General features: G+C 38.2%; 1 protein-coding gene across 3 annotated transcripts; it reads left to right on the top strand.

Moving 5' to 3' along the window:
• The first annotated feature begins 45041 nt into the window (after nt 1–45041).
• Nucleotides 45042–69384, top strand: ZBTB43 (zinc finger and BTB domain containing 43). Of its 3 annotated transcripts, XM_020984951.2 has the most exons (4): nt 45042–45196; nt 51639–51725; nt 58647–58743; nt 66442–69384. In XM_020984951.2, exon 4 carries the CDS (start codon nt 66465–66467, stop codon nt 67866–67868), a length of 1404 nt encoding a protein of 467 aa, XP_020840610.1. In that variant the 5' UTR covers nt 45042–45196; nt 51639–51725; nt 58647–58743; nt 66442–66464; the 3' UTR covers nt 67869–69384. The 3 variants fall into 3 exon arrangements, with proteins under 3 accessions (XP_020840610.1, XP_020840612.1, XP_020840611.1); XM_020984953.2 differs by lacking the exon at nt 51639–51725; XM_020984952.2 differs by lacking the exons at nt 51639–51725; nt 58647–58743.
• The last annotated feature ends 2705 nt before the right edge of the window (nt 69385–72089 follow it).

Genomic DNA, 72089 nt, shown 5'->3' with positions numbered 1-72089 from the left:
CCAAAGATTTCATTGCTCTATGGCCAACCTCTGTGTTGGTCCTTAAACAACAAATCAAACATTATTGAGCCTGTACTCGGAGGCAAGTTCAGTAGGACCAGCTAAATCTTGCATTTAACTTAAAAGCACAGGGTCACCTCCGTGGTGCAATAAAGTGTCAGAGGAGAACTTTAGTGAACCATGTAGATTCTTCAAATCCTAGAATTTGAATTGTAAAGAAGTCAGAGTCAGTCAGACAACAAGCACTTCTTAAAAAATAACTATTTTTCCACAATTACATGTTAAACATTTTTGTATTTGTTTTTTAAAAAGAGTTTTGAGTTCCAAATTCTATCACTCCTTCTTCCTTTCCCTCCCTCCTCCTTGAGACACTAAACAATACAATATAGGTTATACGTGTGCAATCATGTAAAACATTTCCATATTAGTCATTTTGTACAACAAGACTCACAAGAAAGAAAGAAAGAAAGAAAGAAAAAGAAAGAAAGAAAGAAAGAAAGAAAGAAAGAAAGAAAGAAGAAAGAAAGAAGAAAGAAAGAAAGAAAGAAGGAAGGAAGGAAGGAAGGAAGGAAGGAAGGAAGGAAGGAAGGAAGGAAGGAAGGAAGGAAAAAGAAAATGAAAAATAGTATGCTTCAGTCTGTATTCAGACAATATCAGTTCTTTCTTTGGAGGCAGATGGCATGTTTTGTAATGAATCCTTTGAGACTGTCTTGGATCATTGTATTGCTGAGAGTAGCTAAGTCATTCACAGTTCTTTATCATATAATGTTGCTGTAACTGTGTACACCGATCCCCTGGTTCTGCTCACTTCACTATGCATCAGTTCATGTAAGTCTTTCGGGTTTTTCTAAAATCATCTGTTGTCATTTCTTATAGCACAATAATATTCCATCACAATGATATACTACAGTTTTTTCAGCCATTCCCCAATTGATGGACAACCCCCCAATTTCAAATTCTTAGACACTGCTGCTATAAATATTTTTGTACAAATAGGTCCTTCCTCCCCCTTTTTTATCTCTTTAGGATACAGATCTAGCAGTGGAATTGCATGATAAAAAGGTATCAAAGTTTAGGCATAGTTCCAAATAGTTCTTCAGAATGATTGGATCCATTCGTAACTCCACCAAAAATGCATTAGTGTCCCAGTTTTACCACATCCCCTCCAACATTTATCATTTTCATTTTATGTCATATTAGCCAATCTGATGGGCATGAGGTGGTACCTCGAAGCTGTTCTAATTTGCATTTCTCTAATCAATAGTGATTTAGAGCATTTTTTTCATATGACTAAAGATAGCTTTTATTTCTTCATCTGAAAACTTTGTATCTTTTGACCATTTATCACTTGGGGAATGGTTTGTATTCTTATAAATTTGACTCAGTTGTCTATATTCAAGAAGTGTTTATTAAGTACCTACTGCATTCCAGGCACTGTGCTAAGCACTAGGAATACAAAGAGAGGCAGAAGACACTCCCTTCCCTTGAGAAATTTATAAGCTATTCAGGGCATCATGTCTAATCCCTACCTAACTAGGACATACATCAGCAACATCTAATCTAACATCTACAACATCAGCAACATCTGATCTCTCCTTGAAGATCTCTAGTGTTAGAAAATTCATAACCTTATTCCATTTTTAAACAACTCCCAATGATAGGAAGTTTTCCCTTATATTAAGCTAAAATAGGTCTGCCTGAAAATTCCTGTCTTCCTCCTGCCTTCACTCCTGATTCACTTCTTTCATTGCTCTTACTTCTGCCACCTGAGGCTGATCAGGACAATTCTAGTCTAGTAATCAACGTGAAAGTTTTTTGAGAAATCTCAAGCATTCTATAAATGAAAAGATGGAGATGATGAAGACTCTATATCCAGCATGGAAAACAGATGTATGGTATTTTGTGTCAATTGTGAGAAGACATGAATTCAAATCCCAGCTGTAACACTCACTATCAATGTGGTCATGATATCTCATTTCCCTTTTCTGAGTATCTGCTTCCCCATTTATAAAATGGAAACGGTAATATGCGTACTACCTACTTGTCAAGGTTACTATCTGGAAAATAGTTTGTAAACTTTAAAACACTCTAGAAATGGGAAATATCATTAGCATTACAGCTTTCCTATGATGTGCAGAGTACTATAGTAAATGTAATGTTAAGTGTCTGTTAGAGTAGTAGTCTCTAAAGTTGGGACTGTAAAAATAAATTTTAAAAAAAGTTGGAACTCTGCACCCCACAGAAGGATTTCATTTAATGCTACAGAGCGTGAAACCAATCAGAGTGGGAAGATAGGCTGTGTTCCACCCTCTCCACCACAGCCAATCACAGGACTAATCTTTCAAAAAAAATTCTGCCCCCCGTTCACTGATTATTACCCAATATTCCCCCTCTCCCGTCATACATCCTGTGCAAGCTCTCAACCTCCCTCCTCCTTCCCTGGCCACCAGTCCTTGGGGCAGTTATAAACTAACCACATCCCAGAAGCCCATCAGCTACCATTGGGAAAAGCTCTTCTCTCCTTCAGGATTCCCACACTCTGCCCCTGCACCTTTAGCCTCACCAGTGCTTTGCTGGCTCTGAGCATTGGGCTCTGTGAGTAAATGCCCACCCTTCCTGTTTGTTTCTGGTGGGATAGAATAAATCACACAGCACAAGCCAGAATAGACGAGTTGTGATCTCATTATGTTTTTGCCAAGTCCATCTTTCTTTCAAACTTCCCTATTTCTGTTGAGGTCACCATCATTTTCCTAATTACCCAGGTTTGCGACCTTGTTGTCATCCTGAAGCCCTCACACTCAGCCATACTATACAACCAATGAACTGCGAAATCTTGTCATTTCTACCACCACAATATTCCTTCTTTCCGTTCCCTGCATCTCCTCACACAGCCTTCGTCCTCATTCAAGGACTCAGCCCCTCTCACTGGACCAAAACACACCCTCTAAGTGGACTCACTGCCTCAAGTCTCCTTCCCTCTCCTATCTATTCTCTACACCAGATGTGTCAAAACCACTGAAGTCATCCCATATTCCTGAGTGCAACCTCAACCAGATTAAAAAGTAATTGGGAAATATTTAACAAAATAAATAAAAATACAATAAAACAGATAACATTACATTTTAAAACTGAGTCAATATGCAGTCTGCAGGGATCTTTATGTACAGATTAGTGGCCTTCTTTTTCTATTTGAGTTTGACACCCCTGCTCTACACAGCTGCCAAAGTGATTTTCCTAAAGCACAATTCTAACCACATCACTCTCTACTCAATAAATTCCATTGTTTCCCTGGGATCAAATAGAAACTCCTCTGTTTGTCTTTTAAAGCTATTCAAAGCCTGGTCCCAACCTACCTTTCCAGTTGTATTACACATTAATCCCTTCCCTACATTCTATGGGCCAGCCAATCTGGACTTCTTAGTCTTTTTCACATACAACACCTCCCATCTTAGCACCTTCATGCTGTCTGTTCTCATGCCTTAAATGTACCCTTTGCCTCTTAGAATCTCTTTTTTCAAGATTCAACTCAAGCATCTGCTCCTACATCCATTCCACTCCACTCTCCAAAAATTACCTCGTATTTACTTTATATACATTTTGCGTGTATTTATGTATATACATCTCATCCCCCTGCACAGAATGTAAGCTCTCTGAAGGCAGGGGTCATTTCATTTTTTGGCTTTATATCTACAGTACCTAGCACAGGGCCTTGGTAGTAGGTATTTAAAAGTGCATATTTATTACTAACTGGGAAACAATTTGTAAACTTTAAAGCACTCTAGAAATGGGAAATGTTAGTCAAGACAGCCTGAGTTCAAATCCAGCCTCAGACCAGACACTTGACACTTACTAGCTGTGTGACCCTGGGCATGTCACTTAACCCCAATTGCCTAAAACAAACAAACAAACAAACAAACATTGTTGGCATTATGGTCTGCCTATGGTATGCAGAGTGATATAGTAGATGGGGTGTCAAGTGTTTGCTAGAGTAGTGATCTCCAAAGTTGGGATTATAATAATAAATTATAGTAATGATTAATTATCAGAGGGAACATCCAAATTGATGAAATCATGGATCCATTTGAGTGTATGAGATATTCATTCTCTTGCTTTCAACATCCATAAACTTAACTTAGTCCCCAAATTCATGAAACAAGTCACAGAAAGAGTAACACATGTGTTCAAAAAAAGATATGAGGAAAGATATGCAAAAAACATTTGCAGAGTTCCAGATTCAATCATTGGAAAAATGAAAATATTTCACCATGATGTATTTATTTGGCAAGTGCTACTAAAATAAAGACTCCAAAAATCTTTGCCCCTAAAAGATTACAGATACCAACATTTTCTCCACACAGAGATTTTACCCATTGTCTCCTGGCAAAGAATTGTCAAATTTAAACATGTTCTTTTGCAAATAAACAAGTGTCCAAAATTTGCTGATCTTTTCTCTGATGTCATGTAGTTTCAGTATATACCACATAGAAAATATTTTATACACACACTCAATATGACTTCTTCAAGGTAAAGGTAATTTTTGAAAAAAAAATTTCTTTTTTTCTTACATCACCTTCATTTCTCAATATAACCTTTTCCATTCCCCTCCCTACCCCAGAGATATCCCTTATAACAAAGAATTCTTTAAAAAAATCAAGTCCAATGCTATGTGCCTTATTCCACCTCCAAAAGTAATCTACTTCTACAAAAAAAGGGAGACAGATGCACTCATTTCTATTTTTCAGGAGCACACTTGGTCATTATGATTACACAAGATTCAGTTTCGACTTTTCTGTTGCTGCTGCTATTCTTTCCATTTACAGTACTGAAGTCATTAAGAATATTGTTTTCCTAATTCTACTTTCTTCATTTTGCATCAGCTCATATAGGTCTTTCTCTGCCTCCCTCTGTTCTTTATGTAATTAGCATTTTTTACAGCAGAGGAGAGTTCCATAAAATGTATCTGTTTTGCTATTCTCCAATAGATAACTATTGACTTTGTTCCCATTTGTTAACTGAACACGTATTGTTATAAATATTTTGATACATATTGGAACTTTCTATCTTTGACCTCCTTGGGATAGATGACTAGTAGTGGGACCTCTGGATCAAAGGATATCAATATTCTAGTCACTCTCGGCATCATTCCAAATTGCTTTCCAAAACAGTTGAACAAATTCACAGTTCGACCAACAACGCATTAGCATTCCTGTTACTTCTAAAATCGACTCTTCCCACTGTTTGCCACCTTTGATGGTTAGCTAGGGGTAAAGTGGAACCTCAGCGTTGCTTTTGTGTTTCTTTTTTGTTTGTATCAATTATCCTTAATGTGGTTGATAATAGTGTTCAATTCTTTCAAGAACCATTTCTTCATATCCTTTAATCACTTACCCGTTGGGGAATGGCTTTTAATGTTACATATTGGGTTAATTTCCTGACATCTTGAATATCAGATAAAGATGACATTTACTGAGTGAGACTCAGGAGTGAAAAAGTAACTTTTTTTTTAAGAAATGTGCAATGGAGAGAACATTATGAACATTATGTATGTTAGGAGATGTTTCCATTGTTATGTGATTTTTGCTACTGAGTATAACATGAGCTTCACCTATAAAAACTGTCCCACCTGCATGTGAACTTGGGAACAGAATTTTTAACCTGCTGAAAAATTGTCCAATGAAGTTTCCAGAGGATTTTGACATTATTTGTTAAAAATATAAAAATGACTTGCTTTTAGATTAATTTGTAAGATTAACTGATTGACATTAAGGAGGAAAGAAATTTAGCAGCCAAATTTCAACAAAACTCTTTGCATAATTGATGAATGGAATTGAAAAATAAGTATCATAAGGGCAGAGCCAAGATGCTGAAGTAGCAGGAAGAAGTCCAGCCAAAGGGTATTGTGAAGATCAAATGAGATAATGGATGTAAAGCACCTTGCAAATCTTAAAGTGCTATATAAATGCTTTTTGTTGTTATTGCTAACCTATAATCACCAGGCCTTCCCTGTGGTGATGACTTCATCCCCTGAGCATTCTATTCCACTCCTGCTAAGCTCCTAAAGTGTTTATAGAGCAATACAGCAATGTGCTGGTAAATGTTTAACTACTATACTCTACAGGAAAAAAAAATCCATGTACTTTAAGTTTAATCTGCATTATTAACACTTTCTTGAGTCTTGTGGTAGCAATTTCTGATTTCTGAAGTGTTAATGCTCACACTGAAAATTTAACAATCAGCTTCCACAACCTATTTTCTCACATCCTCAGACTGTCATTTTCCTTTCTTGTCATTTAGAAATCTGATGGGTGTGAGGTGGTACTTTAGTGTTGTTTTAATTTTCGTTTATGTAATTATTAGTGAAAGCATTTTTATATGTCTATTGATAGCTTTAATTTCTTCATTTGAAAACAGTCTATTCATATCCTTTGACCATTTATCAATTGGGGAATGGCTCTTATTCTTGCAAATTTGACTTAGTTCCCTATATATTTTAGAAATGAGACCTTATCAGAGAAATACATTGTAAAGGTTTTCTTCAGTTTCCCATTTTCTTCTAATTTTGGCTGCATTAATTTTGTTTATGCAAAGCCTTTTTAATTTTAGGTAATCAAATTATCAAATTTATCTCTTGTGAACCTTTATACTTGTTGTTTAGTCATGAACTCTTCCTATATGCATAGATCTGACAGGTAATTCATGCTCCATTAATTTGCTTATGATTTCACCCTTTATGTCTAAATCATGCACTCATTTTGAACTTCTTTTGATCTATGGTGTGAAATGCTGATCTATGCCTAGTTTCTGGCAGACTGCTTCCTGGTTTTCCCAAATTTTTTGTCAAATGGTGAGTTTTTGATCCAACAGGTGGGATCTTTGGCTTTATCCAACACTAGGTTACTGGGCTCTTTTGCTTCTATATGTTGTGTACCTAATTTGTTCCACCGTTCAACCTCTTTATTTCTTACCCAATATGAAATTGTTTTGATGATTACAGCTTTATGGTATAGTTTGAGGTCTGATACCGCTAGGTCCCCTTCCTTCTACTTGATTCCCTTGACATTATTGGCTTTTTGTTCTTCCAGATGAATTTTGTTATTTTTTTAGTTCTATAATTATTTAGTAATTTGATTGGCATGACATTGAATAAGTAAATTAATTATGGTAGTATTGTAATTTTTATTATTTTGGCATTTAATTGGGGGGTTTAATTTTTGATTTTCTAAGTTTTTTTAACCGTATGCCCAATTTTGTGATCTACCCTTTCCTTTTTTTACTGATATAAGCATTTAGAATTATGAATTTTCTCCTAAGCACTACTTTGATTGTATCCCGTAAGTGTTGATATATTGTCTCATCATTATCATTACCTTTAATGAAATTATTGTTTCTATGACTAATTCTTTAATCCACTCATTCTGTAGGATTAAGTTATTTAGTCTATAATAATTTTTAATCTGTGCTTCAAAGGCCCCTTAGTGAATATAATTTTATTGTACTATGGTCAGAAAAGATGAATTTAATATTTTGACGTTTACGCACTTGCTTGTGATGTTTTTATGCCCTACTACATGGTCAATTTTTGTGAAGGTGCCATATACAGTAGAAATATAGGTATAACCCTTTGACCCAGCAATACCACTACTAGATCTGTATCCCAAAGAGACCATTAAAAAGGGGAAAGGACTGACATGTACAAAAATATTTATAGCAGCTCTTTTTGTAGTGGCAAAGAATTTGAAATTGAGGGGATGCCCATCAGTTGGGGAATGGCTGAACAAGTTGGCATATATGAATGTAATGAAATACTATTGTGCCATAAGAAATTATATATGAACTGATACTGACTGAAGTGAACAGAATCAGGAGAATACTGTACACAGTAACAGCCACACTGTATGATGACTAACTCTGATAGACTTATCTCTTCTTAACAATGCAAGGATCTAAGACATCTCCAAAAGATTCCTGATGGAAAATGCTGTCCACATACAGAAAAAGAACTATCAAGTCTGAATGCAGATTGAAGCATATTATTTACTCTCTTTTTTTTGTTTCTTCTTTCTCCCATTGGTTCTAATTCTTCTTTACAACATGAGTAATTTGAAAATAGGTTTAATATGAATGTATATGTGGCACCTATATCAATCTACATGTGGTTTTGGGGTGGGGGAGGGGAGAGATGGGGAGAAAATTTGGAACTTAAAATCTTACATAAGTCAATGTTGAAAACTAAAAATAAATAAATAAAATTATTATTAAATAAAAGAAATATAGGTCTACTTCTTTCTTTTTCCATTCAATTTTCTCCAGAGATGTATTATGATACATCTAACTTTCCTAAAATTCTATTCATCTCCTTAACTTCTTGTTGATTTTGTGGTAAGCTTTATTTATGTCTGAGAGGGGTAAACTGAAATCTCCTACTTTTAAAGTTTTATTGACTATTTCCTACTGTAAATAACCTAACTTCTCTTTTATAATTTCTTGAAATATGATGTATAGGTTCTCTTTTTGTTCATGGCTTTTGAGTAGACTAATGATTATTACATTATTTCTCCTCAATTTATTTTCCAGGACAGTTGTTTTTCCTGTCAGATAGTTCATATTTTCTTTTATTTTTTTTTCAGTCTTCTGAGTTTGTTTTATTAATTCTTGATGTCTCATGTAGTCATTAGCTACCATTTGGCCAATTAGAATTTTTAAGGAGTTATGTTCTTTGGTAAGGTTTTGTGTCTCTTTTACCAAGCTGTTAATTCTCTTTTCACAACTTCCTTTATTAGTTTTCATCTCTTTCCCCGTTTTTCCTCTACTGTTCTTATATGGTTTTAAAAATCACACTCCATACATACCTAGTTGTGTATAGAGCAAGGAATATGTTCTAAAAACTTCATTATATGGTTCTGAGCCCAAGAGAGAATGGGGACTCAGTTCTAACCTGTAATTCCATATATAAGGTACATCTGACCTGTCTCTTTAGGACCTTCTGTTGCTTTCACAGGTCAATCTTAGGGCCTGTAACTTTTTGGGGGTTTTTTGGCTAGACAATGGGGTTAAGTGACTTGCCCAGGGTCACACAGCTAGTAAGTGTTATGTGTCTGAAGCTGAATTTGAACTCAGGTCCTCCTGACTCCAGGGTCGGTGCTCTATCCACTGTGCCACCTAGTTGCCCCTGGGCCTGTAAGTTTTTAAAGCTCCCAAAGTGGCGTGATCTAGGGAGAGGTTCTCTGGGTCTGAGCCTTGTAAGTCCTGATCCTGGTACGGATTTGTTGAATTGTGTGTAGTATGAGTTCCAATAGTTGGATTCAGTCACTACTAGCCTTCTGGAAGGCTCTTCAGATTCAGAGCCACTAAACTGCTGAGTCCCTTTGGTCTTGGTCTCCTGCCCTTATTATTCCATTGCAGGTTTTTGTGTGGGGCTAACAGCTAGAACTAAGTCCTCACTGTGCTTTTGGGCTCAGAGACACACAGCTAAGTTTTCACAAGTTGTTCCTTGCTTTATACATAGCTAGGTCCCCTCTTGACCATTACTACTCCTATATACCTAGAACTATGACCTGGAACTGGGTAATGGGTGATACAACTGCCAGTTGAGACCCCTTTCTGCTTCCAGCACTAGTTCATGAGTCCCCTGGGATCTTTTTCTGCCCTGGTATCTCCTTCCCTGATGCTCAGTCTCTGCCCCTTTACTGTCCCTAGGTGCCAGAATGCTCCTTGCCGCTGCTGCTACCGCTGTTGACCTGAATTCCCGATCAGCCCCCCCCCCCTGCCCAGTGTCTGCAAATTTATCTTCATCAGATGCCCTGGGCTGGAAATATTACTACCTGTGAGTTTTTTTTTCCTGGCTTTCCCCACCAGAATTTCCCCTGGTACATTTTCTAGGTTCTTTTGGAGAAGATGTGCTGGGTGAGCTGGGCAAAAAAAAAATCTGATTTTCACTCTTCCATCCTGACTCTGTCTCCATAGATTATTTTTAAGGAAAAAAAAGTTCTATCAAATTAGCTAGCATACTAGAGATAACTTTTATGGACTACATCAGTTCTTGGAGACTACCTACTGTATTAAGGCATAGAAGCTTTATGATCTGAATTGATAGAGGGATTACCCATAATAAAGAAATCAGAGATCTTTGGAATATTGAAGTAAACTAGAAAATATGAAGAAAGAAGGAAAGAAAGAAAGAAAGAAAGAAAGAAAGAAAGAAAGAAAGAAAGAAAGAAAGGGAGGGAGGGAGGGAGGAAGGAAGGAAAAAAGAAAGAAAGAGAGAAAGAAAGAGAGAAAGAAAGAAAGAAAGAAAGAAAGAAAGAAAGAAAGAAGAAAGAAGAAAGAAAGAAAGAAAGAAAGAAAAAAAAAAAAAAAAAAAAGAAAGAAAGAAAGAAAGAAAGAAAGAAAAATAAAAAAAAAAAAAAGAAGAAGGAAGGAAGGAAGGAAGGGAAGGAAGGAAGGAAGGAAGGAAGGAAGGAAGGAAGGAAGGAAGGAAGGAAGGATTTATTAAGTGCCTACTATGTGCCAGACAGTGGAGTAAGTGCTTTACAAATATTATCTCATTTTGATCCTCACAAAACCCCTGAGAGGCAAGTGCTTTCATTACTCCTATTTTACAACTGAAGAAACTAGGCAGACGGAGGTTAATTGACTTGCCCAAGTCATACAGCTAGTAAATGTCTGAGGCAGGATTTGAACTGAGTTCTTCCTGACTCCAGGCCTAGCCTTCAACCCACTGTTCCTCCTAGCTACAATAAGGCTTTAGTTATCTAACATTTCTTGTTAAATGATATAACTTTAAGCAATGTTTGGATCCACCTAATTCTATGAAAGTATACTTTCTTTCACGAAATCATTGAAGTCAAAGCTTTAAGCTATCAGTTACGGAAATCTGATGTCAAATTTCTCCGGAACAGTTCAATCTACAACAAAGTAAGTGAAAAGAACAACAATAGAACAATAGAAACCAAAGACAGCAAAATTATAATGAATAAGTTTGCCACAAAGATAAGATGTGGGAAAACCCTTCCCTTTGCTTCTTTGCAGAGTTGGGGGACCATGCACGGGCAGCACTTGCAATAATAACACTATCTCAATCTGTTGGTTAGTTTTGCTGAATATTTGTCTTGCATTTGAAAAAAAATTTATAAGGTCTAGCTCCCTGAAAAGTGTGGAAGGGGATACAAAAGAAATGTAGATGATATTAAAAACAGCTTAAATCTACATTAAGACTTTTGGGACACTGTCTATATCAGCAAAATTTTATTTTAATAGAATGATAGTTCCATCTGTTAAATACCATTTTCTCAGTGACAGCCAAAATCGATCAGTAGTTACTACTTGGTCTATGACTATGCACAACTAAATTAATTAGACTGGGTTTTGAACTACCAAAAACAGTCATAATTTCGGATATTTAAGTACGCTACATCACTGTTATAAAACAATTCATGTACCCACGCACAGTACATTTAGTAACGTACTATTGAGTAAGTGAATATAGTACGAGATGCTCTGCGGCCCAGAGTCCCATGATGACTTCAATTGCCTTTTGGGATGAAGCCTGGTTATCCAATGTTTAGTCCTTTGTGGTGTGTGTTCCCAGAGAAGTTAGCAATATACGTCTCAGGTATCAGGACACTTGGGTTCAAGTCCTTTTGTTTTATGTTTTAACCCTCTATTTTCATAGGCCTTTTTCAGCCCAACCATTGTATGTTTTAAGGTCCTTTCTAGTGCTAAACATTTTATGTTCTAACATGCTATATTCTAAACTTCCTTCCATTCCTGACAGTCTGTGTCTCATATTCTAGCACTCTATGTTGTTAGGTCCTTTCCAGCTTGAATAATCTATGAATCTTTATGAATAGTTTTCTCAATTCCTCTCTTCATAAGTATCCTAAGATTCGAAAAATCTTTTAAAATCATCTTTCATATTGAACACAAAAGAAGAAAAATGGCATCAACCAAAGTGAGTCAAACAAACAGAAAAGGTTTTTTAATATTTTGAAAAATATTTATCAGAAAAAAAGACCAGGAGACCACTGTGGTCTATCAGCTAGGCATTCGAGATTCACTGTGCTGGGTTGGGGGTCACGATGATTTCTTTTGTAAAACTTGGAGTGTGTTTTCAATTGAACATTGATCTCATTCCAGAGAATTTACTCCCTATTCACATTCTGCTGTCTTTCTAAAAATGGAGAAGTTGCTGAGTGATTCTTGGCTCAGCTTAAACAAGAGGCATGTAATCTCTTTGCTCTCTCCTTGGGGTGAGGGATGGGGTTGAAAAGAGAGTGTATTGTCAGTTCTGGGTGTTATTGGAGCTCCCAAACATGTTAACCCCTTCCCCTCCACTCTAGTAGTTGAAGGTAACCAGAATTACTAGAGCTAGAAAGGACCGTGGCACATAGGGTGATTAAACTAGAAAGACCATAGAATATGAAATGTTCAAACTGGAAGGGAATTAAATAAAAACTAGTTGAACCCTTTCATTGTATATAAAAGGAAAAAAGTGCCCAAAGGGGAAGTGACTTGTCCATGGTCATATGGCTAGTAAGTAGTAGAGCCAGAATTCAAAGTCAAGTCCAATGCTTCCACAGTCTTTCTTCCACAAGTGTTAAACGTTGGGAAAGTATGAGTAGAGGGAGTGAGGAAACCAAGGGCAAGGTCTGTGGATCTGAAGAGAGGGGTACCCAAGGGAGAATAGTACACAATTCCTGACCCTGCCTCAAAGTCATTCTAAGATAATGCTTCTTGCTAACTTGAGTGAGACAGCTTCTCTAGTTTGCAAAGTTGGAAAGCAATGTTAGTTTTCCTCTTGAAGACATATAGGTTTAGAGGGCATATAAAAAAATGTTTTGGCTTGTTAAGTAGATCTAGAGGGTATTTCATTAACATCCTGTTAGTTAAGGAATGATAGCTCTTACAGAACCAGCTTCTACAAGATAAAATGATTTTTAAAACAACATTTTTAAAAATCTGATTAAAATATAATGCTCTGTTTAGTTAATGCCACAAAATGTTTAGTTTGCAAATTATAGCCTGGCTGATTTAATTTACTTTCTGCTGACATTCTCATTAGACAGAAAAGACCAGGCAGGCATGGTAAGACTACAGATTCCAGATCTCTATCATGTGGCAGCCAAATAAACATTCTTAGAATCATCTGCTCTGTTCACAGCATCTTGTTACAGGAACAAGTGTTACACAGTTCCCTCCCTGGGGACCTTTTCACCACCCACATTACCCCATAATTTTCCTTCCCATCACACAGTGTGATGAAAAGGGCCCTCTTTCCACAGTAAGAATGATACTTTGTAAACCCCAAAGTGCTATATTAATGTGAGTCTTTACTACCATAATTGAGACAATTTTATATTGTAAAATGTACTTAAATAATTTTGGGAAAAGTCCCCCTGTGTTGCTAGGAATACCTGAGGTGAGCTGTAAGTTCCAGCCTATGAAAAAAAAATAGGAAACCTGATCCTCATCTGTTATTAATCTGGGGTAAGACCTTGGACAAGGCACTTTCACTCTCTTAGGACTCAGTTTCCTTCTTGGCAAATTGAGAAGTTTGGTTTAAATTATCTGTAAGGGTATCTTCAGTGTTAACATTCCATGTTAAAAGTCCGGTTCTGACATTCCATATGTTCTAAGGTCTCTTTTAGTTCCAGTACTCCTTGTTCTAATATTTGTTGTTGTTCAGTTTTTTTGTTTTGTTTTGTTTTTCTTTCCCTTAGGCAATTGGGGTTAAGTGACTTGCCCAGGGTCACATAGCTAGTAAATGTCAAGTGTTTGGTCTGAGACTGGATTTGAACTCAGGTCCTCCTGACTTCAGGGTCGGTGCTCTATCCACTGCACCACTTAGCTGCCCCTAACATTTTATGTTCTAAGGTCCTTTTCAGTTCTAAAATTCTGCAATTCTATGAATTTGAGTGAAACTCTTAGGCTGAGGAAATAGTCAACACGGCAGCATGAGAGGTGGCAACTGCCTCAGCTCCCCCAAAACCTCTTCCACAACAACATAGAAAACACACCAAACCAAATTCTGGGTGGAAAAACTAAGAAAAAGTCACAGTGAGTCATTTTTCCAGCCTAGGGCAGCTTAGGAAAGAGGTCTGCACACACTGGAGTAGGGACCTATGAGGAACACAGCAGAGCGGTGGAAGCAGCACCAGGGTATGGGGACAGCAGGGGCAGGGAGCGGTCCAGTGCCCAGGGACAGGAAGAGGAATGAACACCTGATCATAAAGAGATCCCAGGAGACCTTTATATTAGCACTGGGAACAAGACTGGGTGCCCTCTAGCAACTCCGTTGCCACTACTTAGTTCTGGATCACAGCTCCAGGGCAGAGAGGAGTGGTTATGGTGGTAAGGGACTAGGGGCCCTACCTGCGTAAGGAGCAGAACACAGACCAGGAGGACAGTGAATAGACCTCTTCCTGGATCGCATTTTGCTGGAAGCACTGAAAACTTACAGGACCCAGAATGAGCTATGAAAGCAGCAGCAAGACACAAAAGACAGAAGCTCAAGCCAGTCAAATCCACACCCCCTCCCCCACCCCTCTCAAGAGGTGAGAGAATCCCAATTCTAACATAAAGTCCCAATCATGAAGTAGCCTAGAAAAATGAGTAAACAGCAATAAAATAATCTAACCATAAAAATCTACTCTGGTAACAAGAAAGCTCAAGAAACAAACTAAGAAGGAGCAGTTAGGTGACACAGTGCATAGGGCATTGGCCCTGGAGTCAGGAAGACCTGAGTTCAAATCCGGCCTCAGACGCATAACACTTACCAGCTGTGTGACTCTGGGCAAGTCATTTAACCCTATTGCCTAGCCAAAACACAAAAACTAAGAAGACAATGACTCAAAGACATCTATAAGCAAAGCCTCAAAGAAAAATACAGATTGGATATAAGCTCAATGAGAATTCCTAAAAGAGCTAAATAAAGAGAAAAAAATTAAAAATCAAAACAAGACTGGTAGAGAAAAGTTGGGAAGAGAAATGAGAGCTATGAAAGAAAATTGATAGCTTGGTAAAAGAGGCACAAAAAATACTGAAGAAAATAACCCTTTAAAATCAGCGTTGATCTAGAGGCAGAAAAAGCTTTTGACAAAATACAACACCCATTCCTATTAAAAACACTAGAAAGCACAGATATAAATGGAGTCTTCCTTAAAATAATAAATAGCATCTATCTAAAACCTTCAGCAAGCATATATGTCATGAGGACAAGCTAGAAGCATTTCCAATAAGATCGGGGGTGAAACAAGGATGTCCATTATCACCAGTGTTATTCAATATTGTACTGGAAACATTAGTTTTAGCAATAAGAGAAGAAAAAGAAATTGAAGGTATTAGAATAGGCAAAAAAGAAACAAAGCCATCACTCTTTGCAGATGACATGATGATACACTTAGAGAATCCTACAGGATCAAGTAAAGAACTACTTGAAATAATAAACAACTTTAGCAAAGTTGCAGGCTATAAAATAAACCCATATAAATCATCAGCATTTCTACATATTACCAACGAAGCCCAACAGCAAGAGATAGAAGAGAAATTCTACTTAAACTTACTGTAGGCATTATAAAATATTTAGGAGTCTACCACCTGAAACAAACCTGGGAACTCTATGGACACAATTACAAAACATTTTTCACATGAATAAAGTCAGATCTAAATAATTGGAAAACATCAGTTGCTCATGGGTAGGCCAAGCTAATATAATAAAAATAACAATTCTACCTAAGCTAATTTACTTATTTAGTGCCATACCAATCAAACTACCAAAAAGCTATTTTATAGAGTTAGAAAAAATAATAACAAGATTCATTTGGAAGAACAAAAGGTCAAGAATATCAAGGGAACTAATGAAAAGAAATGCAGGGGAAGATGGCCTAGCAATTCCAGATCTTAAACTGTATTATAAAGCAGCAATCATCAAAACTGCTTGGTACTGGCTAAGAAGTAGAGTGGTGGATCAGTGGAATAGGTTAAATATGCAAGACACAGTAGTCAATGACTATAGTAATCTGTTATTTGATAAATCCAAAGACCCCAGCTTCTGGAATAAGAACCCACTCTTTGAAAAAAACTGCTGGGAAAACTGGAAAAGAGTATGGCAGAAACTAGGCATAGACCAAAATCTTACACCATATTTAAAATTATAATAGAGGGAGAGAACCTCAATTTATTCTTCTCAGATCTAACTTTCAAAATAACAAGAAAAAGGTTAAGGAATTGAATAGTATTTTAGAAAGTTAGCTATGAAAGCCCTCTGGAGAATATTGAATGGGAATAAAAAAAGAGTATACCTATTTCTCAGCTGTGCATGACAGCTTCACAAAAGTTGACCATGTATTAGGGCACAAAATCCTCACAAACTAGTGCAGAAAATTGGAAATATTAAATGATTTTGTCTGACCACAATTCAATAAAAAATTACATTCAATAAATGTACTTTGAAGCATAGATTAAAACTTAACTGGAAATTATGTAACCTAATCCCAAAGAATGGGTGGGTTAAAGAACAAATCATAGAAATGATAATTTCATTAAACAATAATTTCGTTAAACAACTAGACAATTTACCAAAATTTGTGGGATATAGCCAAAGCAGTACTTAGGGGAAAATTCGTATCTCTAAATGCTTACATCAATAAGACAGAGAAAAAGCAGATCAATGAATTGGGCATACAACTAAAAAAAGAACTAGAAAACCACATATTTTAAAAACCTCCAACTAAACACCAAAATAAAATTCTGAAAATCAAAGGAGAAAGTAATAAAGTTGAAAGTTTAAAAAAAGCCATTGGACTAAAAAAAAAAATAAAGCTAGGGCCTTGTTTTATGGGGGGGGGAATCTGATAAAAAAGATAAATCATTGGCTAATTTGATTTTTAAAAAGAAAGAAGAAAAAATTACCAGCATCAAAAATGAGAAGGATGAACCTATAACTAACAAAGATGAAATCAAAGAAATTATTAGGAGACATTTTGCCCAATTATATGCCAAAAAACCCCAACAATCTAAATGAAATGGCTGAATATTTACATAACTTTAAATTGCTCAGATTAACAGAAGAGGAAATAGAATACTTAAATAACCTTATCTTAGAAAAAAACTGAAGAAATCATGAATGAGCTACATAAGGAAAAAAAAAGACCAGATAGATTTACAAGTTAATTCTTCCAAATATTTAAACAACAATTTTAATACTACATAAACTGTTTGAAAAACAGGTTAACAAGTAGTCCTACCAAATTCCTTTCATGACACAAATGCAATTTTGATACCTACACCAGGGAGAGCAAAAACCAAGAAAGAAAACTATAGACCAATTTCCCTAATGAATTTTGATGCAAAAAAAAAATAAAATTTAAAGGACACTACAGTGATATATCATAGAGATCATATACACTATGACCAGATGGGATTTATACCAGGAATGCAGAGCTGGCTCAATAATAGGAAAATTATAAGCATAATTGACCATGTAAAAAAACTGCCAAAATCATATGATTATTTCAACAAAGGTAGAAAAAGTTTTTGACAAAATACAAGATCCATTCTTATTAACAACACTAGAAAGCATAAGAATAAAGAGTTTTTCTTAAAATGAATGTGCATTATCATCATTATTATTTAATATTATGCTAGCAATAATAATAACACAAGAAAAAGAAGTTGAAGGAATAAGCATAGGCAATGACAAAATAAAACTATCACTTTTTGCAAATGATATATTGGTATACTTATAGAACCCTAGAGAATCAACTAAAACACTAGTTGAAACAATTAACCACTTTAGCTAAGTTGCAGAATATAAAATAGACCCACACAAATCATTAGCATTTCTATATATTACCAACAAAATGTGAAGAGAAGAAATAGAAAAATTTCATTTAAAATAACTACAGATAGTAGAAAATACTTAGGAGTCTACCTGCTAAGATGCACACAAAGGGATTATATGAATACAACTACAAAATGCTCTTCACATAAATAAAGACAACACTAAATAATTGGAGAAATATTAACAACTGAACAACAACAAAGAAATAGAGAGCTTGATCAATGGAATAGATTAGGTACCCAATATATAGAAGTAAAGGAGCACACTAGTCTAGGTTGTTATTGTTGTTCTTGCTGTTGTTGTTTTTCTTTGGATAAACCAAAAGATCCCATCTATTGAGGCTATTAAGAAGAGGGAAAAAACTTCTGGGAAAACTAGAATGTAGACTGGCGGAAAGTCAGCATAGACCAACATCTCATACTGTGTACCAAGATAAGCTCAAAACGGTATGTGATTTGGACATAACGGGTGTTATCATAAGCAAATTAATGGAGCATGAAACAAATTGCCTATTAGATCTATGGATAGGAAAAGAATTCGTGAAGAAAGAAGAGACAGAGGAGTTCACAGGAGATAAAATGGATAATTTTGATTATACAAAATTTAAAAGGTTTTGCACAAACAAAACCAAATGCAGCCAAAATTTGAAGAAAAACAGGAAACTGGGAGAAATTTTTGCAGCATGTTTCCCTGATAAAGGTCTTATCTCCAAAATATATAGGAGACTGACTGAAATTTATGAGAATGAGAGCCATTTCTGAAATGATAAATGGTCAAAGGATATGAATAGATTGTTTTCAGAGGAAGAAATAAAAACTATCAATAGTCATAAGAAAAAATGCTCTAAATCATTAATAATTAAATAAATGCAAACCAACATAACTCTAAGTACCATCTCACACCAGATTGGCTAAGATGATAAAAAAAAGGAAAATGACAAATGCTAGAAGGGATGTGAGAAAATAGATATGCTAATGCACTGTTGGTAAAGCTGTGAACTATCCAACCATTGTGGAAATCAATTTGGAACAATGACTAAAAAGTTATTAAACCATGCATGTCCTAACTCAGCAATACCAATACTAGCCCTGTGCCCCCAGAGAAAGAGGGAAAAGACCCATGTGTACAAAAATAATACAGCAGCTCTTCTTATGATGGCAAAGAATTGTCACAGGACAGTCTATTTCTTTTACCTTTATAGAGATAGACAATGGAAACATCCTTTTGAACTCCTGAGGGCTAATTTCCTGTCATATAACCGAGAAAATTTCAGTCAGGTTTTATATGAGCAATGGACCCTGTGCTTTGTAAATATCAGCTGGCACAGAATCAGCACTAGGCTGTTTGCTGCATAAGAGGAGTCCAATGGCATTCAAAACCTCCCCTTCAGTCGGAAACTCTGCTAGAGAAAGAATGACTTTAATCTAAGGTGTACAGTCAATGGCTTCAGCATTAGTTGATGATGGGTCTGTTAAGAATATTATGAAAGTATTCAGTCCATCTTTCCAGGATCACATCTTTATCGTTAATTAATGTGGCTCCATCAGCACTGAGTAGTTAAAATACACTATAGGTCTTTGGCCCATAAATAGCCTTCAGAGTATCATGAAAGTGCTTTGGATCATTACTATCATTGTAAAACTGAATTTCATCTGTCTTCTTACTGAGCCAAGAATCCTGAATCTCTCTAAGCTTTGCTTGTACTCTGCTTTTGATGGAGTTAAATGTTACCTTCTTGGAGATGGATGAACTGTTCTTAGTAAACCCTTTTAGAAGCTTCTGAATTTCCCCATCATCAACCATTGTTTTTTGTCAAACCAATCTTGATGTTTGTTCTGACCCAGATGATGGTGCTGTACACCAAATCTCTGAAAGCTGCCTACTCCTTTTCTGCTCTACTATTGCCAACTGTGTGTTGGCTCAGCTTTCCTTCCAAGTTAGTGACGAACTGTTCCCACTCAGAGAAGCATTCTAATCTATTGACATTAAGTCATCTTGCTTTGGGGCTGCTGCTTTTGATGAACGTGAGTATTTAGCTTGGAGAGGATAAGTCTACGATCAGTACAACACTCTGCATCATACATCGCTTTCATCACTCCCACATCCTGTCTGTCTCTTCTCCTTACAAAGACATAGACTATTAAATGCCAGTGCTTGCTGCAAGGGTATATCCACTATGTTTCATTGCGTTAAGGTAATCAGAAGACAAGTGTTGGTGACGAGAAGGTCATGAGACGCACAATTCTTCAGTAGTAAGCGACCATTGCTGTTACTGTTTTCCACTCCATTCCTCCCAAGGATTCCTTGCCATGTCTGGTAGTCTGTGCCTACTCTTGCATTGAAGTTAACCAGAATTATAAGCTTGTCCTCTTTCAGCACATTGATGATGAGGGTCTCCAGGTCTTCATAAAATTTTTCTTTGATTTCATCAGGGTTCATTATAGTGGGAGCAAACACACTGATAATGGTGGCGTGGCATTTTTCTTCAAGTGTCATAAGCATGTTATTCACTACTTGGGGGAGACATACAAGCTTGTTGACTAAATTAGGCTTTTTGTTTGTTTGTTTTATTTTATTTCTTTATTTTTGGGAAATTGGGGTTAAGTGACTTGCCCAGGGTCACACAGCTAGTAAGTGTTAAGTGTTTGGTCTGAGGTCAGATTTGAACTCAGGTTCTCCGAACTTCAGGGCTGGTACTCTATCCACTGCACCACCTAGTTGCCCCTAGATTAGTTTTGATTGGAAAACCTAGGCCAGCTTCATGGCACTCCTTTTCACTGTAGCCACTCCAGAAAAATGTGCATCTAGCTCCAACTTTGGCAAGCTGGGCTTCATTTGTCAGACTGGTTTCACTGAGGCTGCTATTTGGATATGATACCTGCTGAGTTCTCTTGCAACAAGAGCTGTTCATCTTTCAGGTCTACTGGATTTCATGTGCACATTCTATGTGCCAAAAGTGAGTGGAGTCATCTTTGCAGAAGTTTTTGTACTTTTTTTTTGGTGTTTAACCACTGGGTAGGACCCCCATCTGCCATGGTAAGCAGGCCAGCATAGGGTAAAGCAGACAATTTTTTAGGGCACCTTTTCTAGCCCCTTCCTCATACCAGCAAGTGAGCAGCACGGTCTTTAAAAGGCTACCCAGTCACCCAGGGGGCTGCTGAATCCCTCTACTGCTTCCAGTGAGAAAATGACCCTATGACCTAGGCTGCCTATGTGCAGGGTTGTGACTACAACTCCCAGTGTATCTGCACTTGCTGCTTCATCACTTACCTGTCACCACAGGACTTTGAGATAATTAAAAATGATAAAATGATATGGGTGATATATTTTGATTCACATATAAATTATATTTAAGTGAAGTAGAGATATGAAGTGGTCAGCCTCACTCTCTCTTCCAGAGCCATCACAACCCAGTGGCAAGACGAAGTCAAGATGATTGATGATGGCCTGGAATGCAGTGGATGACTTCAGCGTCTTCAACATCTGACTAAACTCTAAGCACCTCGTAGTGCCTGCTTCAGTCATTGGAACAAATGGTTTTTATCTGTCCATTCCCCCAGAGAAGTCTTCACATGTTTGGGGTAGACACCCCACTAATGTACAGAAGGGTCTGAGACCCTTTGGTCACCCTCAATATGGCTTAGCCCTTCTTCTGAAATGGTTTACCTGGGTGTGGCCACTGTGCATGCTACAGCTTCTCAGAGCCACAGTTGAGAATTAGGTGGGTCAGGTGGACACCAAAGGTGGAAAGCAGCTCTGAAAAACGCTCAGCAACCCTCACACCAGAGTTACTACTCTTCCCTGATCACACCCTACACCCCACCAATATACTACAAGCATCATTAATAAAGCAGGGACTGGTCCTGGAATGAAGAGAAGTTATATTTGCAATTCTGCTATTAACTAGCTGTGTGACCTTGGAAAATTCAGTTGACCTCTTTGGACTTCATTTTCCTCATCAGTAGAATGAGGAGGAAGTATTCTAGATGATCACCAAGGCCATGTTTTATATTCTGTACAGCCATTCACCAGGAAACCAGTGCCTAACCAGGACTGCCTCTGGATTGCCACTACATGTGGCACACTCCTACCTTCCCCCTCTTCATCTCTTGCCCCTTCCTCTTCTTGCTATATCTTTGGGAACAACAATCATTTTAATGCTATCATAATAATCAGCTGCTTTATGACTCACTGTCCCTGCCCTTGAAGAGCTTACATTCACATTAGGATGGAGTGGAAGAGATAATATGTATATAAAAATTAAATACACAATGGATACTAAGTCGTTTCTGAGGAGAGTGCACAGGTCATATATTAGGAGCAGTTTGTTAAAAATGGAAGAGGATTTCCAAAGAGCACAATGGACAATCAGAGTAGAGTGAGATAGAGTCGGGGAGGGATCAAGCTGTGATGAATGTCTATAAGGAAATATGCAGCGGTGGCCAAGGAAAGCACTTTTAGCTTAAGTAGTTAATGACTCAAAATCATAAGGACTCTGAGTGAACCCACAGGATAGTAAATTGCCATGCCCATCATAGTTGTTCAGTTGTTTCAGTCGTGTCTGATTCTTTATGACCCCACTTGGGGTCATCTTGGCAAAGATACTGGAGTGGCTTGCTATTTCCTTCTGTAGTTTATTTTACAAATAAGGAAACTGAGACAAGCAGGTTTAAGTGACTTGCCCAGGGTCACACAGCTAGTAAGTGTCTGAAGCTAGATTTGAAGTCAGATCTTCCTGACTCCAGGTTTGGCTCTCTATCCACTGCGTCACTAGCTGCTCTTCACAGTAGCAATGTCGATTTGATCATCAACAAAATCATATCACCTATTCATCATGCCAGAAAATTTTGCACTATTAATCAAATTGGCAGCTCTTCAAAATTAAGAACTGCATAAGTAATGGATGTTTGCTCTAATTCCTCAAGGATGTGTGATTTCATCAGTGTGGGTGCTTTGATGAAGTGAGTTGACAGATGGATGTGGTGGCAAAACAGAGCTAACTTGATCTTATGTTACATTAAGAGGAGCAAAGCATCCAGGAAAGAGGAAGTGATTGTCTTGCTACCTTTTGTTCTAGTCACACCATAGGTAGAGTGTAAGTTCAGTGCTGGGTGTCACATTTTAGTTAGGACATTGATAAACTAGGAATGTGCTCAGAGAAGGATGAGCAGGTTGGTGGGGGCACTCAAACCCAAGCTACTCATAAAAACATAAATCTAGATGTGGAAGGGACCCTAGAGGCCATCTCGCCCAATCTCTTCATTTTATAGATGAAGACACTGAGGCCCAGACAGATTTAGAGACTTGCCCAAGGTCACACATGTAGTAAGCATTAGAGATGAGATTCAAGCATTTGTTGGAGAAACTTCAAATGTTCAGTTTGGCAAAGGGAAGATTGGAGGGAGAAGGAAAAGGCTGTCTTCAAGATTAGAACTGTCATGTGGCCAGGTTTATTCTGTTTCTCCACCTTCTACCCCCAGGAAGATATGGAAAAAAATAGGTAAAAGTTAGAGATTTGGGCTTAATATAAGGACAATTTTTTCCTAGTACTTTGAACTATTCAAAAGTGGAATGGGCGGCTTCTGGAAAGATCAAATTTTCCTTTTACTGGAAATCTTCAAACAGACTGGGTGGCCAATTTTCTAGGATGGTATAGAAGGGATTCTAACTTTAAGATGCTGTGATTCTATTAACAACAATCATGCACCTCCCCACCTCCTCCAATCCTGAACTTTGCTCCAAGTTAAACATCCTCAGTTCTTTCAAATATTTCTTATGCAACATGGTTTCAAAATGCCCTGATCTGAACCTGTTCATCTGAAAATTTTCTCTTCCCTCTAAATGTCATTTTAAAAGTCTCTTGATCAGTTCAATAAGTCTAAAGTCAAGTCTAAAGTCAAATATTTCCTTCCCAGGACTCATGAGGAACATTCTATTCCTAGGCAGAAACCTATAATGCCATTATCTTGATTCATAGTCTAGAATTTCAAAGAATCTTTCAGTGTCATCTACATAATTCCCATAGCCTTCTCTTTCCCAAAATCATAGGATCATTGAATTTAGAGCTGGAAGGGGCCTCAGAACATAAGATGTTGGAATTGGAAGGAATCTTAGAGATCATACAGTTCTACCCCTTCATTTTAAAAAAATATTTTTAGGAACCTAAATATCAATTTAAATATGAATATTTTCATATATTAATATAACACAAAATAGGATTATATATGAAACTGTGAACTATTGAATAATTTAAATGCATATTAAATTTAATATGATAGTTTTAAAAAACTCTGGTGTTTTTCTGTAATCTTTTATGAACTCTTCTAATATTGTTGTATATTGTTAATATTTCATTGATACTTTTTTCTTCTTTTTTGTGTCACAATCAATGTCTATCAACTTCTCTCCCAAAGTTCTGTCTTCTAATATATAAGTACAGTTCATCCACACATGTGCTATGTTCATAAATGCATGTCTCATTCTGGACATTAAGTCCATCATCCCTCTATTAGTAGATAGGTAGCATGTTTCATCATCAGCCTTATGAAATCACAATTGGTCGTTGCATTAATTATTGTTCTTAAGTCTTTTAAAATTGTCTTGCCTTTACATTATTGTAGTGGTATAAATTGTTCCCCTAGTCCTATTCAACTCACTCTGAGTCAGTTCTTTCAGATCTTCCCAAGTTTCTCTGAATTGGTCCTTCTTTGTCATTTTTACAGTGTAATATTGTTACGTTTATTAGATTCACATATCATAATTTGTTTAATAATTCGCCATCTGATAGTCACACCTTTAGTTTTCAGTTCTTCACTATAATAAAAAGTGCTGCTGTAAATATTTTTATACACGTGGCTCCTTTCCCTTTGTCTTTGACCTTGCTGAGGTGTACGTCTAATTAGCATATTTCTGAGTCAAAGGGTATATTGATATAGTAACATTTTGCTATACCTTCATTTTGCAGATAAGTCAACCGCTATTTGTCACTTTCTTTACTTACAATCTTTGCAAAATATTGTTGATTCTACTTCCATAATGTCTCTTGCATCCATCTCCTCCTTTCCATTCAAACCACAACCACTCCAATTCAAGTTTTTTATTATATCTTGCCTGTACAATTGCAGTAGCCTCCTAATTTGTTTTCCAGCCTTTCCTTGTTCTGTTTTTAATGGTATTTTATTTTTTTCCAATTACATGTAAAGACAATTTTTAACATTCATTTAAAAAATTAAGTTCCAAAAAGTCCCTCCCTCCCTCACCACACCTTCCGTAACATGGTAAACAATTTGATATAGCTTAATGTATTTGTAATCATTTCAAACATATCCAGATTAGGTCTATTGTGAAAGAAGAAACAGGTCAAAAGAAAAGAACCACAAAAAAAGTGAAAATAGAATGGTTCGATCTGCATTCAGATTTCACCAGCTCTTTCTCTGGACATGGATAGCATTTTCCATCATGAATCCTTTGGAATTGTCATGGATTAATGTATTGCTGAGAAGAAAGTCGTTCATAGTTGATCATTGTACAATGTTACTGATACAGTGCTTAGTGTTCTCCTGATTCTACTCCACTTTGCATCAATCCATATAAGCCTTTGCAGGTTTTTCTGAAATCCACCTGTTCATCATTTCTTATAGCACAATAATATTGCATTACGTTCATAATTATATTCATCATAATTACATCATTACATTAAACTTGTTCAATCATTCCTCGATTGATGCTCATCCCCTCAATTTCTAATTCTTTGCCACCACAAAAAGAGCTGCTATTACTATTCTTGTACATGTAGGTCCTTTTCCCTTTTTTGTGATCTCTTTTGGATATAGACTTAGTAGTGGTATTGCTGGATCAAAGAGTATGCACAGTTTTACAGCCCTTTGGGCATAATTCCAAACTTCTCTCCAGAACGGTTGAATCAGTTCACAAATCCACCAACAGTGTATGAGTGTCCCAGTTTTCCCATATCCTACCAACATTTATTATTTTCCTTTCCTGTCGTATAACTCAATTTGATAGGCATGAAGTGGTACCACAGAATTGTTTTAATTTGCATTTCTCTAATCAATAGTGATTTAGAGCATTTCTTCATATGACTATAAATAACTTTGATTTCTTCATCTGAAAACTCCTGTCCATATCCTTTCATCATTTATCAATTGAGGATGGCTTGTATTCTTAGAAATTTGAATCAATTCTCTATATATTTGAGAAATGAAGCCTTCATCAGAGATACTTGCTGTAAAAATTATTTCCCAGCTTTCTGCTTTCCTTTTAATTGTGGTTTCATTGGTTTTGTTTGTGCAAATCCTTTTTAATTTAATATGATGAAAATTATTAATTTGTAAAAATTGTTTAAAAAAACTCCTGGTTTTAATTGATTCATAGGAGAATTCTATCAAATCTTTAAAGAACAATTAGTCCCAACACTTCACAAATTATTCTCAAAAATGGAGAAAGAAGGCACCCTACTAGAATCCTTTTATGAGACAAATATAGTCCTAATATCTAAACCAAAGAAAGACAAAACACAGAAGGAACACTATAGACTAATATCATTGATGAATATTGACTCAAAAATTTTAAACAAAATCCTGTCAAACTCATTACAGTGATTTATCAAAGAAATAATTCATTATGACTAAGTGGAATTTATACCAGGAATGTGAGGGTAGTTCAACAACAACCAACATAAATTATCATATTGTAACCCAAGTGCCAAGATCCATTGCTCCTCCCTGGTGAAGATCAATGCCTCCAGCCTACCTGAAGAGCTGGACGGAGTTAGTGAGATTAAAAGAGGGGAGATGTCTACTTTCTTTGAGTTCTTGAGTCTTTTCAAGTCTTTGGGCCTTCTTTGCTCTTTCGGGAATCTCTTCAGGCTCTGTAATTGCTTTGGATGCTTCTGCCTTTCAGCTTCAAGAGAGAAGATGCATGATGCCCACTCTACTTCAGGTTGTTCCTTAAAGGAATAAAGAACACCTTAAAGAGCTGGAGGAGTATTCAGTACTCACGGCCATTTTGTCGTTGCGCTGTTGTTGGCTAATCATTTTCAGTCACATCTGACTCTTCGTAATCCTTTCTTGGAATTTTCTTGGCAAAGATACTGGAGTGGTTCACCATTTTTTTTCTCCAGCTCATTTTACAGATGAGGAAACTGAGGCAAACAGGGTAAAGTGACTTGACCAGTCACACAGCTAGTAAGTGTCTGAGGCCAGATTTGAACTCAGGTCTTCCTGTCTCTAGGGTTGACACTCTATCCACTGTACCACCTAGCTGCATGCCAATATAATAAAAATGACAATACTTCCAAAGTTAATTTACACTTTTAATGCTACACAATCAAGTTACAAAGGAAATACTTTATAGAACTTGAAAATTAATAATAAAATTCATCTGGAAAACAAAAATCTAGACTATCAAGGGTAATGTTGGAAAGAAATAGGGACAAAAGGGGATTAATACTTCCAGATCTCAAACTATATTATAAAACAGCTTTCATCAAAAACATCTGATATTGGTTTCAAAAATAGACAGAGATATCAATGGAACAGACTAAAGAAGGGAGAATCAGATACAATGGAATTCAGTAACCCAGTGTTTGATAAAATAGAAAACATAAATTATGTAGGAAAAAAACTCCTTATTTGATAAAGACTCCTGGGAAAACTGGAAAGCAGTCTGGCAGAAATAAGGATTAGGACAATGCCTTTCATCATATTCCACAACATTTTCTAAATAGATATGCCACCTTAATATTAAAGATCACACTATTAAAAAATCAGAAGAAAAGCTGATCATATACCTCTTACTGCTATGGATAGGAGATCCTTAGCCAAACAAGAGATCAAGGCAACTATAAAAGAAAAAGTAGATAACTTTGATTACATGGAACTGAAAAGCTTTTGCACTGACAAAATTAATGCCCCTAAAATAAGAAGGGAAGACTTAGAATGGAGGGGGAAATCTTTATATCAAATTGATTTGATAAGGGTTTGTTATAGAAGATATATAAACAATATACATATTATGTATGTGTGTGTATGTAAGCATGTGTATATGCATAGTGCATATATATATGTGTGTGTGTGCATATATATATGTATATATATATATGACTAATAGCCATTCCCTAATAGATAAGTGGTCAAAAAATATGAACAGTTCTTAAAAGAATTGCAAAGTATTCACAACCCTAACCCTAACCCTAACCCTAATTGCTTCAAATCACTAATCATAAAAGAAATGAAAAATTAAAATAACTTTGAGGCTTCACTTCACACCCTACAAATTGGCAAAGATCACCAAAAATGGCAATACTCAATGTTGAAGGGGCTGTGGAATGATAAGTAAATTAATACATTGTTGTTGGGCTGTGAAATGGTACAAGTTTGGAAAACAATTTTGAATTATGCAAATAAAGTGACTAAAATGTCCATACCCTTTGAATCAGAAAATCCATTACTGGGCTTATACTCCAAAGAAGTGATTGATAAGAAGTACCCATATACACTAAAATATTTATAGTAGCACTTTCTGTGGTAATAAAGAATTGGAAATAAAGTAGATGTCCATTGATTGGGGAATGGCTAAACAATTATGGTACATGAATGAAATGGAATATTAATGTGCTGTTAAGAAATTCTGTATGTGATAAATATTGAGGAGCATGGAAAGATCTACATGAACTGAAGCTGACTGAAGTAAAAGCCAAGGAAACAACATACATAATGACTACCACAGTGTAAATAGAAAAAACTACACATCAAAAAAAAAATCAAAAGTGAATGTAGCAAAATTATAAAGATCAAGCATGATTTGAATGAAGCAATAGGAGAGGACACCCCTAACTCATCCCTTTGTGGAAGTGGGAGGTCCTCAGATGTTACACATTGCACATATTTTAGGACTCTTTTTTAATGTACCAGTCAGTTGCCTTGATTTACAAAAAGGATATGAGATAGAGAAATTAAAACCTAAAAAACAATGTTACAATAAAAACATAACAAAATCAAACTAAAGGAGCAGAAAAATATATACACTGGTCACTTGGGATTTGTTAATGCAAAAAAATGTTTATTTTGTACCCATTATCTGTAAAGTTCTGTGCTAGAGACTGAACACAATACTCCAGAGAAATAAAATATTACAGAGACAGGGATGTAGTATGGCCTAATGGAAATAAGAGATGGTTTGGAATCAAAAGCTCTTGGTTGGATTTTATTAGTGGCATCATCTCTGGGTCACTCTTTCCTCATCTTTAGTTTGAGAATTTGGAAATAATATGTTCATTACTTACCTAAGAAGGCTGGTATGGAGAAAGTACTTTGTAAATTACATAATGTCATATAAATGTGAATTATCACTATTATTAAAATTATGGTGTTATAATTAATATTATTATAGAAAGAAATGACAGATTCTACCATCAGAGTTCTTAACGTTTTAGTAGAGGCAGCAATATGTCCACAAATGCCTGCAATAGAAGAAAAAAATGTCTGAGTGCTTTAAGAGTGGTGCAAACTAAATGTTATAGGGGCAGCTAGGTGGCACAGTGGATAGAGCAACAGCTCTGGAGTAAGGAGGACCTGAGTTCAAATCTGGCCTCAGACACATGATACTCAACAGCTGTGTGACCCTGGGCAAGTCACTTAACCCCAACAGCCTCACCAAAATACAAAAAACAAAACAAACTAAATGTTATGGGGACTGCAAAGAGGGAGAGATGATTTCTGACTAGAGGATCAGAAAAGGCTTCATGGAAGAAGTTTGAACTAGATCTTGAAGGATGAGAAGGCAAAAGACGGGAATATGGTTAAAAAAATACAGAAGAAATCCTATGTGTGGAATATTGTATTTTTCTGAAGATGCATGAAGGTTGAAAGCTGCTGAGCGTGTTTGCGTTGGGATGCGTCAAAGGAGGATGATAATGGTGGTGAGAGCAATGGGAACCATGTTATTCATGAATCAGTTAAAGGAGCTGGAAGTGTTTGGCACTATATATATATATATATATATAAAAGAGTAAGATCAGGAAACATGATCACAGGCATCAAGTATTTGAAGAACTGTCACATAGAAGAGGCATTAGATTTGTTCTGCTTATCCCCAATGGGCTGATCTAGGAACAATAGGTGGCAGGAGCAGAAGCGGGATTAGATTGAATATCAGGGAACACTGGAGTTGGAGCCAAGGTGGAAGAAGTAAAACAAAGCTCCCCCAATAGAGTTCATCCACAAAGATCTAGAAAACATACCAGACTGAGTGTTGATTGAGAAATTTAAAAAACTGTGATTCATATTTCCAAGCCAAGCTCAGTATAGGAAAAGCTTGGCCTAGTTATTCTCCCTAGAAGGGTACGGAGTCCAGCGCTAACATAAAGTCCGAAGCCAAGAAGTATGCTGGAAGAATGGACAAAAAAAAAAAAAGGATCCCACCATAAAGAGCTATTGTGGTGCCAAGGCACAAACCCAGAAGAGGAGAATGACTTCATAACATCTACAAGCAAAGCTTCAAAGAAAAACATACTTTGCACATAAGCCCAACCAGAATTCCTGGAAGAGATGAAAGCAAAAGGAAAACAAAAACAAAAAAACAGGCACCATCACCATGCACAGGTTCCCTTCTCACTCTGCCCTCAATCTGTAATCCAGAACTGGGGAGTATACAACAATGCTTCAAGCTGGCCCTGTTCCCATTTCAGAGCTCTAGTATGGTTGGCCTGGGGATGGCCCTTTCTGGATCTAGGATTTCCTCTTTTCCTGGTACACAGCCTTTCCTTGGGTACTGCAGTGCTTCACTGGTGTGTGACCTGGCCAACCCATCCTTAGCGTGTGCAGACCTCTCTTTCTGTCTCCCTGGGTCCAGCTGGACTGAAAATGTCTTGTTGTCACTCTTGGGGGATTTCCCCATCAGGATTCAGTCTGGGACATTTTCTAGATCAATTTGGAAGAGTCTTTAGCTGGGAGCTCCCTGCCCTATATGCTGTCACCCCATCTTGCCATCTCATTAACTAGCTATAGCCATCGCTTCTGGTTGGCTAAAAGCTGACAGTTGCATGTATTATCTCATCTGAGCCTCACCATGACCCTGTGAGGGAAAAAGAACAAGTTATTATCTCTACTTTACAGATGAGGAAACTGAACATCAGAAAAAAGTAACTTATAAATCCCATAGCTAGTAAGAAGCAGTCAGGATTTGAACTCTTCTTGACTCCAAGTCACCACACTATCTACTGTGCCATATTGCCTATCCACAATCCTACCTCTCTCTTGGGCTCTAGATCTGTATTTCTAAATTTCTACTAGATCTCTCTGCCCATATGTCCTGTTAGCATTTCAAACCCAACATATTCAAAATTAAATTCAGTATTTTCTATTCCCTACCTCCATCCTGCTCCTCCTTTTGACTTCCTTATTTCTGTCAGTGGCATCATTATCCACTCATTCTCCATGACTTCTCTCTTTTTTTTTTTTTGGTGAGGCAATTGGGGTTAAGGGACTTGCCCAGAGTCACACAGCTAGTGAATGTTATGTGTCTGATGCCAGATTTGAGCTCAGGTCCTCCTGAATCCAGGGCCGGTGCTCTAGCCACTGTGCCACCTAGCTGCCCCTCCATGACTTCTCCATAGCCTTTGACACTATTAATCACTCTCTTCTCCTTGATACTCTCTTTTCTCTAGGTTTTCAGGATACCACTCTCTCCTAGTTCTCCTCCTACCTATGTGACTGTTCCTTCTGTCTCCTTTACTGGATCTTCATCCAGATTACGCCCTCTAACCATATGTATGTCATAGGATTCTGTCCTAGGTCCTCTTCTCTTCTCCCTCTATGCTACATCACTTGGTGATCTCACCACTCCCATGGACTTAATTATCATCTTTATGAGGGCTCTTCAAAAACAAAGGACAGGGGCAGCTAGGTGGCACAGTGGATAGAGCACTGGCCCTGAAATCAGAGGACCTGAGTTCAAATTCAGCCTTAGACTAAACACTTGACACTTAACTAGCTGTGTGACCCTAGGCAAGTCACTTAACTCCAATTGCCCCCCCCAAAAAACAAAGGACAAACAACAACAACAATATGCAATTGGAGTATTTAAGCCGCCAAGCCTTGGTAAGGTGCATCTGAAGGCTTTCCCTTTACAGTTCAATGCCATGGTCTTTTAGCCCTAGCAGACCTTCCTCTTTCACTGTCTCACTAGGGTACCCCCTCTAATACCAGAATATTCCAAGAAGGCAACAGGCAGGACAGCCTAGATCTTCCCTCCAGAAGTATGGCAGAGCCCACCCCTAACATAAAGTCTGAAGTCAGGAAGAAAAGAAGAAAAGGCAAACAAAAAAGAACTCCATCATAATGAGCTATAATGGTAGCAGAGATGCTCAAGTCATAAACCCAAAAGAAAAACATGAATCTAAAACATCTACGAGCAATGCCTCAGATAAAAACACAGCTTGGGCACAAACTCTACAAGAATTCCTAAAAGACATAAAGAAAGAGCTTTTAAGAAAAAGTTTTAAAATGTTTTTGTAAATGGAATGAAAGCACTTGAGGAAAAGGAAAATAAATGAGAGCTAAGGAAGAAAGAATTGAAAAGGAAGTTAATGGCTTCTTACAAGAGGTACAAAATCTTGCCCAAGCAATAAACTCCCTGAAAATTAGAATGGACCAAATTTAAGCCAATTACTTCCTGAGGCAACAACAGATAGTGAAACAAAATAAAAAAGGCTAAAAAAAAAAAAGAAAATATAAGCTATCTCATAGTAAAAGCAACTCGCCTGGAAAATAGGTCAAAGAGAAAAAAATTAAGAATCTGTGGACTGTATGAATGCTATGACCCCAAAAAAGCCTAGAGATCATATTTCAAGAAATCTTAAAAGAAAACTTTCTAGATCTCTTAGAACCAGAAGACAAAGTAGAATTAGAATCTTCCAATCACCTCCTGAAAGAAATGCCCAGGGGCAGCTAGATGGTGCAGTGGATAGAGCACTGGCCCTGATTCAGGAGGACCTGAGTTCAAATCCAGCCTCAGACAATAACACTCACTAGCTTTGTGACTCTGGGCAAGTCACTTAATCCCATTGCTTAACAAAAAAAAATGACCAAATGAAAACCTTTGGGACATCATCACCAAAATCCAGAACTTCTTGAAGGAAAAATATTGCAAGCAGACAGAGAACAAATAAGTACCAAGGAATCACAGTCAGGATCACACATAATTTAGCAGCCATTACTGTAAAGAAGCAGAGAACTTGGAATATAATATACCTGAAAGGAAAAAAAAATAGGGGCTTATAGTGAAAAATAACTTACTTAAAAAAAACTAAGTATAATTTTACAGAAGAAAAAATGACTCTTCAATGAAATAGAGGACTTCCAAGCATCCCTGATGAAAATGCCAGAGATGTGAAGAAATTCTGAAGTTCAAACACAGGCATAAGGAGAACACAAAAAGATAAACACAAATGAACAATGATAAAGGACTAAGCCAGGATAAACTGCCTAAATTCAAATGTGTGGTGATGATACATGTGTCCCCTCTGACACACATCACCACCAGGGCTCAAACAGGGAGTCTAATTAGACAAAGACTGGGAATGGTTCTATTATGCTTTGATAATCTTGAGAAAAGAATGGACAAAAAGGGAAGGAGGAATGGAGGAGGAATATACTAGAAGGAAAGGAAAGGAAGGTTAGGGAAAATTGGGAATAGGGAAATATGGGGGAAATAGGGAAAAAATGAAAATAGGGGAAAATGTCTACAAGTAGACATCTAAATACAGAGGAGAGAATGGAAAGGAGTAGCTGACACCTGAAACTCATTTTCATCTGAACTGGTCAAAAGAAAGTCAAAACATTCAAATATAGTTGGGTATAGAAACACATTTCACTAAACAGGGAAATAGGATGGAATGGGGAGAAGTGGGAGGGGGAATTAGAGGGAAGACAGAGAAAGGGAAGGATTAGTCCTAAGCAGAACAAAAAAAAACAAACAAGTTTTCCCCAAATGCATATTTCTTCCAAACCTTCCTATTTCTGTTAAGGGTACCACCATTCTTCTACGCAGTTTCACAACCTTGGCTTTTTACGAGTCTTGACTCCTCATTCTCACTCTTGCCACATAATCAATCTGTTGCCAAATCCTATAACTTCTACCTCCACAAAATTTCTCTCACCTGTCTCCTTTCTACTCACACAGCTACCACCCAAGCTGGACTACTTCAATAATCTTCTAAGTGGTCTCATTGTCTCAAGTCTTTCCCTCTCTAACTCATCCTCTACATAGCTACAAAAGTGCTTTTCTTAAACCTTCCCTAAATGTGTCTGTCTTCTACTCAATAAACTCTAGTAGCTCCCTGCTAATTCAAATATAAGCTCCTTTGCCATTTATAAACTTTTATAACCTGGTCCCAATGTACTTTTCCAAACTTACACATTATTCTTCCCCTTTCTGTACTCTATAGTCCAGATAAATGCTGTTTCTATTGCTTATACAAAAACCCAAACAAAAAAAAGTAATTAAGATATGTCACCATCCACTAAGAAGAACCACATAATAAAGAGCTGATACTTGCTGCTGAGTTGAAAACAGATATTTCATTTTTGCTTATTTTTCTTTGCAATGTGATTTGTGAATATAAAGAAATATGACTCCTGACAAAAGCTGTTATGTTCACTGACCATCAAAATGTATTATTTGATTATTGTGAAGCACATGCTCTGGAGTTCCTCTTCACACCTCCACTAGCACTGGTCCCTAAAGCTCAAGTGGTTACATCTCCCCTCAAGGTTCTAGGGGCAGATATGAGCAGCTTGGAAGGTACCAGGAAAGAGTGGTGTCCCTAAATCTGGAGAGAAGAAAGTATCAAAGAAGACAGAGCAATCAATAGCATCGAAAATTGCAGAGAGGTTAAGGAGAATGAGGATAGAGAAAAAAGGTCATTGGATTAGGTAACTAGGAGGTCACTGACAACTTTGGAGAGGGTAGTTTCAGTGGAATAAGGCGGCTGGAAGCCAGATTGTAAGAGGTTAAGAAGAGATGGTTTCTTAACTGAAGAACTAGGGACAACTAGGTAGTTCAGAATAGAGCACTAAGTTTGGAGTCAGGAAGACCTGGAGTTCAAAGCTGGCCTCAGATAATTACTAGCTGTGTGACCTTGGGCAAATCACTTAAGCCTATTTGACTCAGTTCCTCATCTGTAAATGAGCTACAGAAGGAAATGGCAAATCACTCCAGTGTCTTTGATAAGAAAACTCCAGGGGCAGCTAGGTGGTACAGTAGAACTCAGGAGGACCTGAGTTCAAATGCCTCAGACACATAACATTTACTAGCTGTGTGACCCTGGGTAAATCACTTAACCCCATTGCCTAGCCAAAAAAAAAAAAAGAAAACTCCAAATGAGGTCACCAAGAGTGGACTGAAATGACCCAACAACAACAAAAGAAGAGAACTGGGGGAGAGAAGATGGAGGCATCTATCGTAAATAGCTTTTTCAAGGTGTTTAGTGACAAAAGGCAGAAGAGGTATAGAACTAGAGTTAGCAGTGTTGGAAGGATCAAGTTTTGTTTTGTTTTGGTCAGGATAAGAATGGGCATGTTTGTAAACAGAAAACAGTGGATAGGGAGAAATTAAAGAGAAGTGATAGAGTGGGGATGACAGAGGGGTCAGTCTGTTGGAGGAGACAGAATGGAATGGGATCACTTGAAAAAGCAGAGAGATTAGCTTTGGTAAGAAGTGTGTGAAACAAGGATGAAGGAAGAGATAGTGGAAGAAGGCACCTGAGGAGATGAGAAGGGGGGGAGGGGAAAAGAGGGCACTCACTGCAAATGACCTTAATTTTTCCTGTAAAATATGAGGCAAGGTTCTCAGCAAAGACAGTGGGGGAGGGGGAGCCATAGGAGGTTTGAGGAGAAATGAAAAGGGTTGGAAGAGCCACTGTGGAGAGTGGGATTGTGGTTTGTCTTGTTCTCAAAGAAGGCCGTGGTGTCAGGAAGATGATGACATGACTTGCAAATGAACTGGATTTGAGTGAGGGAGGGCTGTGCAAAATCACCAGCTTCTCTTTCTTCTCCAGAGCTATCTGGATCTAGTTGCCAGGTATAGATCAGGACTTGAGATGGCCCAGGATGCAGGGGGAGACCTTGGCCTTTTTAAGCTAAGGTATTTCCCAGGTCTCAGTTTGACTGAGGTGATGCCCATTCAGTGAATAGGCCTGTTTAAGAAGTGAGCCAAAGGATGGACCCTTTAATCAATAAAAAAAAATTTTTTTTAAATCAAACTGGGAGGGGAAGACCCTCAGGGTTGCTGGCCAAAAGAGAAACAATTACTATTTACATTCACTCTGAGCCAGAGGGGCCCAAAAAGTAATGTGGTACTTGGGCAGGGACCTATTGTTGTCCAATCAATGTGAGCCCAAGTGAATTGGGTTTAAGGCCTGGTTTTTAAGAAAGAAATCTAGTCAGCACACCCCAAGATAACTAGGTAGATTTCAGCCATCAAAATTCACCTTCCTTTGGGAAGAACACCCTCAGGTAAGGACATGATACCAGAGGAGAGGATGGGAGGGGAGGAAAGGGAGGACCTGAGTTGGCCGACTGAAACTAGCCAGCTGGGTCCCCATTGAGGCAGCTTGGACTACTCACAGATTGTGGTTTGTCCTTCGTTTTGGAAGAGGACCATGACATCAAGAAGATGATGACATGACTTGCAAATCCAATTCGTTCTGGAGAATGGGATATTGAGTTGATAAGGGGGGGTATAGTTTGTATAGTAGGATTGTCTAGCAGCAGTGAGGCCCCTTCCTGTTCAATGTGGTTTGTTAATCCAGTAGTTTTCAAAGACATCTAAATTGATCGAAGATTTCATTACACTTAGTCTAAAGCTATGATTAGATAGACTAGAGATATATTCGTAACTGACAAAGGTGTCAGGGCATAGCATCATAGTTATTTAATAATAGAGTATTGCCCTTTAAGTTTTGCCAAAAAAAAAAGTTTTACATATATTATCTCATGTAATCTTCACAATAACCCTACGATGTAGGCACTATAATTATTCCCATTTTATAGATGAGGAAACTTAGAAGGCTAGTATATGTCTGAGGCAGAATTCAAACCAAAATCAAACTGCCAAGTCCAACACTTTATTCATTGTAGCACCTAGTGGACAAGTGGGGTAAGGGTGATTTGATTTATTGACTCAATCAGCCAATACTCTTATACTGTATTTGTATATTTTGTTGAAAGTGGACTTTTGGGAGAATGCAACTGAGTCCATTTTGTGCTTTATTTGCTGTTATCACATTTTTTTCTTTTTCTAGTAGATACAGAAAGTACTGGTAGTCTCTTTCCGTACCTCTCTTCCCCCAATCACTTAACAAAACAAGTAACAAAATAACAAAAGAAGACTCTTTGGATTTTGAGTATTTAGGGGAACTCATCTGCTTCCTTTTATCCTATCTAATTAGATAAGTAGAAGGAACTTAACAAATGTTAATTAACCAACCGACTGATAAAGAAGATACTGTTTTCTTTGGCCAGGTGTAAATAGCTATGCTAAAAGCCTTTGTAACTTTAAGCATCCTCTTTTCTTTTCCTAAAAAGCCACCTTTTCCTATCTACTGGCCTACCCCATGCTACACAAAACGGTTTTGTAAGCCTGCCTCCGTGCCCTATCAGATTCTTCCCAAATTCTATGGGTCAGATCTACACCCAGACACAATCTCTCTCTCTCTCTCTCTCTCTCTCTCTCTCTCTCTCTCTCTCTCTCTCTCTCTCTCTCTCTCTCTCTCACACACATACACACACACACACATACATATACACATACACATTTAGTGTCTATATATATATTTACACTATATACACACATACATATATAATCTCTCATATATATAATCTCTCATATATATACATATACATATATATACATATATATATGTATATATATATATATATGTCATCTGTGGAATTGTGAGACTCATATCCATTACCTGCTGATGAAGTATGTCACACTCTTCAGTAGATAAATAAAACGCAGTGTGCATGTCTGTCTGTATCCTGTGCTGTGTCTAGCAAGGACTCTGAAAAATCTTGCAACACTTTCAGTTTTAAAAAAAAAAAGAAAGAAATTTACCTGCTTGACTTACTACATTGATCAAATCGACTGAATAATTATTTACAAATCCACCCTGTGATTCATAACACACATAGGGTTTTTTTCCCTAAAAATTATGAAGCATATTAATCACATTGCTCTCAATAAAATGTTAACTAATTTATAATAATTTTAATACAGGCAAAATGGGGGGTTGTCATTACTAAAGTTATTTTAAAACATTGCTTATTTCATCTTTGTCTCATCCTTAATTTCTAGTTTTGCTCATGTGTCGTAATGTATACAATATATCAATACAGTAATGCAAATATAGTTTTAAGTAAAAGACATATTGAGAGGTGCCCAATTTTTTCCTTTTTAACAAATAAGGTATATATGATCAAAAAAATTTGGAAACTATTTTTAGAGACAACTGGAGTAACTGCAAGTTTTTGACTGAAATAGTCATCCCTATGTAATGGAATAAAGTAAAAGTTTAAATGGCCATGCATATCACTTCATTTTCCTTGTCTGCTCTAAACTGTTGTCTCTGCTCTAAAGATGAACAACTTAGACAATCAAATTCAATCCAATAAATATTTACTAATCATCATGTATAAGGTGTTACATAAAGGTTAAACTTTTAAATATGCAGCAGAAAGTCTTTTTGGGTCTGATACATCTAGTTTTCTTCAAGGAGCAGTGGATCCTGAGAGAAAAAGGTTTAGAAATAGTTCATTCTTCTCGATCCCTCCAACTAGGCATTTCTTCTATGACTCATAGAAAAGAAATTCCTACAAAAGCTTCTGGCAATCTGGCCCTACTCTTGGTTGTTGAAGGGGCACTGACCTTTTAGGCTTATTAATTAATCAACAACCATTTATTAAGTGCCAAGCACTGCACTGGACACTGAAGATGAAAAGACAAAAGTGAAACAAATGGTCCTTACCCTCAAAGAGTTTGCATTCTATCAAGGAAGACATGTTCATATGTAGACACATAAAGACAGCCACAAGGTAATCTGGAAGAGTGATAGGGAAAGGTGAGCACCTAGAGGAATCAGGAAAGGGCTCATGTAAAAGATGTTAAGATCTTATCTGAAGCTTGTGCTTGAGCTGAGTTGTGAAAAAAACTTGGGTTCCTAAGAAGTAGAAGTGAGGAAGGGGTGCAAATCAGGAATGAGGGACAGCTAGTACAGATGCATGAAAACAGGAAATGGAGTGTCTTATATGAGGAACAGCAGGAAAGTCAGTTTGGATGGACCATAGGGCACACGAAGGGGAGTAATGTGTAATAAATCGGAAAAGGCAGATTATTATACGTTACTACCCTTCATGTACTTTATGGTCCAGCCAAAATGGCTTTCTTGAGGTTCATTATATACAATATTTCACCTCTCTGTGACTGTGTAGGCTTTCATGGCTGGGATGCACTCCTGTCTCACCTCTGTCTGCCTAGGAGAATCTCTGGCTTCCTTCATTGTTCAGTTACACAAGCCTTTCCTTGATTTCCCCTCCCCCCCAGTTGCTAGTTTCCCATCACCCCCAAAGTTATCTTTTTACTTTTATGATGAATTAATATTTATACATTTTGTCTCCTAAGAGAATGTAAGCTCCTTAAGGGAAGGTTTATTTCATTTTTCCCTCAGAATCTCCAGTGCTTAGCCCAGGGTTTGACACACAGTAGTTGGTAGGGTGGGGTGTGGTGGGGTGGGGAGGGGAGGCAACTAGATGGCTGAATGATTAGAGTGGCAGGCCCTGGAGTTGGGATGACCTCAGTTCAAATCCAGCCTTAGACACTTACTAGCCATGTGACCTTGGGCAAGTCACTTAAACTCTGTTTACCTTAATCTGCTGGAGAAGGAAATGGCAAACCACTCCAGTATCTTCGCCAAGAAAACTCCATGGACAGTATGGTCCAGGGGGTCATGAAGAGTCGGCCAAGACTGAACAACATGGTGTTTAGTAAATGCATCTTGATTATAGTCTGTGTTCAAGAATGCCTTTTAGGACCTGGGATATATGAAGGTAAGGGTGCTGGAAGGCAAGGAGGTAAGTTTTGGTGACGAGCACTCCTGTGGATTGCTAGGACATCACCTAAACAACTAAGACTAACCTAGGTTACTGTAGATTCAGAGTAGGGAGGTGAAGGGAGCATGGGGGAGAAAGTTACCTGAAACTACCTCCTCCCCAACATAAGATTAGGGATTCTCTCATAATATACATTTCTATAGTACTTTGAAGTTCATAAAGTGTCTTCCTGCCAACAACCCTGTGTGGCAGGTAGTATAAATATAATTATTCCCCTTTCACAAATAAGGAAACGAAGTATGTAAGAGGTGAGATGGCTTGCTCAAGGTTACACAGCTATTTACTGGCCGAAGCCAAGATACAAACACCCAGCTCCAAATTCAGTGCTCTTTCCAGTGCGCTAGGACACTAATAATAAGCTTAAGTGGTCCAGAAGAAGCTGGCCAGGATGACGAAGGAACTGGAAATAATTCCACAGAAGAATGGTTGGAAGGAATTGTTTTTGTTTTTCAGCTTGGAAATGACTTGATGGGGGTAGGAACGGGATATTGGGAGCAGAAGGGAAGAAGAAAAGACATGGTAGCCACATTCAAATATTTGAAGGGAAGTCACAGGGAAAAGGGATTAAACATGTTTTGCCTGCTCTCACAAGGCAGAATTAGGAGCAATGGGTAGAAGTAGTAGAGACAGATTTCAGCTCAATGTCAAGGAAAACAGATACTCTCTCACTTTTTATTATATTTATTCTAATAGTATCAAAGATGATTTAAGCAATAAAAACTAAAGAAGGGATTAGGGGTGATATTCCTTTTTACTTGATGGCTAATTTATGGCTTTAAGTGAACATGTCACTTCGACACTTTGTAGGAGAACTGGTATCTGTATGGAGGCCACTGGGAATTAAGAATGAGGATGGGTTTTGAAGTCAACTTTTATATGTGGAGATGGGTAATGGTTGTGATGAGTGGTGTAAAGGTAATTGTGTGTGCATGTATGTTCATTCCTATTATGTCAAGAGGTGAGAGTGGCATGTACACTGTAAGCTGTTTGTGTTCAGGGGTCAAGACATGTTTAGAGGTAAAGGTCATGTGCATATGCATGTGCACGTGCAGGGGTGTGTGTGTGTGTGTGTGTGTGTGTGTGTGTGTGTGTGTGTATGCAGCGAAGGGGCTAGACTGTATAGACAGTGTTATGTGGGGAAGTTATGAGGTCAGTCTGTATGTGGGGAGAGTTGGCATATGGGCTCAGATTGGGGAAGTAGTCTCTATTTGGGGTGATTAGAAGGTAAGAGGATGTAGATGTTGTGTGAGAGGGGATCACTGGGTATATGGGGGCAGTGTGAGTACTATATGTAGAGGTCAGCATATGTGAATGGTTGTTATATGGGGGAATGAGTGGGAGTGGGTCAGTGTCCAGTGTACAGAATGTGGGGCGAGTCAGTGTAATTGCAGGTCAATTTTTGTGGGTAGGCATGGGTATATGGTATGTGGGAGGAGTCCGCATGTGTGGGTAATTGATATATTTGTTTGGGTCAGGATATATGAGGAGTATGCATGTATGTGGGACAATGATGTATATGAGGGCGAGTGTATGTGGGAGGCATTGGTGTGCTGTGGGTCAGCTGGTAGGGGTGGTTAGTGTACTTGTCAGCAGATAGACAGGACTGTGTATGAAGGCAGTGTAAATGGAGGGGGAGGGTAGAGCTGTTGGAGTATAAATATAGGCTCAATGTGGGTATGGGTTGGTATACATATGGGGGATATGAGTATGTGTGTGGTGGGTCTATGTACAGGCAGGACATTGGTTTGTAGAGAGGATCAGAACTTCAAATCGAAAAGGGAGGGCCTAGAGGAAGAAAACTGACAGAGGAAGTAACTACAGCGTAGCAACTGAGATATATCCAAATTCACAGGACACAAAAATATAAGAAAAGGGCCAGTGGTAAAACCAGTGACTTCAAATGTCTATACAAAAATGCACAAAATTTAGGTAACAAACAAGATGAACTACAGGATTCAGAAGAAGGATAGGTAGGATCCCATGGGAGAAATTTTTCAGCCAGAAAGGGATGGGAAATTCTCAAGAATGAAATTAAGACAAAAAGGAAAACAATTACAACGAGGAGGAAAATGGTAGTTGTCCAACAGTTGTCATTTTAGTGTCAGTTGTCTGACGCTAATGTAGATATACAGAAAACTCAATAAGCAATTTGTATTTTAAAAACATACATACAGAGAAGATGGAAGCAAGGATAGAGAAACAGAGATACATACAAAATCATGAAATGGTGGTGTAAGAATAGTGTCAGGGGGTGCTAAGGCTCAGAATGAACTGAGGCTGATCAAGTTAGCTAAGGAGAACAAAAAGGGTTTCATTTTGTTTTTTCTTAAAGCTATATTGAGGAAAAGAGGAAATTCTGAGAAGAGGGTATAAGACTGCTGTTCAGGCTGGATGGAACAACAATAACTGACAACTGAGAAAGAAGAGAGCTTCTCAAGTCCATCTTGCTTCTGTTTTCTCTGCCAAGTAGAATGACCTGTAGACTAGAATGGATGAAACAAAATGGCTAATAGGGAGTTAATACCCAATGTAAGTAAAGAGACAGAAAAAGAACACCTCGATGCTCTCAGTGAATTCAGGTCACCTGGCCCAGAAGATTATCTCCAAGGAAATCAAAGAAGCAGCAGATATTATTGCTGAGCAACTGTCAGTGATGTGTACAAAGATCACAGAGAACAGGAGAGTCGAAGGGCAAATGTTCTGATTCTTCAAAAAAAAAAAGGGAGAATAAAATTTGCAAACTATAGATCAGTAAGTCTGATTTTAATTCTTAAAAATGTTCTAGAATAAACTATTAAACAGATACTTAGTGGATATTTAGTAATGTAGGCTGTGATCACAAAGAAACAGCAAGATTTCACTCAGAACAAGTCAGGGCAGAGTAACCTTACTTCCTTTTTTGACAAGGTTACTAGGCTAGTAGAAGAGGAAGATGCTATATAGTTTACCTGGAAATTAGCAAAGTATTTGATAAAGCCTCTCATACTGTACTTTTTTTTCCAATTAATACATTTATTAATTTTTAGTTTTCAACAATCACTTAGGATTATGAGTTTTAAATTTTCTCCCCATCTCTCCCCTCCCCCTACTCCAAGACAGCATGTAAATTGATATAGGACTCTCACGCTATTCTTGTGGACAAGATAGTGAGATCTTCTGTTTGGCTTTCAAAGGCCTTCATAATCTGATCCTTTCCTATCTTTCCAGTCTTCTTACACCTTACTCCCCCTCACTTATTCTGCAATCCAGGAACATTAACTTACTTGCTAATTCTTGCACATGACACTCTCATCTCCCCATTCCAGCAATTTCACTGGCTATGCTTGGTGCCTGGAATGATCTTCCTCCTCATCTCTCCTAGCTAACTTCCCTGGCTTCTTTCAAGTCCCAGTTAAAGTCCTCTCTTCTGCAAAGAGCCTTTCCCAGTCCTTAATCATTGTGCTTTCTACCTGGGATTACTCCCCGTTTGTCTTGTATATATCTTATTTACACATCATTGCTTGTGGGTTGTCTTCTCATCATACTGTGAGCCTGAGAGCAGGGACTGTTTTTTGTCTTTCTTTGTTATCTCCAGAACTTAACATGGTGCCTAGCAAATAGCAGGTGCTTAATAAATGCTAGGTGACTGTGTGATATGGTAGCCATAAAAGCTATTTTTATCTTGGATCCCATCAAGAAGCATGGTCAGATGATATCTAGAGTACTGAGTTCAGTTCTGGACTCACAGCTTAACTTGGTAACTTGTGCAGTTCTCCTCGAGAATGGCAACTAGAATGGCCAAAAAAAAAAGCCTTCAATGCAGATTTCATGAGGACCAGTTGAAGGACTTGGGGGTGTTTAGCCTGGAGAAGAGAAAACTTAAGGAATGACATAATACCTGCCCAAGTATTTGAAGTGACACCACGTAGAAGGATAACACTTGTTCTCTTTGGCCCCCATAAGGCAAAAAGCAGAAGCAGTAGGGAGGACACAGGTTTAGGCCGAATGTGAAGGTGGGTGTGAAATTTACTAACAATAAAAGCTATTCCAGAGCCGAATGCACTGCCTCCTAGATCTGGTGTTGGAAGGCATTTCAGACACTTCATCCAATCCCTTTATTTTACATATGATGAAACTGAGGCCAAGAGAGATTGTGACTTGCCCAAGGTCGCAAGGGTAGCAAGCAACATTTGAACCAGCTCTACAGACACAAGATTGACAGTGCTCTTTCCATTTCCACTTCCTACTTTTTCCATTTTCCACCTTTAAGCAGAAGCTGGATCACATTTACGAAGTACATGGTGAAGCGTTTTCTTTTACTCTGGTCTGAAGTACTGTGTTTCAGTGCACAGAATTAGAGCAGGAGTGAAGGGCAAAGAGTCGTGTACGTGTGTGTGTGGGGGTAATTCAGTGCCCAAAGTTAGGTGGGAATGAGCTCTGTGTGTGCATGTAGCGTGAGTGTGTGTGTGCGTGTTTAGAGGCATGTTTGTTTCACCCCCCCCTTCCCCACCACGAGTGCGCCGGCCCCTCCTCCTCCACTCAGCCCGCCCCGGTTCCACCCCCACTAGGGCCATCAACCCGGCCTCCCACTCAGTAGGAGGTGACCAGCCCTCTGGTGGGGTGAGACCGGCAGCCCCGTCCGGCCCCCGACCCCGATTCAGATCTTGCTAGATCACACCTTCCTCCGAGCTGGTAGAGCCAGGCGCGCTCCCGACGTACCCCAGAGCGTGCGCGCATGTGCGCTCTCCGACCCTTACTCCTTGCCCCAACGGGTCTCTCTGCCCCTCCCCGTCCGTCCTCCTCTCCCCGCCCCTCCCCGCTGTGTACGTGTATGGTGTTGCCGGGTGTGTGAGTGTGGGTATGGGTGGACGTGAGAACTAACGCGTCCGGTCCGCCTTCTCTCTGATAAATCCCTACCAGCCCCGCCCCCAGTCCCGCCCCCTCTTCCCTCCCACCCCCACCGCACTTCTCTCGGCTTCCCCGCCTCCCTCATTCTCTCCTGCCGGAAGTGCCTGGAAGAGCTTCCGGGTGGGCGCGGGTCTGAGGCAGCGGCGGCGGCGGCGGCTGCTGCTGGGGCGGTTGGAGGGGCAGCGGGGCCAAGCTGGGGCCAATTGCCAACGGCTTGAGGCGGAGGAGGGCGAGGGAAAGGCTGCCACGGGGCGAGGGAGCGATGTAAGAGGCCAACGCCCAGGTGAGGCCCGCTGGTCGGGTCGAGGGACGGGACCCCAAGATCCAGCCCTGCCGAGGCCTGGCCCGGCAGGAGTCGGTTGGAAGTTGGCTCGAGGCCCGGCCTGGGGTGGGTGTGGGTGTTGGGGCATGGGCTTGTCCCTGCGCCGGCCTTTGTGGCCGCCACTCTGCCGCGGACGCGGAGCCCAAGGTCCTGGCGGCGCCTGGCCCGGCTCGGCGGGGCTTGTTTGGGGGGAACGGAGCTGCCTCCCTCCGGTGGGGCAGGGGCTGGGTGAGTCTGGGGCCCTCAGCGGCCCGAGAGCCTGTTGACTCAGCGGCCCTGACTCACCGGGGCCTTCCCCCGCCGCGGCCTCTGTACACAGGCAGCCCAGGGTGGAGGTGAGAGCGCTGAGGCTTCCATTTGGGGCTGTCACTGATTCGGCGTGTGACCTTGTTCAAGTCACTTGCAATCTTAGCAACTTGGTTTCATTTATAAACAAAAAGTAGTTAAGATCGTCTCTGAGGTTCCTTACATCCTTAACGTTCGGTGATTGTCGTTTTGTGTGAGTTGTGTGATCGTATGTTTGTGCATGTGTGCAGTGTACTTGCTTGTGAACGATATGTAGCGTTTGTGCCTGTGTGTGCAACGTTTGTATGGGCATTTTTCTTACATGGTAGAAGTTGCGGTGGATTTGGAATCAGAAGACTTAAGTTCAGGTCCCACCTTCGCTTATTACTCCCGTATCTGAGCTTGGGCAGATCAATCCTTTTACTTGCTTGGTTCCCAGTTTCCTCATCTGTAAATTAAGAGAGTTTGGCTAGGTGTTCTCCAAGGCCCAACTTTTGCTGCCGTGTGGAGGAGTCTCTTCCCACTAATGAAATACATAAAGGGGAAGGGCCAGTTCAGAACTTCTGACCAGGAGAGCTTCATTTCGTGACACAAAATAGCTCTGTAGATACATAGGATGATGAACTTTGACCTACAACAGCCCTTGAGAGCTTTCCTGGAGAAAGAGCGTTGTAGAAGTTACAAAAAAAGAAATCTTTCAGTGAGGCATGGGATTTTTCCTACCTTGAATATGTTTCGAGAGAATAGGGGAGATGGGGGTTAAAATGTTTTTTGTGTTATTATGTAAATGTTATTATGTACAGCCTGTACATAGTGGAAATCAGTCAATCAACTCTGGACTTGGAATCAGGAGACCTGATCTTGTGTTCCATCCAGATCTTCAGCTTACAAATAGTTTGACCTAGGTTCAAGTCACTTCAGCTCTGAAACTGTTTCCTCATCTTGGTCAAATGGTAAAATGAATGCTTACACCAAGCTACTTCATAGGGAGTGTTGTGGCAAAAAAGCACTTTGTAAATCTTAAGGCCTTACAGAAACAAATTGTTACTATTCTTTTTCCCCCATACAATCATAGATTTGGAAAGAGTCTAAGAGATCATCTATACAAATTTGAGATTTTAGTTTAGTTCTGTGCTTTATGTTGATGTCTTATGTGGATTTGACTAAAAGGATAAATAATGCCATTACTATTTTAGACATTAATTTTCATTCAGCATACATATACTAAGTACCTATTGTGTGCTGAACACTTCCTCTGCTGGGAGATGTGCAAAATGTAAGTTAGATATGGTCTCTGCCCAGGTAGAATTTATAGCTTATTAAGCTGTAAACTGATAAGGCTGACAAAACCTAAATACTGGTGACTATAAAACACAGTGGTACATTAAATAGACAAAAGGTCTAAAGGAAAAAGTCTTTATGGACAGGGAGCATTTTAACATCCAACCAATAGAATACTATTATCCTTCCCCAGAAACTTCCTCTCAAAAAGAATACTTTTGAATTTATAGGTAGTCTATGCAATAATAATGATAACTCCAACTTTTTTTTTTAAGCGCATTAAGGCTTACCGAGCACTCTCCTCAGAACTGTGTGATGTTGGTAATGCCAAGTATTCCTGTCTTCATTGTGCAGATGAAGAAACTCACTGTGTCCTTATATGTAATTCTGAAAATCCTATTCCTGTAGTGCTTTAAAGTATTACAAGTGTTGGCCTCACAACAACCCTGTGTGATAGGTAGTGCAAGTATAATGATCCCCATTTGACAGATAAGAAAAATGAGTGTCAGAGAGATTAAACTACTTGCCTCAACTATAAACTGTTGGAGCCAAGATTTGTTGACATAAGCCCTCAGATTTTTGACAGATGTCACGGGGTGCAATTAATAATATAGGCGATCTGGAGTGACTTAATCATGGCCTATCAGTTTTAACCTCCCTCTCCCCCAATCTTAGTTTCCTCCTCAGTGACATGGGAATACTACTGCTTGCATCATTAACTTCATCCTGGGAAAGTGCTTTGCAAATGATGAAGTGCTGTATGTAGAACTTTACTACTTGTGTGAACTCAGAGCTGTCCAAAAGTGGAAGATATTCAGGAGGTGTGTTCCCTATCACTAGAAGTAGAATATTATAGAAGGAACTCTTATTCAGTTATATGTTCCAGCAGTGGGGAACCTGCAGCCTTGAGGCCATGTATGGCCTTTTAGGTGCTCAAGTGTAGCCCTTTGACAGAATCCAAACTTCACAGAACAAATCTCTTTAATAAAAGGATTTGTTTTGTAAAGCTTGGACTCAAAAGGCTGCATCCAAGGACCTAGAAGACCACATGTGGCCTTGAGGCAGGAGGTTCCCCACCCAGGTTAGACTGTATGACTTCCAAGGTTCTTTCCAGATATGAGGTTATGAAAAAGAAATTATCTTATGATTGATAGAACTAAAATAACACTTCCATTTTCTTAAAAAGAACCTTTTGAAAGTTGGCTAACTTGCCATCTTAATGACTCAAATGTAGCTTTGCATTTGATAACCCAGGCATTAATTTTTTTTTATGGTGAAGTTACAGTTGTTTACTTCATTGAGTGCCTACTACTTACAAGTCTTTTTAAATGGAAATTTTAAAGTATTATAGAATCATGGAATTTCAGAATTGAATGGGACTTCAAAGAAAATCCAATCTAATTTGTACCTGAATAGGAATTCTTTTTATACCCAAAAGTGGTTGGTCTCCAGCCTTTGTTTGAAGACCTTCAGTGAGAGGAAACCCATTCCCGCCTGAAGCGGGACATTTCTAAGCATTAGGAAGTCTTTTCCTCACATCAAGCTTAAATCTTCCTGCAACTTCCACTTATTGCTCCTAATTCTGCTCTTTGGGATATAGCAGAATAAGTACAATCCATCTTCCAAGTCTGTAAAATACTTGAAGACCACTATTGTATCAGTCGTCAACTTATCCTCATGGCCTGATCTTCAGAACTCTCACCATCAGATTATACTTGTCTGGAAATCCTTAACTGTGTCAATGTTAAAATATGGTGGTAGAACTGAACATGTTACTCCCCATGTGATATGACCAGGGATTAATACTGCAGGACAGTAACCTCCCTAAGCTAGAAAAAAATTTTTTAATGACTTCTGCGGGTAGTAAAAGTCTGCTGCAGTTGTATTTTTTTTATAGACTTCCTATAGATTTCTTGATGCCTTTTTTGAACATCATTCATTTCTGAATATACAGCTCCCTACCTCTTAGTAAGCTTTCCCTTGTATTAACTATAGATTAATCATAGAGCCTTAAAATGCTAGCTATGTACAAGGTGATGGGTCAGGCAGAGCTGGAAAAGTCGAAGGTGTAGTTCAAAAGATACTGAATGCCATCTTATACAATTAACATTATGTTTTGAGGAGACTTGGCTTCAAACTTATATGTGGGATATTTTATATGGACTTGTTTTATTTTGGACAAACTTAGTGTGTACAAAACCAGATCATAAAACAGTCATGTGATTCTTTGTTTCACATGTTGCATTTAAAATGTGAAATAAATTATTTTCCAGCTCTAGGTATCATGTTAAATAGGCAAGATACAATTGCATGTTTGTATGTAGATGACATTGTAAACATTCATTAAGTACCTTTATAAGATGTATTTTCAAAGAACTTAACTATCAACCAAGACCTTAGTAGACTTCATGCAGTTAAAACAAAGCCCAATTCTGCCCATAGCTTACCCTCTCACAGACTTTGTTTTTCTTGTGAAGGAAACTTTTAGGTTGAAAAATGGACCTTTTATTACCATACTGACATTCAAAATGATTTATTAACTTCCTCAGTTTATACCATGGTGTATAAGGACTTTATTTTATGTTCTTTAATTTAAACGAGAACTTGCTGTGAGGGAGTTATTCAAAAAGTCTTAATATCAGATGCAGCACCTACAGTGTTAGATCATTTCTACAGACTTGTTTTGGAATCTGAATTATGTTTACGAATGGAGATTTCATGATAGTGCCTTTGTCTTATGAAACAATGAGAAATTTCATCCCATTTTACTTTATGTACTTTTTATAGAGTTGAGGATGTTATTTTCTCCATTCTTGTTTTTAGAACTAATGTTCTGAGTTACATTTTATGTTATGTTTATTTGATGTAGCTAGCTGGCCCAGTGGTTAAAGCACTGGACCTTTCAGGAAGACCTGAGTTCAAATTCAGCTTCAGATGCTAGCTATGTGACTCTGGATAAGTCACTTGACCTGTCTACCTCAGTTTCTTCATGAGAATAATAATAGTACCTATTTGTGAGGTAAGGATAAAATAAAATATTTGTAAAGTGCTTTGCTGTTTTTAAAGAGCTATATAAATGCTATCATTTTTAACTTAAAAGTTTTGTTAGTTTTCTCTTAATGAATTAGAATAAGGAATATTTATAGGAATATGGTCTTGAGAACAAAAGTGTCACTTGAGATTTACAAATAGTATTATCTGGTAATCCTTTAGCACTTGAATTTTACAAGCAAAATCTTTTGCTGTTGATTTGAAATTCATGTTTGCAAGGATACATATTTTAAATTTCTACATTCTGAAAATGTGTATATAAAACCCTAAAATAAGTCAGATTTTCTCTTTAGTTCTCATGCATCACTGTCATTAAGTCCAATCTGAGAGCCGGTGCTTAGTGTAGCTCCTCTTATGTAGTCACATATTTAAGAGATATGTGTTGATTTTTAACTTTACAGTTGGAATATAGGACACATTTTTCCTAAATCTTGAAGTTTTGGTAGCAGAAGACTTAAAAAGACAACTACTTCTAAAATATCAGTTTGCACTTAATTGTTTACTATTAAGGTTTAGCTAACCTAAAAGGGATTAAGAAAAGCAAAGAATGGAGCTTTTCATTTTGTGCATTGAATAAAAATTTATAACTAGAAATACGTTTTATGTGTTCTGATGATAGCCAGAGATCTGAAGACAATTTTTAAAGGGATGTGGTTTGTGTTTCTACAAAAAACATGGGTAGAAATAGATAATAAAGTGAACATAGGAACATAAACAGCACTAGGGTTACTTTTGAATTCTTTCCTTGACTACTTTTTTACATCTTTAGTATTTTTATTGGTGATAAACATATGATACTAGGTGGCACAGTGAATAGAGCTCTGGCTTTGGAGTCAAGAGGACCTGAGTTCAAATGCAGACTCAGACACTTAACACTTACTAGCTGTGTGACCTTCGGCAAGTCACTTAACCCCAATCGCCTCACCAAAAAGCAAAAAAAAGAAAAAAAGAAAACCCATGATAGAGACTACCATTGCCTGTTTCAATTAATTTTATTTGGTAACAGTCAGAACATTCTTATTAGTGATATATGAGGGCCTGTGATCTGTGCTGTAATGTGTATCCACACAAGTGTAATCACATAGAATCTCAGAACTGGAAAGGACCTCAAAGTCATTTAGTCCAGCCAGCACACCCCTCCATACATAGCATGTTCAATATTTGACTTCTAGTGATAGGAAACTTGCCACCTGCAGAACCAATCCATTCCACTTTTGGACAGCTCTTGTCGTTAAGAAGTTTTTCCTTGTATGGAGTTGAAATCTCTGAAAATTCCACCCACTGCTTCATATTATGCCCTCTGGAGCTTCAAGAAGCACATTTCCATGAATTATTGAAGTGTTAGCTATGAAGATCACTATCTGAGTGATAGAACTTTACATGATTTGAGGTAACAACATGCCAATATGGCATCTACATTTTTCTGTTATTTATATAAAATGGCTTCTGTTTTCTCTTTTCAGTCACTGAAATTAGCTATCAAAGTTCCTCCAGAGTCTCAGTCTTTTTGGTTTCAGTGCTAGTCAAGAGGGCCTCTTATAAAATTTATAGTTTAAAGCTAATTAAGGTTTGTGGTAGACTCTTAGACTTTGAACTTAACTGTTATGAGATCCTTTACTGAAGTTCTGTCAAGATGTTTCATTGTGGTATTGAAGTGACTCTGTGTGGTGGTGACCTAGGAGACTCAATTCCTATGCCAGTGAAGTGCAAGGTCTAGCAGGTTTTACTGAGCTGGAGAAAACTGTATAGGCCCAATGATGGACTGCATTTTTTTTTTTTGTCCAAGGACCAGCTTTGCCAAATATCTTTGAAAATATGGCCTGGAGAATGACCATACATATCATCTGTTGAAGTAAAGGAAAGCAATTTGTGGGTCAGTAAGAAGTTTGTCAATTCTGCTTATCTATTACACTGTTGCTTTCTTTAGTAGGTCTCATAGAAAGTTATGTTTGTGGGTAAATTTGGAGTACATAGCTTCAGATATGTGCTTGTGTTTCTTCAACCTAGGGAGGAGGGACTATATTTTAAAGTGTGGGTGGGCCAGCTTTGGGGTAGGGAGACAGGCAATTGCCTTGCACATACTGAACCATTAATGTCTTGTAAAATTTGACAATGTTGAATCATTTCTCTTGGAAACTACTGTTCCAAAGTAATGTATAGATGTATTACGTATGGATAATTTCCAGACTGAACTCAGCAGTCCCCCTCTACCCTTACCATTTTGTTTCTTCCCTCTTCTCACCCTCTCCCCCTCAAATGTCAGGTCCTCCTTCTTCTATATTTCTGTTAAAGGGTATCACCATTCTCTTCACAACTGAACTAGTCATTTAGACTTCTTCCTCTACCCCCATATTGAATCAGACACCAAGTGTTTTTGACTCTGCCTCTGCAGTAGCTCTTATCAACCCCTTTTCCTTTTAATCCTGCTGCCAACACCTTCATTACCTCTGTATATTTCCATAAGCTCTGCAAGGGACCTTAGTGATTATCTCATCCTGTTTTTTCATTTTACAAAAGAGGAAACTGAGGTCCAGCAATAGAGTGACTTACTCAAGGAAATAAGGGGCAGACTCAGCATTCCAACCCTGAACTTGGGGCTTGAAGTTCAGTACTCTTTTCATCATACTGTGCTCGCTTACTGTCCTGCTAACTCATCAATTCAATTCAGTATGCATGTATTAAGCACCTGTTCTGTGAAGGGCACTATTTTATCGTGGGGATACAAAGATGAAAAACTATGCAGTACTTATCATATCTTTAAGATCTTTTAATGAGGGTCATGGAAAACTGTCATATTGTAACTCTGTGTAATATAAAGCTAATCCATAGCTGTGGTAGAAAGAAGACATATGCAAATGGTTTTTTGTTCCAATCAGAATATAATAAGTGCATAGGAGAGTTTCAACAGAGATGAGAGATTTGAAGATGAGGTAGGATCACTTCTAGCTAGAATAATGAGGATGACATTGTCAAGGGAAAATGTGACACCTGAATTTGACTTTGAAAGAAGAGCATGATTTCAGCTGGCAGGGATATGGAGGAAATCTCTTTTAGGCATGAAGAATGGTTTGGCAAAATCCACAGAGACTAGAGAGAACAAGATGAGATAGTGAGAACAGTTAGCTTAGTTTGGTTGAAATGTACTGTGTGTGAAGGAAGAGTGGTATAAAATAAGACAACAAAAGGTGGCTAGATCCAGATTATAGAGGGTCTTGAAAGCAAATTTAGATCTGATGTAAGGAAAAACTTCCTACCAATTAGAGCTATCCAGAAGTAAAATAGGCTGCCTTTGAAGGAAAGTGGTTTCTTTTTGTCGAATAAAAGACTGAACTGACCATTTGTAGGCATTTATTAAATGGCTGGTATGTGCCAGACACTGTATTCAGTGCTGTTGATAAAAAGATAAAAGTGAAATAGTCTGTGCCCTCAAGGAACTTACAAGGATGCTTTTGGGAGAGGCATTAGGAACTTGGACATTCAGGAAAGACTTCATGTAGAAAGTGTCATTTGAGCCAGGTCTTATAGGAAGACAAGGATCCTGACAGGTGGAAGTGAGGGGCAGATGTGTTCCAGGGGTTGAAGACAATCTAGGCAGAAGCGTGGAGATGGGAAATGGAATGTGATAAACGGGAAACATCAAAGTATCATTTATGAAGAACAGTTTAAAAGATGTTGTGAAGGTAGAATCAACAGGGCTTGTCAACAGATTGGATTTGTGGGGTAGAAGAGAATAGAGTTGAGAATGACACCTAGGTTTCAAGCCTAGATGACTAGGATGATGGTATCCTCCAACGTAAGAGGAAAGTTAGGAAGAGTGAATGGCTTGGGAAAGATAATGAATTTAGTTTTGGACATGTTGAATTTAAGATGTCTATGGGATGTCCAGTTTGAGATATCCAGTAGCCAGTTGGTGATGGGCATGATCCTTGTAGGGGCATCTGTGTAGTACAGTGGATAGACTCCTGGACTTGAAGTCAAGAAGACCTGAGTTCAATCCTGCCTCAGACACTTGCTAGTTGTGTGACTCTGGGCAAGTTGCCTAATCCCTGTCTGTCTCTGTCTCCTCCCAGGGTTGTTTGTGAGGATAAAATGAGGTATTTGTAAAGTGCTTAGCAAATTTTTAAAAAGCATTCTCTAAAATGTTAGCTATTATTATTATTATTCTATGTGATACTAGAGGTTAGTGCTACATAAATACATCTGAGAATCATTCACATAGAGATGATAATTGAATCCTTGGGAGCTGATGAGGTCACCAACCAAAACAGTAGAGAGAGAAGAAAGGGGACCCACAGACAGAGCCTTCAGGGACATCCACGGTTCGTGAGTGTGATCTGGACAAAGATCCAGCAAAGGAGACTGAGAAGGAATGGTTAGACAGGGAGGAGAACTAGGAGAGAGTAGTGTCATGAAAACCCCAAGAAAAGAGAATATCAAGAAGAAGAGGCTGCAGAGATGTCAGGAATGGTAAGGATTTGAGAAAAGACAGGCTTAGACTTAGCAATTAAGAGGTTGTTGGTAACTTTGTAGAGAGCAGTTAAGGTCAGAATCCAGACTGTAAAGCATTAAGAGAGTGAGAGGAGAGTAAATGGAGTTACTGGTTGTAGCTAGCTTTCTCAAGGAGTTTAACCACAAAAGGGAGGTGAAATATAAGATGATAGCAGGAACGGATGGATCAAGCAAGGGTTTTTTGAAGATGGGGAGACATGAGCTTGTTTGTAGAGAGTAGCCACTAGACCAAGAGTGATTAGAGATTGGTGAGCATAAGGAGTCAAGGATGATACTGGGGTTGCAAACCTTGGTAACTAGAAGGATGGTGGTGCCCTTGACAGAAATAGGGACGTTTGTTAGGTAGTCAGTTTGGGGGGAAAGATCCGTACTATTTTGGACACCTAGAATTTGAGAAACTTAGGGAAGATCCAATTAGAAATGTCTAAGAGGCAGTTGGTGATGCGGAATTGGAACTCTAGAGACTAGTTCTATATTTGTACAAGAGAGAATCATTTGCATAGAGATGATAACCTGTGGGAATTTATGAAAAGTCCCCAAGTGAGATAGTGTGGAGAACAAAGAAAAAGAGGGAGAAGGGCAGAACCTTGGGGTATACTTACAGTTAGGGTTGGCATATGAAGAATGATCAAGCAAAGGAGATTAGAAATGATTGGTCTAACAGATAGAAGTAGAACTGAGGGAAATCAACATTGTGAAAATCCAAGGAAGAGAGAACATCCAAGAGAAGGTAGTCAAAAGTATCAAGTGCTTCAGAAAGGTCAAGATGGATAAGGATGGACAAAAGGCCATTAGGTTTGGTAAGTTAGAGATCATTGGCAACTTTGGAGAACAGTTGAGTGATAAGTTCAGAAACCAGATTGTAAAGTATTGAGGAGTGAGTAAGAAAAGAAGATATTGAGGAATTACCTGAGATAGATTTTGTTTTGTTTTAGGAGTTTGGCTGAGAAAAAGAAGAGAGATATAGGATAATAATTTGAGGGGATTGTCAAGGTTTAGGGAGGTTTTTAAAAAAATAAAGAGGGAGATTTGGGTGTGTTTATAGGCAACAAGGATGGAACTAGGAGATACGGAGACCTTGAAGATTAGAAGGGGAATGATTATGGGGGCAATCTGTTAGAGACTGTGGGAGGGCATGGAATCAAGGAATCAGAGGGGTTGGCCTTGGTGGGAAAAATAACTTGTTTGTTCTTCATTTTGAAGAGGACCAGTGACATCATGGAGTGATGTCTTGACTTGTGGGTGAATTTGGATTTCAGTAAGGCAGAGTTGCACAAAATCATCAGCCTCTCTCTTCCAGAGTCATCAGGGTTCAGTGGCAAGACAAAAGTCAGGACGACTGATAATGGATGCAGTAGATGACCTTGGTATCTTCTACATCTGACCAAGCTCTAAGTATTCCACAGGGCCTACTTCAGCCACCTTCATGCTTGTTAGAAGAAATTGTTCTTATCTGCCCATTCTGCTGGGAGAAGTCTTCACATGCTTGGGTAGACACCCTGCTAACTCACCAATGGGTTTTGAGGCTCTTTGGTTGCCCTAAACCTGGTTTAGCCTGTCTGCCTGCATGGTTTACTGGGTTATGGCCATTGTGCATGTTATAGCTTCTTGAAGCCATAGGTGAGAGTTGAGTGGCAGGTAGACACTAAAGGTGGATGGGCGGTCCCCAAAAGGGCTAGTCCTCCTTTACTACCCCATACACCCTGAAAAAAGAGCTAGCTATTCACTGGAGACCGGAGTAAGGGAACAGAGAATGGGGAAATGATATCAGGAAATTGTTAAATGTAGTGAAGAGAGGGAGCCATGGCTGATGGACTCAGTTTTCTTGTTAAGGGAGGTCCTCAGCTGAGAGAGTGGGTGAGAGGTGGTGGTAAGAGAGGCTTGAGGAAAGAAAAGGTTTGGGATAACTTATAGCTTTGTGGTGAGTGGGAACAAGAAGCAATTAGGAAGGAGAAAAAGGATTATGAAAAAGAGCAGAGGAGACAGATATCTAGGGGTTTGACAAAGCATGAATAGACAGTCAAGACTACAGGATATTTTAGAGTTGAATGGGTTAACTAAAGGGTCAGTTTTGGGAAAACAGGAAAGTGAAGGCCGAGCAGTGATAACAGCCTAGAAATTTACTTAGGACTGGAGTAATTAGAGTTTATGGTGAGGACAGTGAATGTGTTTATGAGGCATAGGGTATAGGAAAGATGGTTTGATAACAGATTATGATAGGCTAAAGGATTTTCAGAGTTATTGATCATGGAAGTTGAACTCTTGTGGTACTAGCAAGATCAAAGTTGTCGCCAGTTTTGTAACTGAGAGTAGAGGAATAGACTATGGGAACTGAGTGGATTGAGAAATAGAATGATTAGGATTTTTGAGAGATCATTAACATGTATTTTGATGTCCCTTAATATAAGGGCTTCTTGAAAAAGGAAGGAGAATGACTTTGGAGCCAGTAAATAACAGACACCTGGATTTTGATTGGATGACTGGTATCAATAAAGAACCTTAAAGGAGAGTTTGCTGGGTGAGTTTGGCATTAGGAGAATCTGAAAGTGTCCATGGGGAACAAGGAGTATATGACTCCCATTTCAGGACCATGATATTGTAAAATATAAGATGAAGTACAACCAGAACTACAGAGAGTAGACCGGAATGCAGTGTCAACCAGAAGATGGTAGGAGGAATAGAAGAGGAGAAAGGCCAAAAAGGGAGGGCAAAGTTTGTCAGTAACAGAACAGCCAGAGCTGAAGTGGGGCTTTGGAGGTGTCCAGTTATGAATGGGGTTGAGAGATCAGGAAGTTTGAGTTGACTGTGTATCAGGGCAGGGTCGGAGTTTACTCTTAGGCAGTTAGATATTCATTGTCATCAAGACTAGGAGAAATAAGGAAGGATAGGAGTTGGTAGTGGTAGATGGGACCATCTCTGATGACGATGGCAGGTGAGTAGAATGCACTCGCGCTCTCTCTCGCTCTCTCTCTCTCTCTCTCTCTCTCTCTCTCTCACACACACACACACACACACACTCTCAGTTCTGCTTTGCTGTCTTAGTGGTTCTGCAAGAATCATAGGTCTTAAAGCTGGAAAAATCTTTCATTCAAAATGGGTCATGGCCCTTTTAATAGTTGGGTCTGTGCAGTGTTGGATGAGCCACTTCACCTCCCTAGGCCTTAGTGTTTACATCTCCCTAGTATTGCTTGATCTGAAGGCTCTTCTCAATCGTGACTGTCCTCTACCTTGTGAATTTTCCTCTTAAAATATAGCAGCCAGAACTGAACACAATATTGCAGATGTTGTCTGACCAGGGCAGAGTTTGTGGCACTCTCATCTCCAGTTTCCTAGACCCCATAGCACTCTTAAAGCAGTTTAAAATAATATTAGCATTTTTGATTACTGTATCATACTATTAACTCAGTCACTTGCAGTCTACTGAAACCTTTTCATTTTTCAGATAAAGTATTATCTTATACTTGTGATTTGTTCTTAGTAAATTTCATCTTAGTATATTTGACTCAATGATCTTTTTGAATCTTGACACTATCATATTGTATATTAGCCATCCCTCCCACCTTTGTGTCGTTTTCAGACTTGACAAGGATACCATTTATTTCTTTATCTAAGTCATTAATAAGAATTTAAAACAGCAGAAGGCCAAGCATACATACTTCCCCAGAGTTCTTCACTGGAGAGCTGCCGAGTTGACATCAGGTCATTAATGATAGGTAACTCTTTGAGTCCAGGCATTCACCCAGTTCTGAATCCCTCCAATTACAATGTCTAGTCCGTGTTTACTCATCTTTTCTACGAGAATTATATGGTAGTCTTGGCTAATTACTTTGTCAAAATCTAGATAAAATATATTTGTAGCATTCCTCTCTTCTACCAGCTTAGTAAACCTGTCAGAAAAAGGAAATGAAGTTAGTTTGACATGACCTGTTATTGATGAAGCCATATTTGCTCTTTGTGACTGTTTTTCTTTTCTCGTTAACTATACTTTGAATAATATAGTCTGATTTTGGTTTGCAGGTTCTATTCTCGTCCCCTTTTTGAAAATTGAGACAATGTTTGTCATTCCTTAATTCTTTAGATGTCTTTATACAATTTTTAGAAGCTTTCCTATTAATGACTCAGCAATCATATATTATATATTATAATTCTCTGATTAGCTGTTAGAAAGTAAGCACTGTGAGGGCAGAGACTTTTACATAAATAGGTAAAGCATTTATTAAGTGTTTACTATGTCGGGCGCTGTGCTGAGTGTTGGGATATTTTTCTTTTTCCTTTTTCTCCTCAGTGCAAAGTAGAGTTCCTGGAACATAGTAAGCATTTGATGGTTGTTGAGTTCCCCAAGAATGTAGTTCATCTCTGCCTGTGACTGGATCTCATAAAAGGTAGGTGATTGTTCTCATTATCTCCCTGTTAGCCATTTCTGTTCTCTCTTTTCCAATCTAAAGATCATTCTCCATTGCCAGAGGGAACAGAAACAAAATAAGGTTATGATAGCTCTGCCTTCTCTCCATTTCCTGTTATCGGCCAGCCATCCTGAGGAGAGGGTCTTCTCTCTTTCTTTATTGTCTTCCTTTTCCATCTTTGTTATCCTTCTTTTTCCTTGCCAACCTAAACACATTGTGAGCTGTTGTCCTCTGAAGCATTCCTAAAGACATGCTACTTATGTATTTATTCTCCATTATCTGTCTTTGCTTCCAACATCTCTTGTCTTTCAAAAATCAACTTGGTTGAATTACCTGTACATCCATTTTAATCTTTTTAGACATTTCCCCTTTTGCCTCTCCTTTTCTTCATAAGAATTTTTTCTCTTTGTATCTTTGAAATTCCATTATTGAGAATTTGCCATCCCTCCTGGCTTTACTATTAAAGAATTTTTGATTATGAGATCCTACCTATTCTTTTTCTGTGCACTTTTAAATTTGTTCTCATTGGTTAGAAGACTCATTGGGTAGAAAAGGTTATATTTAGAAATAAAAGTGATATAAAAGTACCAATACTTTTTTTTTAAATAAGGGAAAAAATATCTAGAACACATTAGATTTTGCCTGACTTTTTCTCTGTCATCAATTCTGCAATGGAGTGGTCACTTATCTCTAAGTTAAAACCATCATTTCTACCCCAAGCAGCTAGTTTTTTAAAACTTCTTATGAGAATCAAATCCAGAATAGAAGTTCTCCATTTGGTTCCTTTACCATTTGAAGCATGAAGTTATCAGTAAGGCAAATCAATAAATTTTTACCTGCTCTGCTTTTGGCAGAGAAAATTATACTAGAAAATTGAAGTCCACCATCATTATTATATTATGTCTCAGTGCCAGGCTTTTGATTTGTTTCCGGTGTTTCTTATCCCTTTCCTCTTTCTGGCCAGGTGGTCTGGACAGAATATAAGTTTGTGATGATACTCTTTCAGCTTCTGCCTCCATTGATGCTCACCCAAATGCTTTCCAACATGCTCTTCCCACTTCCCATTCCCTTTCTGGATTTCCTCACAAAACTATATATAGCTTCTTAATACACATACAGTGCTACTTGCCCCTTGCCCCTTTGTTTGTCTTGTTGCTTTTGAATAAGGCTTTTGAATAAGTTGTTTTCCAAAAAACTCTCTAGGCATGAGTCTCATCCCTACTGATTCTCTTGATAGAGAAGAGGTCAAATTTGTCTCCTTGGTTAGAATTTCTAGTTCACCTTGCTCATTGCTCATACGTTGTTCTTTGGTGTATAGGTATCTTGAGGCCATGGGATTTTATTATTTGTTCCTTTCTTGGGTTTTGTGTCCTAGAATTTCTTGCTGCTGTTTTTTTCATTAATTTCAAACATTTATTCAGCACCTGCTATGTCCAGTCAGTTAAATAGCATTTATCAAGTGCATATTTGTGCCAGGCACTGTCCTAAGCGTTGAGGATGCAAAGAAAAGCAAAAACACAGTCTCTGCCCTCAAGGATGTCATATTCTAATGGGAGAGACAAAATTTAAATCACTATATACAAGATAAATACAGTGTAAAGGGGAGGTAATCTCCAGAGGGAAAGCACTAGGAAGGGGTAAGGAGAACTGGGCAAGGTTTCTTGTAGAAGGAGAGATTTGAGCTGACTCTTGAAAGAATCTGAAGGTGAGGAGGAAGAGCATTCCAGGAATGAGGGACAGCCAGCAAAAGGCAGAGTTGGGAGATAGAGTGTCCTGTGTAAGGAATAGGAAGTAGGCCAATGATGCTGAATTGTAGAATATGTAAAGGAGGAAGAAAAGTATAAGAAGGAAAGTAGGAAGGGGCCTAGTTGTGAAGGGCTTTAAATTCCCAACAGGATTTTATAGGGAGCTACTAGAATTTATTGAGTGGGGAGAGTGGTATATGATATGGTCAGACATGTGCTTTTGGAAAATCACCTTGGCAACTGAAGGGAGAATAATCTGAGTGGGGAGATACTTGAGGCGGGGAGATCAACCGGTAGACTATTGTAATAGTCTAGGTCTCAGTTACTTGAGGTCAGATTTGAAGTCAAGTTTTCCTGACTCCAGGCCTATTGCTCTATCCGCTGTGCTACCTAGTTCCCTCTTGACAACAGATTGCATATGTAGGGTGAATCGGACGTTGATGACATGATGGTTGGGAAGCTGGGTGACTGTGAGGATGATAGTCTCCTTGTTTTTAATAGGAAAGTTGGGAAGAGCAAAAGGTTTGGGGTGGTGGGGAAGAGGGTCATTCTTGTTTTAGACATTGATTTTGACATGCCTACTAGAGGTCAGGAGAGAAATTAAGGCTTTGTATATAAATCTAAAAGTCATTTGTGTTCAGATGATAATTGAACTATGGGAGTTGATGAGGTCACCAAGGTAGGAAGGAAAACCAGAAGAGAGCTTAATGTCATGAAGATCTATAGAGAAGAGAGTGTATAGGAGAGCAGGTGATCGGTAGTGTCATAGGCTATAGAAAGGTCAAGAAGGATGAGGATCGAGAAAAGGCTGACAGGAGTAGTTTTAGTAGAATTATGAGTTCCAGATTGCAGAGAATTAGGAAGTAAGTAAAGAGAAAGTGGAGATACGGAATCTAGGTAATTTAAGGGCTGAGACGAAAGACATAGGATAGTGGCTAGTAGAGATGTTGGGATCAAGTGAGGGTTTTTTAAGGATGGGAGGTGGAAAGGGTTCATTTATATACAATAGGGAAGCAGTCAGTAGCTGAGAGAAATTGTAGTGAGTATGATAGGGGGGGATGATCAGCCACAGTGGAGTCAAAGATGCATGAAGGAAGGTTTGCCTTGGCAAGGAAAAAGGTTACCTCTTTATGAGAGTCAAGTGAAGGAGTGGGGAAGATGTCTGAGTGATGTGAGATGAGGAAAAGAGGAAAAGATGGAGCTCTTAAAAAATGGCCTCAATTTTTTCTGTGAACTATGGGGTTAAGTCCTTAGCAGAGAGGATAGGGGGAGAAGTACTATGGAAAAAAAGACTTGAGGAGGAATGAAAAGGTTTGGAATAGCTGCTGTAGTGTGTATGTGATGGGGAGTCAATTAGGAAAATGTAAAAAGATTGCCTTACTGAAGTGAAAGCCCAGTTTTGAGATTATGTAACAAAAATTTGTAGTCAACTCAGGCAAAGCACTAGGGGTACAACAGCAAAATGGAAACTGTCCCTGACCTTGAAGTGCTTATATTTTTTTAAGGGGCAGCAATTATAAAAGTCAATACAAAATAAACATAACAGTAATTTCCAGGGGAAAGGGCAACACTAACTGAAAGGATTAGTATAGACTTCTTATAAAAAGTGACGCTTAAGCTGAGCTATGAAGGAAGCTAGGAATTCTAGGAGATGGAAGTGAGGAGGGAGTGATTCCAGGCCTTTACAGAATCAGAGAGAGTGGAGGTGAAACGAGCTGCCTAGGAAGCAGTGATGAGTAGGAGTGTTTGCCTGTTTGGCTGGAGTGTTTTTATAAAGGAGCCTGGAAAAGTAGATCATATTTTTCCCACAAATTGTAGTGTCTATACCTAGCTTGTTGGATATATGTAGACAACCCATTTCTTTATTATTTTCAGGTCCTTTTGACTAGATTTGCAAGATTGAAGGCAAATACATATTTACCAGCTCTCATTAGGTGTTTTCCATCCTTGGCTAGTAGCTTATTTTTCTTTCTCATCTATAAAAGGAGGGAGCTGGGCAAAAGGATCTCTTAGTGTACTTTCTTGTGCTTCTGAAGAAAAAGAGCTTTGTTACATTTATCTTTGTAGCTTTCACAATATCTTGTACATAGTAGGTGCTTAATAAATGTTGAGTGATTGAATGAATAATAGATACAAAAGAAGCCATTAAATTATATAAAATAGATTTTTTTTTAACAAATGAATTCATATTTGCCATTCTGCATGGGTCAGGAGTGTGAATGTGGGGGTGTTGGTTTGGTAAGTATCATTATTTGTCTGGGTTGTCAGAAGGAACTATAGGGGAGAGGTCAAGGACTGGATGTTGCTAAATGTACAAACTACGTTTTCTGTAACTTAATCTGCGAGCTGCCTCATTGGTAGTGTTACTCTGGAGAACATGTAGTGTTTAACATTTGAACCAGTTTATTAATCTGGTTCCCAGATATTTTCTGATGTAAAATAATGAGAGACTTGGAAAAGAACCTTTTCACTCATGACATTTTCTTAAAGTTTAAAAAAAGCTGTATCCACAGACTTCGATTTCATATAACAACTTTTTCTGAAATTAATACTTAAACAATGCAACTACTACTTAAAGAACTAAAGTCTTTTTGCAGTACCTCACTTGACATGAGGGTGACCTTGCACTGTTGCATAAATTGCTCTGCCTGCAGAGCACACATTTTGGCAAAGCCCTACTAAACTGAAAAGGTCTTGAGTACGTGCCTGGCAATGAGCTGCAATTCTGTTGAAGTAAAGAGCCATCTGCTAAAGATGTTGGAGGTTCTGTGCTCTGTGTCTGTAGAGGGAGTACCCACATCAGTATGTGAAATGTAAAGAAGCATATATGTAGCTTGATTGTTGATTCTACAAATACAAGATTTACCTAACATTGGTAATCAGTAATAATTTAGTAAACTAGTATTTTGGTGTCTTTTGACAACATAAAATGTATTTCAGGTTTTGTCTCTCAGGGGTGTTTATAGTATGAGAGTGTTACTCTGAATCATTGGGGAAGTTCTGATTTTCTAGTGGAAGCATGTGAAATAGAAGTCAAACTTTTGCAGTTCTTAAGGAATCCTGTGGTGTCCACAATACTGAATTTGGCAATTTCCATTTACTTACAATGTGATTCCCAATAGTTGAGTTGCCTATAAGTTATAGACAAGAAAATGTAGATCCCAATAGTTACTTATATTCATTCATTCTTTGTATAGACTTATTATTTAATATCAATTTTTGATAACTAGACTAAGGATTGAGTTCATTTAGTAAGGGGCAGCTATATGGAAAAAACACTGGACTAGTAGTCAGCAGTTTTCCGCACTAGCTCTGTCACCAACTTGCTCTGTGACTTTGGACAAGGAACTTCAGCTGCCTTAGTTTCTAGGCTCATTTTCCTTCACTGTAGAATAGAGAGGGGCAGGTGAACTAGATCAGTGATGATAAAGTCAAGTGGAAACAGGGGTCACTAAATTAATTGTACATAAGGATTCCTGCAGTTGCATATTAATGTGGAAAACAGCATATTGACATTATTACGTTCTATTGTATTATTTATTTTGTAAAATATTTCACAGTTGCATTTTAATTTGTTTCTGGACACAGTCAGGAGTGTCTTTGAGAGCTTTGGATTGGATAATCACTAGTGTAGCTTTTAGGTCTGATTCATTGGAAAAGGGACAAATTTTGATGGTCTAGACCATCTGAGCAGTTTGACTTAGGGCAGTCACAGGATAAAAGATTTAATAAAATAATTGGATTTTTATGTAGACTTGGAATCATATCTCTTGAGAGATAATCTAATTCAGCCCCCATATTTTGTAGATTTTTGCAGATTATGTGATTTTATTATTTTTATTATATATTATTTTATTATTATTACTGTTACTTATTGGAATACATTTAAATAATATATATAGAAGGCTGGGAGAGTTACTTCAGCCTAAATAAGAAAAAAGGTGATCTAGAAAGGTCTTGGAAAGCCAATCCCTTTTGCTTGATGATGTTTAAGATCATAGGATTTAGACCTGGTAGAGACGTTAGACATCATCCAGTTCAACCCCTTCATTTTATAGAGGAGGAAACTTGGGCCCAAAGAGGTAAAGTGACTTGCCTGAGATTGTTAGTGTCATTTTTTTGTTATTGTTTGCTATGAGCTAGAAACATTTGCTTTTCCCCCTTTCTCTGTAGTTTGTGCTATGTGAAATATTTAACATGTTTTGTTTTTGAATTGTCTTCAGAGCTTAATTGCCTAAATACAGTTACCCAAGAGTGATACAGTAAGCTTTATTTACTATGTAAACCAAAACCACTTAGAAGTAGATAAGGTTAGATATATAGGGAATTAACACAAATGTATAAGGCTAGGAGATATTCCTCTACAGAAAACTGTTCAGAGGACACGAATGATTTTCAGACTGTTAATGACTTTGTGTAGTCATACTCCAAAATCACTAAGAAGAGAAATATAAATTACAACAACTCTGATATTTTATGTTACACTCAGCAAATCAGTAAAGGTGACAAAAGTTGGTCGTATTCTGTGTTGAAGACGCTAAAGGAAGACAGGCACATTAATAAGTCTGTAGTTGGAGCTGTGAATTGGTCCAACTCTTCTGGAAAACTGTATGGAATTTTATGAGAGGAATAATTAATTTTCTTAGCCTTTGACTCATCACTGTCACTACTGTGCACATACCCCAGGAAAATCAAAGACAGAAAGGTCCAATATATTCATTGCATCATTTATTGTGGTAACAGAGAACTGAAAGCAAAGTGGATACTCATAACATTGGGGAATAGGTGAGCAAACTGTAGTTTATGAATATAATGGAATATTTTTATGCAGTAAGAAAGAATAAAAATGGATTCAAAGAAATATGGGAAGGTGTATTTGAATTGATGCAAAGTGAAGTAAAACCAGAACATTATACCCAGCAACCACAGTAATGTAAATGAAAAGAATACTTTAAGGAAGTTGAACTCTTGATTAATTATAATAGCCATTCTTAGCCCCAGAGAACCAGTAATGAAATCTTCCTCTTCACAGAACAGAAGAGGAGTTTTGCCACTGTGTAAATTGACAAGTGAGGTCCCTATATCAATTGTTTTTCATTAACTGTTTTTCTTTGTTACAGGGAAGAGTTTGATTCTGAAGGAGGAGTGGGGTAACATGTGCAGAAATGACTGATGTAAAAAAAGGCATCAATAATTTTTTTTAAAGTAAAGAAGTGAAGGAGGTTGTCAAAGGGTTCAGCCCTGCTCTCTTACTTTTCACTGGCTTTCTGTTCTTTTCCTTATAGGATCCAGAATATTAGAAGTTATTTAGTCAACCTTATCCTTTGCATCTGCCAATGAATACTCATTCCTTTGTAGAGAGACTTTAGTGGATGTTAAACCAGGTCCTAGTAAACTTTGCTAAATGGGCTCTATGGTTCTGGACGAAGGGATTCCTAAATTTTGCCGTTCTTTCTCTCCAACCTCTGTCTCATTCTTACTGAAGGGCTAACTGATTCCTTTCTGGGTTATTTTCTATTAGAGAATAAGATATTATTTGTTAGAGAATTAGACCCATAAGGTCAGTTTTTTAGTATTCTACATCTTCCCTCTCTCCCAGTAGTAAACAGAAGATCTTAGGAAACAACACTAGATGTCTTCAACTATTCCCAAAGGGTGATGTTTATTTTTTTGCTCACTGTGACAAGGCTTAGTCCTGTCATAGACTATGTGTCAAAATCTGTCATACCATACACACACACACACACACACACACACACACATCAAGAAGGGAAAAGACAAAAGCAATTTACTCTGGAAGTACTTGGAGGAAGGGTGGTAGTTTTGGTGAAAGGGTTCTTTTTTTGTGGGAATTGAAGATGATGAGTGAAAAGGAGGTAGAGTAGATTTCTCATTAGCTTGGAATTGGTAATAATTTTTCTTTCTCTTGCAGTACTGAACTAGATTTGTAATGAAATGGAGTCTGGAACAAGTTCTTTTCGAGTGGAATTTCCTGATTTTTCTAGCACCATTTTGCAGAAACTAAACCAGCAGAGACAACAAGGACAATTATGTGATGTTTCCATTGTAGTCCAAGGACACCTTTTCAGGGCTCACAAGGCTGTTCTTGCTGCCAGCTCACCTTACTTCTGTGACCAGGTGCTACTGAAAAACAGCAGAAGAATAGTTTTGCCTGATGTTATGAATCCAAGGGTTTTTGAGAACATCCTTCTCTCTACTTACACAGGACGACTAGTGATGCCTGCTCTAGAAATTGTCAGTTATCTGACAGCAGCCAGTTTCCTCCAGATGTGGCATGTGGTAGACAAATGCACTGAGGTTTTAGAAGGAAATCCGACAGTCCTTTGTCAAAAGCTAAATCATGGCAGTGATCATCAGTCACCAAGCAGCAGTAGCTACAATGGCCTAGTTGAAAACTTTGAGCTTGGTGCTGGTGGACACCCAGATTTCCCTAAAACCCAAGAACTGAGAGATGGAGAGAATGAAGAAGAGAGTTCCAAAGATGAATTGTCATCTCAGCTAACTGAACACGAATATCTTCCCAGCAACTCCTCAACAGAACATGATAGACTAAGTACTGAAATGACCAGTCAGGATGGTGAAGAAGGGGCCAGTGATAGTGCCGAATGTCATTATACAAGGCCCATGTATAGCAAGCCCAGCATCATGTCTCACAAACGTTGGATCCATGTGAAGCCGGAAAGATTTGAACAGGACTGTGAAGGTGTTGATGTGCATGCTGCTTATGATGAGCACCAGGTCACTGAATCAATCAATACCATACAGACAGATCACTCTATCCAGTCTTCAGGGGTGGATGAGGACTTTCACATTGGTGAAAAAAAAGTTGAAGCTGAGTTTGATGAACAAGCTGATGAAAGTAATTATGATGAGCAAGTTGATTTCTATGGCTCTTCTATGGAAGAGTTTTCTGGAGAAAGAGCAGATGGGAATCTTAGTAGCCACAGACAGGATGCTATTATAGCAGCAGGCTATAGTGATAGCATTGAAATGGTGACAGGCATTAAAGAAGAAGCTTCCCACTTGGGATTCTCAGCTGCTGACAAGCTGTACCCTTGTCAGTGTGGGAAAAGTTTCACTCACAAGAGTCAGAGAGATCGGCATATGAGCATGCATCTTGGTCTTCGGCCTTATGGTTGTGGTGTCTGTGGTAAGAAATTCAAAATGAAACATCACCTTGTTGGCCACATGAAAATTCACACAGGCATAAAGCCATATGAGTGTAATATCTGTGGGAAACGATTTATGTGGCGGGACAGTTTTCACCGGCATGTGACTTCTTGTACCAAGTCATATGAAGCTGCAAAGGCTGAGCAGAATACTACTGATGTTAATTAAAAATAGGACGTGGATTCTTTTTAGTGGTGTGCACAAAAATAAACTATTATAATTATGCAAATTGTGTGCACAGATGATGTGTGGTACTTGCTATTATGAGACTAGCTTAAAAATTGGAGGATATTTCTGAAAGACTGTATGTAAGTAGGCCAATTTTTAAAGTCTAATTTCTCAAGTCAATATGCTTCAGTCCTGCCCTGAGAGTTCAGTCTCTGCTAACCCATCTCTCAGCTAACTTTTCAACCTTCAGGCCAGTTGTAATGTAGGTGGGCCGTTTTTGTTTTATTTTGTTTTTAATGTAGCCACCTGCATTTAGAACTGGGCTGAAAATGTAAGGTTTTTGTTTTTAGATACAACTTTTGGTCACTCATAACTTGGTCCTGTTAAAATGTTATTTTGCCTTTATTAATGAAACTTGGAGTAGACAGTCTGAATTTGTTTAGGTTAAATAGCTATCTCACCAGACAAATCCTGTGCTGTGTAAAAAGCTCAAATGATATGGCTCCTAGAAGGAGAAATTAAATAGAATTCTTTTGGTCTAAGTTTTATCTTTTGAAAGGGTATTTTAATTAAAACCTTGAAGGAGGATGCAAAGTAGGTAACATTCTAACTTGGTTCAATAGTAACATGGATGGTACAAGCTTCATTTTTTTTTTTGTGATACTACAGTAATGTGTATCAAATTCTTGATATAACCCACACAAGGTTTTATATTTTAGTATATTGAAGTTTAAAAAATTGTATCTAGTTGTGATTCACTAGGTGTAGAACTAGTTACCAGAAATTAGTATTTCTAATTGGCTTGATGTTCCAGTTCTTGTCCATGTGAGTGACTGGAAGCTACCACTCCAGCAGAGTCCCTAGGTAATCTACATATTGGACCTGTTGTGATCCTGATTATAAGTCTTATCTGCTGCTGCTCAGAGTTGTGGGCCTATTGCAAATAGTTGAGCTTTCTAATGAAAATCTGTCACTCGTAGGTAACAAGGAAGAAACAATTAAAGATAAACAGATATAATTACGGATTATAGTTAGGAGCCCTTGTGTTTCAGGAGTTGGTTTAATATAGCCTGGTAGCTATGAAGCCACAAAAAAAATAGAAACAGAATGCAGTGTGAGTGAGGCAGAGAAGAGCTGGTAACAAATTGTTTGGGTGGCACCTTGTACTCTCTGGTTCATTGTCATCCAACTTGAGCATTGGTACCTGTATAAAAGGAGGTGGTAGCTCTTTAAAACAAATAGATCCACATGAGCCCATAATGCAAGTCTTTTTAGAGGACTGGAAAGTATTTCAGAATGGAAAAGGAGGGAAAAAAAATCCTGATTTTAGAAGAGCAGTTTGGCGAGTCAAGCTCCCAAATTATACTGCTGCATAAATTAACAAGTCCACACATCTGTACATATAGAAAATAAAAAAGTGGCAGTTCTGAGATTTTTTTTTTCTCCCTATCAGTCTGATGTATTGGATTGAAGACTGCTTTTTAGAAAAGAAATAAATCATATTCTGAATATGTAAGCTCCGTGATATACCTAGATTTCTCATTGGGGTGGGACAGGGTGCTATAATTATACTAACTTCTTTTGACTCACTGGTTGATTGCTTCCAAATTTTAATATAAATGTTTTCATTTTGTAGGGAAAATAGCTTTTCCTTGGACTCTAACTGAAATTTGGTTTAAAAATTGGCTTTGCACAAATATGGTTGCCATTGCTGGCAATGGACTTTCTCAAACTGCTAACTCCTAAGAATTCAAGTTCTGAACACTGTATGTGGACAAAGGGAAAGTAGCTCATTCTTGTAATCAACATAATTAACAGGGATCTACTCACTAACACTGTATCCTTCTCAATATAGAAAAGCACTTTGTATTTAAATCTCTTTATACATATATTGTTTTTTAACCTAGAAACTATATATTACCTCCTAATTGATTGCCACATTAATACTGTTTCCTTAATATTGAAACATCTGCCAGTTGCCAGTCTTTTTCTTTGTTTACATGGCTGGAATTGTGTAGAGGTGACTATACAATCCAACTCAATTCTTTCCTACTCTTTGAAGTGGTCCTAGTCCTTCTGTGTGATGAGAAATTGCTTTATGACTCCCATTAATATTATTAATGATGTTGTGAAACAATTCTGCCAAATATCTTCACCCTCTACTGAGGTGTTAGCAAAGTATATTTCTTATCTAATTTGAAAGCTTTCCTTTACAAAATTAGGTTGGAAAGTTTTATAAGAATTTGAGCTAGAAAATACAAATATAGGGAATGCCTATCTTTCAGTTCTGTTCATTTCAGTGAAACAGTGTTGTCATGAGTAATTTGAAGATTTTTTTAGTCTATTCCACTACTTTCTTACTTAATCTCCAAACCCTTATCCTATGTCATCTCTGACATCAGTTTTGCAAAGATTTAATATGTTAACTGCAATTTTACCTTATTCAAATAGATTGATGCCTTTTGTAGGAATCCTGATGTGTATACCAACTGCTAATTTATAATTCTTATTTTTAAAATCCATGCTCAACTTGTCTGTTGTCCTGTGCTGTTTATATAAAATATTGAATTTCGTTTTAAAAAAATGGTATGGTAAGCAGATCAACCCCAGACACTCTTAGTGGGACCACTCTAATGCTGACCACATTCAGATAGCACAGAGTCTTCACCCAGCATGAGTTGGGCTGATGGAGGGGATGGGGTTGGTAGGCAGGGAGAAGCTTGGAGAAGAATGCTTACTATATATCTATTAAGAGAGAAATTTTGCAGACTTTACCTTTTTAAGATAAAGTAATTCTATCCCCTTTGGAATCCTTGTGTTGAGGATGATTACTCTCTCTTATTCTTTTTTTCTCTAGCTTCAGCACTGGTTTAGAAATATCTTTTTTCAAAATTATTGCACAGAAGGGAGTGGGAGAGGTCACTTAGAAAGCCTTCTGTAGATACGGTAGTGATATCATCCCCTCCAGTATAGACAGTTTTTGTTCAAGTCTTAGCTTGAGCTCTTCCCTCATCCTGATTTTTTAAAAAAGGCTCCACTTAATGAGGACTGTGAATGTTACATGACATTATTAATGCTAGCACTTATATCATGCTTTTAATTTTAGAAGCACTGACAGGACATAAAAATCATCTACTTCATAAGGTAGACATCACCATTTTACAAGGAAGGGAATTGAGGCAAAGGTTAAGTGCCTTTTCCCAAGGCCGCCCTGGGATCATGTGGGATTAACCTCAGGAGAACTTGGGTCCCAGCCCTTTGATTCTGACTACTAGACCAGACCTTTCTCAGTTCCCTTCTTATGGTCACCAGTTCAGAATGAACAGAAAAGAATTTATAACTGATGTCCCCTTGTTCCCTCCCCCCCAGCTTAGGGGTGATAACCAAGTTTTAAGGCTATTATTCTTGAAGAGCCCATTAGGATACTCCCCGAAACTCTGGGGTCTAGTTCTTCCCTTCTATGTGTGGTGTGCATTACCAGGTACTTTGGAAGTGAAATTGGAACGTGTGCACAAGAACAACATTGATACCTTTTCTTCCCCCAGGGCAAGAGGTACTACAGACTACATGTATAACGATTGAATAGAGTTCAGATACTGCCAAACCCAGGGTCTTAGTTTCATAAGGTCCACATTTTGATGACTTGGGAGTAGTAAGGAATGAGACTAAACCCATGCAGAATCTCCTCCAATATAATCTTAAGTGAATTTTATTTGACTTGTGCCACTAATATTTATTGAAGATGCTTTATTGGGGTTGCTAACTCAGAAGGTTCCATCTTTATTCAATGAAACCAGAGTTTTTCTCTGAAATGGCAAAGTATTTGCTACTTAACTATTTCAATGAATCTGTTTTTAATTTAAAATAACTATACTGAACAGTGCCCTGAGGGAAAATGCTGGAACACATTTCTTCAAATGTGATTTTTTTTTTCCTTGCTTGAAGCTTGTGTCATATGTCAGTTGTTGCTGCTTTGTTTCCTTTTTTATGGGGTTTCCAATATTTCTTCCAGAAATTTACTTTTATTTATGCAAGTCAGGTGAATCTTCCTTGAGCTACATAGTTTTATTCTAAGGAAATTGTCATTTAAGGTTGCATATCTTATTGATATTTTGTGAAATGTTATGCCTGTATTGCAAAGGTTGAATAGTTTTGTCTTTATATAATATTGCTGTCTTCATTGTACAGCATGGTTTGACTTAATTTAATGTTACTGTTTAA

The sequence above is a fragment of the Phascolarctos cinereus genome, unplaced genomic scaffold (genome assembly GCF_003287225.1).
Source record: "Phascolarctos cinereus isolate Bilbo 61053 unplaced genomic scaffold, phaCin_HiC Scaffold_2;HRSCAF=192, whole genome shotgun sequence".
Taxonomy (NCBI): domain Eukaryota; kingdom Metazoa; phylum Chordata; class Mammalia; order Diprotodontia; family Phascolarctidae; genus Phascolarctos; species Phascolarctos cinereus.
The sequence above is the reverse complement of the archived record's forward strand: the minus strand, read 5'-3'. Positions and strand labels throughout refer to the sequence as shown.

What these genes read in the sequence shown, in the direction of transcription:
- ZBTB43 (XM_020984952.2), top strand. Translation starts at nt 66,465, where the DNA reads ATGGAGTCTGGAACAAGTTCTTTTCGAGTGGAATTTCCTGATTTTTCT.